Source organism: Trichosurus vulpecula, chromosome 5 (genome assembly GCF_011100635.1).
Source record: "Trichosurus vulpecula isolate mTriVul1 chromosome 5, mTriVul1.pri, whole genome shotgun sequence".
Taxonomy (NCBI): Eukaryota; Metazoa; Chordata; class Mammalia; order Diprotodontia; family Phalangeridae; genus Trichosurus; species Trichosurus vulpecula.
This window is the reverse complement of record NC_050577.1, coordinates 249,921,908-249,992,582: the sequence shown is the minus strand read 5'-3', so window position 1 is coordinate 249,992,582 and position 70,675 is coordinate 249,921,908. Positions and strand designations below refer to the sequence as shown.

Here is a 70,675-nt window from a genome sequence, read left to right as displayed (position 1 = left end):
CTCAGGAACCAATCGGCCCTGGTCATTCGGGCGGAGCTTGATGATGTCAAAAACCCTATAAGAGGGGAGAGGACAGCTTGAAGAGCTCTCTTTCCTTTTCCGGTTTGAGCCAGCGACAGTTACATCGTCAGTTACAGCGACCGTTACATCGTCAGTTTCAGTTGCAGCTTCAGTTACAGACACAGACACAGCTGAGGCAGGAGCTGCCAGTAGCAGAGCTGATCTACGGGAGGAAGCTGAACAAAGACTTCAGGCCAGTGGGTAATCTTATTACCATCGAGGGGGAAGCATGATTTTGCTTTACGCAATCATGCTTCTCTGTAGCCTCCTGGTTACTCTTGCAAGGCGTACTTATTGGGCCTGGAAGATTTTGATCAACATATCAAAATGGGGTTGCTGGTTCATGGGTTGGTTACTGTGGAGCCTAAATAAATGTTTTGATTCTTCTGCCTTCTACTTTGAGAGTTTCTTATATCCGGCGGTTCCGAACCTTTCAGACATGTTTATGATCCTCTTTGAGATTATAAACTCGGCCCTCCTGATACAGTCTCCCAGGTTCCGAGTGGTTTGTGTTAGTTGATATGTTTATAATATATGCTTGTAATTTGTGTTTGTATTTTCTCTGAAGTTCAGGGTGCTGGCTTTCTCCCCTGAACTAAGTGAATGATATATGTATGTTTAGTTAAAGTGAGATTGTTAACCCCTTAAAGTTGCTTTCCTTAGAAAAGCAGATCAAAGATCCTGTGCTGGCAGCCCTTCTGTGTGCTGGTGTTATTGGTCTTACACAGACACAACAACTGCTAGCAACATTGTTATTATGTGTGTGCGTGCTTATGCATACATGTGGAGGCACTCAAGGACTCTGATGATGCCATAAGATATATATACAGTTCAGTTTCCACACAGTTGGAGCCATAGGGCCCCAACCTTGTGACAACTCAAAAGTTGCCGAGATAAGATAAAAAAAGTTTGACCAGTCAGCAATGAGTGGGGGATAATTCTTGTGAAGACTTCACACAGAGAGAAAATAAAAGCTGGAATAAGCAGGAGCATTGAGAGTATGGAAGAGACTTGGGATTTAACCTTGTAGGAATGTGATTACCTAACTTGGGGCATGGGGCAATAAGTGCCTCCCTCTCTCTGTCTCTCTCTCTCTCTGCCTTTGTGATCCGCGTCCTTCCACTAGTCCGTCCTAGTGGAGGTGACGCCCACATCTCTCGAGATTTGTAAAATAAAATTAATTCCTTTTCTGTCCCTACCTGAGAAGCCTCTGTGAATTATTGAGGTACTCGGGTGGTCTCGCCACCCCACACAGCAATGTATGGAAGGAGCTCAGAAACCAGAAACTTAGGGGCAGGTGCCCCAGGCCAACTGGCTCAAACTGGCCAGAGTTAACTCCTGGTCAGCAACAGTGTAGCAACTACTTGGTAACTAAAATGGGCATATAGGCAATGTTGTAACCTGGAAGGATCAGGACTGATCCTGATCCAGAACGTGGGGGTGGGAGGGGCAGTTTGCAGTTACTAATCTCGCAAAGCTCACTCTCTTTTCTGCACCCAGTGCACCCTTCTTTTCTGAGGAGTTGTTCCCGCTTCTCGAGAACCAAAAAGGGAAACCCTTCGGCCTCTTGAATAAAATGCTTGAGACACCAACTTCAGGATTGAGTCTGGGATCTTCTTTATAACAATGCTGAGTTAGGTACAATAATAATAACAATATTGGTGAAAATACAGATTTAAAGCTCAAGAACTGGAAGGGACCACAGAAACCATCTAATCTAACCTTCTATCATAGAAGATATTTGTAAAGCACTTGGCACTATGCTTGGCACATAGGAGATGCTTAATGAATGCTTGTTCCCTTCTCCTTCTTTCCCACCCCATTTTTCAGAGACATTGAGATACTTTCCCTATATCACATCTGTTTGGCATCCTGGTCTCCCCTACCCTTCCAGTCTTCTTGTGCCCTTCTGCACCCCACTCTCACCTCCATATATACTCTTTGATCCAGTGACACTGGCATTCTTGTACCCCCAACAAGACACCCCATCTTCCAACTCCAGGCATTTTCTCTGGTTGTCTCCCATGTCTGGAATGCTCTCCTTCCTCATCTCTGCCTCCAAGATTTTCAAATTCCAATAAAATCCCATCCTAAACCCTTTTAATTCTAGGGCTTTCTGTCTCTTAATTACTTCCTGTTTATCCTGTCTATAGCTTGTTTATACATTGTGTTCTTCCATTAGATTGTGAGCTCCTTGAGAGCAGACTGACATTTGCTTTTCTTTGTAACCCTAGACCTTAACATAGTGCCTGGTATGTAGCAGATACTTAATATATTTTTATTGACTGACTGAAGGACACTGAATGACACATCACTCCAAATTCAGTGCATTCTCTACTCCATCACATTGCTAATCTTTACCTGATTCCTTTTACAGATGGGGTAATGTTAGGTCAAAGAAGTTAAATAACTTATCCAAGGTCACACAAGAATTAATTAACAGAGCTGGGTTTTGATCGGCCATCCTCTGAGGTGCCAGATTCAGAGTTCTTTTCACTATATTGCTGCTCACATTTGCAAAATGCTTTATTGCTTACATAGCACCCTACTATGCATTTAATCGTCACCATAGTCCTATGAAGTAGCATTGGCAGAATAGAGTTAGTACTGAACCAAAAGTCAAAGGACCTGAATTTGAATCCTGGATCTGCCACTTCCTACTTCTGTAACCTTAAGCAAGTCACTTGACCTCGGTGGACCTCAGTTCCCCTATCTGTAAAATGAAGAAGTTGGACTATATGGCTTCTGAGGTTCCATGCAGCTCTAAATCGATGGTCCTAGTGTAGATCTGGTCATTCCCATTTTACAGATGAATAATCGAGAGCTTGGAGACTTTCCAAATGTTACATAACTTCTAAGTGGCAGACCTGGGACTCAGAGACTTTCTGACCAGTTCCAGGGCTCTTTTCTTTTCTCTTACATTGTCTTTACTTATTGGAAGGTTTGGAACCAGGAGAGCCTGATGTCACACATAGACTCTCTGAGACCCTTTTAAAATTCACTAACCTGACCATCTCACACCTATCAGAAATGACAAATGTTAAAGGGGATGAGTGAAAAAGAGGTACACTAAAGAATTGCTGGTGGAATACTGAACTGGTCCAGCTATTTGTATCATTAATGATACTTGCAGCTGCTGTGGAGATATAAGATCAATAATACCAGCACACACAATGGCTGCTAGCATAGGTTCTTTGATCTGCTTTTCTAAAGGAAAGACAGCTTCAAAGGGGTCAACAATCTTAGTTTAATTGCAGATATGTAGAAAGAAGTGAGTATCCAAGAAAGAATCCAATAGACAGGGCTCCAACTGTCTAAAAAAAAGTAATAGATACATAATGACCAGACAGGGAACACCAACATCTGGGGTCACAAAGCTGGGGGGCTCCTTGACAATGGCTAGCCAGAGTCTCATCTGGCCAAGTCACAAAGACTGAGGAGAACATTCTTACCTATGAGTGAGCCCCAAAGTAAAATCTCATCTCAGAATAAATATACACTTTTGGCTAATAGACTCAGAGCCAGAAGGCATCACAACCCTCTCAACTCAGTGCATAATTAGCTTAGTACCAAAAGGTGTGAAATCCTTCCTTCAAGCAAGCTTCCCCTAAACAAGCTTCTCCTTAGGCAAGTTCCTCCTGCAATGGGCTCTATGTGACTCAGGATGTATCACAGCTGTCAAATGGGCCAGAGCTCAAAGCAACAAGACATCCATGGTTGAAATACCTGTGTATCTTTAGACCTGGGAACACCACCCCGTTCCAAGGAAGAAAGGGAACACGTGGTCACATAGTCATATTAATGAATAGGGGAGATCTTATTTTTCATTAACTCCACAATATTCTGAAGGCCATTTTGAAACTGTGCCCAACGGTCTATAGATTTGTGCATACCCTTTAACCAAGCAATGCCACCTGTGCCACAGGTCTATATCTCAAAGAGATCAAAGAAAAAAGAAAGAGACCTATAGGGACACAAATATTTATAGTGGCTCTTTTGTGGTGGCAAAGAAAAATTGGAAATCAAGGGGATTCCCATCAATTGGAGAATGTCAGAACACATTGTAGCAAATGATTGTGATGGAATGCTATTGTGCTATAAGAAATGATGAGGGGAGTGGTTTCAGAAAAACATGGCAAGACCCACATGAACTGATACAAAGTGAAGTGAGAAGAACGGGGAGATCATTGTATACAGTAACAGCAATGTTGTAATGATCACCTCTGAAAGACTTAGCTACTTTGATCAATACAATGATCCAAGACAATTCCAAAGGACGCATGATAAAAACATGATCTCCACCTCCAGAGAGAGAACTGATGAACTCTGGGTGCAAATTGAGGTGTAATTTTCTCACATTATTTTTCTCGCTCTTAAAAAATATGGCTAATGGGGACATTTTGTATAATTTCACATGTATAATTGATATCATATTGCTTGCCTTCTCAGCAGGTGGGGAAAAGGTATGAGGGAAGAAGAGAATTTGCAACTCAAAATTTAAAAAAGAAAAGAATGCTAAAAATAAATAAATAACAAATTAAAATGTAAAAAACAATTATTAACCTGGAAATGACTCTGAGCTTCTTGCTTGTGCTTAATCTTGCTAAACCCAAAGCCAACCCTCTCTCAGGATCTATGCAAATAACTGAAGATTGTTTGTTCAACTGAAGGTGTGTTTCTTCTCTCCTGAATTTTATTTTTCTCCTGATTTTCATTTGGTTCAATATCACTTCCCTATAGCTAATGAGGAGCAAGGTGATATAGCAACTAGAGACCTCCCTTGACATCAGAAAGACTTGATTTGCGGTGAGTAGACCACTGGCCCTGGAGTCAGGAGGACCTGAGTTCGAATCTGGCCTCAGACACTTGACACACTTACTAATTGTGTGACTTTGGGTAAGTTTCTTAACCCCAATTGCCCTGCCTTCTCCCCTCAAAAAATTTTTAAAAAAGACTTGATTGAAGTCCTAGCTTTGACACATAAGACCATGGATTGAGAACAGGAAAGGGCTTCACAGCCAGATAGAATAGGGAACCACCTTTTGTGAGTGTGTGTGACATGGACCTCTTTGTCAATCTAGAGTAGTCTATGGATCCCTTCTCAGAATAATATTTTTAAATGCATAAAATAAAATACACAAAATTATAAAAGAAACCAATTATATTGAAATACACTTATCAAAATATTAAAATAAAAACCAGATTCACAGATATCTGAAATCTAATGGTTTGTGGACCCCAAATCAATAACTCTTGATCTATCTAGTTCAATGTCCTCACTTTATAAATCAGAAACTGAGGAAGGTTGAGGGAACATACCTAAAGTCATAAAGGTAGTAAGCATCAGAGGTAGAATTGGAACTAACCTCTCCTGACTACAGAGCCTGTATTCTTTCCACTGGATCCTATTGCCTCTAATACCTCTAACATAGTATCTGTATGACCATGGGCTAGTCCAGGGGTGGGGAACCTGCAGCCTTGAGGCCAACATGGCCCTCTAGGTCCTCAAGTGTGGCCTTTTGACTAAATCCAAACTTTGTGGCCTCAAGGTCACAGGTTTCCCACCCCTACACTTCAGTCTCCCTGTAAGGGGCCAGTCTACATGAGTGAATCATTTTATGCCAGGGTTCTCTGTGGAACATCTCTCACCAAATAGATAAATAAACAAATAAGCAAGCAAACAAATAAATAAATAGACTAACGAATGAACAAATAAATAACATCTTGAGTAGGGTGTGTATTATAGTTTTTTTCCTCTGACTTAGTTCTTTCCTTTTGGTCCTTCCATATTTCTACTTTACTATATGGGTAAGTCTAAAGGCAAAACATAGTCATTTTTAATGTTTTTTTTTTAATTTTGGGTTACAAATTTTCTCCCCCCTTTTGTCTCCCCCCTCCCTAATATGGTAAGCAATATGTGCTATCATGTAAAACATATTTCCATGGTAGTCAGTTTTGGACAACATCCTGCACTTTAAAAATATTATTTTGTTTTATTATTAATGCCATGAAAAATCTTGCTCTTTGGATTCTACCCTCAGTGATCTTTCTTCCTCTCACTGATTTGCTCTTTTCCTAAAAATGTGAAAAATATCCCTTTTAATTACACACTGCTTCTTCTTCCCTCCGTTGCTTAGTGTCTGCTATTAATCAGCCTTTCTGCCTGCTGGTGCTTACTTGAGTGATTGATGCCTTTCAAGGTTGATGGATGGAGACAGCAGGAAGGTTTCAGTCTGTCCATGCCAGGAGCAACAATTTAGACAAGGCTGGAATCATTCATGGCAGCTGTGCAAGAGACTTGCCAAGCTGGAGGGGCTGCATGGTTACTCCATTGGAGTGACACAGCAATATCATCCTGTATTTCCTATGTCCTGGGAGCTAGTTAGGATTTGTGCTCACTGCAAGGCCTTGTGGAAGGTTGTCTTATCAGAATTCCTTAGTTCTTGAACAGATAGCTAAGAGGGTATAACAGTGATGCACCATGGATTGTGTGGACCTACTATAAGGGCTTTGGGGTAATGCAGACTAGGAAGATGATTGGGAGATCAGAGGTTCCCACAAATACCTGGTACAGGACTTCCCAAGATCCAAAATGGTAGCAAAGTTCTTACAGAACCTGAGGGAGTGATTGCTTTGCCTCTTCTGCACCCGAAAGGCATTTTTCTCTTCACCCCTGACTCCATGACTTAACTTGTTCCTTCTACCCTATAGGTTAGATACATCCCTGTACCTAGACTATCTGATGGCTGTTCCTCAAGATACCTCTGACCTTTTCTTCAAGTTACTAATGAAAGAGATCTGACTATTTGACAGTTAAGAGTCAGCGTCATACTCTGCATAGAGTGCTGGGCTTTGGAGTCAAAAGGAACTGGGTTCAAGTCACTCCTCTGACACACACTGTGTGACCCAGAGCAAATCTCCAGGCCTCTCAGTGTCCCAGGCTGCACTCTAAGGCTACATGCTGTAGAGCAGGTATCCATATACATTGGTACAGAGAGAGTTTTGTCTAATCTTAATTCCCTTTGCCAGTTAAATCATGTGCCTGGACCAAAGTAGTCTGATGATACAGTAGATAGATGGCAACAAGCTCTTTTGACATCATTTGTTTTATGGAATAGGTAAGGCTTTGCAACTGAAGAGATGAAATAACATTTGGTTCAGTTTCATTTAGAATTCTTGTTGTTCACTTGTTTTTCAGTTGTGTCTGACTGTGATCCCCTTTGGGGTTTTCTTGGGAAAGGTACTAGAGAAGTTTGCCATTTCCTCCTCCAGCTCATTGTATAGATGAGCAACTGAAGCAGACAGGGTTAAGTGACTTGCCCAGGGTCATGCAGCTGGTAAGTATCTGAAGCCAGATTTGAACTCAGGAAAATAAGTTTTCCTTACTCCAAGTCTGGCACTCTATCCACTGTGTCACCTAGTTGCCCATAAAAATTTATAGCACAAATATTAAGTTTATATATGTATATATTTATATATTTGTATATGTGAACACAGATACAGTAGTTAAATACAAGGTAGATTAGGAAGGAGGTGCTAGTCTTATAGATATCAGGGAAAGTTTCACCTAGAAGATGCTGCCTGAGCTATGTCTTAAAGGAAAAGAGGAACTGTATGAATTGGAGGTAAGGAAGGAGTGCATTCCAGGCATGAGGGAGGGTCATTACCAAGACCTGGAGGCAGGAGATGGAGTGCCATGAATGAGGAACATTGCCAGTTTAATTGCATGGCAGAGTATGGAAAGGGGGATGGTGTCTAATGAGGCTGGAAAGAGCAGTCAAGGCCAGATTGTGAAGGGCCTTAAAGTATAGAAGCTAGCGTGAAAGTCATCTATTTGGCCGAGAAGACAGAAGCAAAGTAAGGATCTTTTCTTTATTGTCCATTATTATCATCACATCCGTTCCCCAAAATGGTCCCATCTCTTTTTTGTTCTTCCTTAAAAAAACAAAACAAAACAACACAACAATGACAACAAACCCTGCCCACTGTCCTTAACTTCCCTTCCCAACCTGAGATTATTTGGGCCTTTGGCATTTCTGACTCTATTTTTGGAGGATGATGCCACACTCACATTCATCCCAAATTACCCGGTCTTTTTTCCCTCTTCTGCATATTCCTTTTAAAAATCTATGTTGTTTGATGAATTCTCTGTATATTCACATCACTCTTTTCAGACAAATATTGTTTTCCTCCTCAGTGAAATGGGTTCCCTTAATGAAACATGTATAATTGCCTTGCTCTCAGGGGCAGAAAAGGTTTTTCATACCATAAAATAAAATAAAACAATATTTTTAGAAGTATAGAACTGTTGTCCCCAAATGACTGTGTTTTGCTCATATGGTACATTTGTCAAGTCAGCGCCAAGGGACAGTAACAAACCATGGATTTATGCACAAAATGGGTGCAAATCAATGGTAATTCCCCAGGGGTGAAAATGTAGGAGTCTCATGGGATGTTTAGATTTCAGGATTCAAGATGTTCATTTCTCAAGTTGATGATGTATTATTGAGGGTCAGTATAAAGTACACTGATTACAAATATACAAATAAAAAGAGAGATTTAATTATAATATTGTTCTTTTTTAATAAAGCAAATCTGATTTTGATTAGTGTTGAAATGAATTTAAAAAACTATTCCAAAGAAATTGCTTTCCATCTTTTTTTTCTTTTCATGGAAATTGGTGTTTCTAATATCTCTCAGTATCCGGATGGCTCATAGAATGCTAGAGCTGGAAGTAGTGCCATGATAGAGTGAGGTACCAGTACTTTGGTTTGGGAACAATTCAGAAATTTAGACGATGGTGATAATGATGATAGCTAGCATTCATATGTCATTTACTACTTGCCGGGCATTGTACTTAGTGCTTTAAAAATATTGTCTCACTTGATCCTCATAAAACTCTGTCAGGTAGGTGCTATGATTCTGTTTTACGGTTGAGGAAACTGAGACTGGAAACAGAGATTAAATGGCTGAGCTGGGAAATTTCTGGAGCTGGATTTGAACTCAGGTCTTCCTGACCCTAGAGACCCAGTGCTCTATCCACTGCTCCACTTAGCTTCCATTTAGGAAATGATGGTAGCACTACAGTTCCGCAGTGCAGAATCCTCATGGTGTCCTAGTATAGTCCCTTTGGTGTCTGCATCTCTGGCAAATTTCTACCTGGTCTTCTGTCCTCCCCCTTTGAATCTGCCCCTGATGTTTGGTGCTCCTTGTGCAAATTGGTAATTGTAGCTCTGGCTGGAAGAGAACTTAGATATCAGCTAGTCTAATCTTCATTTCAAAGAAGAAGAAACTGAAGGTCAGAGAGGTGAGTTGGCCTCTGTAGGGTCATATAGCTAAATTAGCTTCAGAGCCAGGATTAGAAAGCAGAATTCCTGACTCCAGCACAGTACCACACTCCCCCTAAATGAGGCTTTCTTAACCTGGAGTCCAGAGATTTCTTAAACTGTGTAGATTTCAGGAAATCCGTAAAGTTGGACGAGAAAAAAAACCCCACATCTTTATTTTTGTTAACCGCTTCCTCATGAGTTCTTCAGCTTTGTGTGTGATAGATCCCTTTGTCAGTCTATGAAGTTATGTTATCAGGATAATGTTTTAAATGCATAAAATCAAATACAAAGGGTTACAAAAAGCCCCCAATTATATTGAAATACAGTTATCAAAATACAGTTATCCCTTCCACATTGCTGGGGTTAGGGGTGTGGTGCCCTCCCCTCCCTCTACGTGTTGTGATCTGGAAAGTCAAGGTAACATTTTTGGCCCTCCCTTCGTGCCAGAGAAGTCCAATTTTTTTCTTTTTCTTTTATGGAATGTTTACAGTAGCTTATTGTAAAATTTGGGTTGACATTATATAATACTATACATGTAGTTTATGCATTTCTGAGTTTCTAAACCTTTTCCATGCAGTCTGTGTTTTCCACAAACTGCTCCCCCCAATTTCCATTTAATTTCTTATGCTTACCTGTGATATATTGAAACCTTGATGGGGAGAGCTGCGATGTGGAAGGGCTAACTATGTATATATATATATATATATATATATATATATATATATATATATATATATATATATATATATATATATATATATATATTTATATATATATATATTTAAAGCTCACAGATCCCAGGCTAAGAACCCCTGCTCTAACTGGTTAACATTTCTTTCAATTATGAATTGGAATAACGACAACAGCAGTAATGACATTGTTCTGAGAAGAGGTCACAGGCTTCACCAGGCCACCAAAGGCATCCAAGACCCTAAGAAAGGTTGAGAATCTCTGCTCAAAATCAAGGCTGTTTTAGTTGTTATCTTCTTGCCAGTGTTTGTGGGCACTAAAAAAGTAGCCTGCAACCATGAGACCAGGACCAGGAAACTACTGAGGAAATTAAAAAAGATTTCCTGTTTGGGAGCTTGAACTCATCTTTTCCTCAGTTTGAAGAGTCCTCAAATATAGTACAATTCAGAGGGTCATGAGCTCCTGCCTTTCACTGATACTTACCACTGTGCCTGACACTAGGACATTATCTCCCTCTCTATCCCACCCCAATCGCTAATCATTCTCTTGAACCATAGTCCTGAATACTTGGTACCTCAGCACCAAGACCTTCATTTCCTAGGAGTCACAGGACATGGGTTCCAATCCATAGTTACCGGTTATGGTGACCTTATGGCAACTCACTGATATCCTGAGCTTCAGTCTGTGCAAGCCTGAGTGAGTCACTTAACAAGGAGGTTGAACTTTCCAATTTTATGTCTATGATCTTAGGATCCTTACTTGTAAAATGGGCGTAGTAACAGCAGTTGCAGCTGCCTTGCAAGGTTATTGTAATGATCAAGTGGTTTATCAGCTGAAAAAGTAAGTAAATGTAGGGTATCTTCTTTTTTCTTCTCTTCTTTTTTCTTTCTTCTTCTCCTTCTCCTTCTTTTGCTTCTCCTTCTCCTCTTTCTTCTTCTTCTTCTTCCTCTTCTTCCTCTCCTTCCTCTCCTTCCTCTTCTTCCTCTTCTTCCTCTTCTTCTTCTTCTTCTTCTTCTTCTTCTTCTTCTTCTTCTTCTTCTTCTTCTTCTTCTTCTTCTTCTTCTTCTTCTTCTCCTCCTCCTCCTCCTCCTCCTCCTTCTCCTCCTCCTCCTCCTCCTCCTCCTTCTCCTCCTCCTTCTCCTCCTCCTTCTCCTCCTCCTTCTTCTCATCACCACCATCATCCCTTTTTCTCCCTTCCATCTCAGCCACTTGCATTGACTTGCACCAAGGTGCCAACCGGCTTCCATTGAAAGAATGGAGCCATTTTCCTGCCTGAAACATTTTCTTATAGTAACTATTGTTTTTCTCCCAGGAAGCTTGGAATAGCTGTATAGAGCATACCAACACCTGCTAAGGTGGCAGTATAGATCGTGTTCCTATCAGAGCCATCACTAGAGATAAAAATGATGATGGGGAGGCAAGCAGGCAGTAGCACAGAGGGCAGTCTAATTACAGGCAGGGTTGGGCTGGTACTACTCTAGCATCTTCTCAGATTTTTCTTTGGCAAAAGATACCAAGTATTTCAAACAGATAAAGGAGATGGTCTATTTTGAGTGTGCTTTTCTACAAAGTGAAGTAGTTAGAGCATATGTTCTTAACATTTTTGGTATCATGGACCCCTTCAGAAGCCTGGTGAAGCCTGTGGACCCCTTCCCAGAAATAATGCTTGTAAGTGCACAAAATAAAATAGAGGATTACAAAGAAAACCAATTATATTGAAACATACATCAAAATATTTTTTAAAAAGTTCATGGACCCCAGGTCAAGAACCCCCGGATTATAGTGTTCAGGATATCTTGTTGGTAGATTGTATTTGGTATTCAAAGGGAAGAATTAGTCTAGAGCAAAGATAGAAAGGAGTTAGAAAGAGATTGGACTGAAGTAAGGGGACTGGCATTCTTGTCATTGAATGATGGAATGGTCAGGTCTTATGAGGTCCCATGATCTTTTCTTGGTTGCTAGCTAGTTTCTTCCTATCTTACATGGCTTTGAAATCTTCTATTTGAATTGTGTATGGTAGGCAACTCACAGATAGAAAGTTGGCCTTAAATCCAGGATGACCTGGGTTCAGATTTTGTCTCTGACATACACTAGCTCTGTGTTTCTAGGCAGGTCACTTAATCTTTCTGGACTCTAGCCAACTCTTTAAAACTTTAGGTTGCAGAGAAGGTTCTGACCTGAACTGGTAGAAAGAGTTTCTTCCTCTGAGAGGGTTTCATACCAATGAAATCACAGATTCAACCCCTCTCCTTACAGCAATACCCCCAGGCTCCTCCAAAGGTTTTTTAGGCATTTAATCAGCAACCTGAAGAGTAGGAGGTGATAGGGAAGAGAGGAGGAAGCTGCCATAGCTCTTCATGTGCTGTACCTTGCTCTGACTCCTAATCCTGCCCCCTTAGCTATAATACCCAAGAGGTGATAAGCCTGGGTATTACTCTCTTGCAGTCTCTGGCAATGGTTTGAAATATTGTAGATTTTCTTGGCTGGCTGGGTAGATTTTGTCTAATGCAGTGTACTATGATGGGCTTTGACCAGGTCCTGTTGCAATTTTCATTCAAATTACGGTTATTCATATACAATCCAGATAAAAAAGTGCTCCTAGGGAGCTTCACAGTGGACATTTAACTACATGAAAAGCAAGGTCATGAAAATAGAGGAGGACAAAGTCCAGAGACATGTTGATTACCTTTTTACAATTGCCCTGATGACTTTCAGGTTTACCTGGAATTCAGCATGTGGAGGAATAGAAGCATTCTATGGGGAGGGTGTCAGTGTTCTTCTGACCTGGAGAGATTCTCATCTTCCTACAGGAGAGACCCTCACTTTCTCAAGGGCTGCTGCTATGAGGACCCAGGATCTTGGCTCCATGAGGAAATAAGGGAAGCCCAGGAAGCCAAATCTGATCACAAATGTGTCCAACTTTCATTATATATCCTTGATTGCTAATGTTCTTTTATCTTAGTAAAGGTATAATTAGCACCATTGTAACTCAAGACTTATTCATTATGAATTCCGAACCTGAGGGCCCTTTGGGGTTGTTTCACACACCAACACCAACCGCTTTATTCTAAAATGAATTATTTCTATAAAAGTACGTAATACCAGTTTTGTTTATTTGGTCCGAAACAAAGCACACGTATGTCCGTTGTTCAGAAGCAGCTTGGATGTTGCCATTTCTTGACACAAGTTATTAAGCCACATGTGCTTAAGAGGCATTATTCTGTTCCTTCCCATCATTAACATTTACTATGATTTCAGACAACTTTAGCCATGATCTCAGTGACATTTCAAACATCACTCAGATGATGCTTGCTAGAAGTCCTATAATTGGGAACCTTCAGGGATCCAGGTTCTCTGGCATGATTTTGAGTCTTAAAATGTGTCATGTCAGCAAGTATAATATGATAAAGAGGGAGAAGTATTCTATCAGTCTACATATGCACCATGACTGCAAATAGAATTTAACTAGTTGTCCATTTCATTTCTTCTGTTCTCCCTATATTGCTACTCTTAACTCTTATAAAGGCTTTAATTTTTCTCCTCCAATTTGCCAGGGGAAAGTTGGCCACATATACATAGGACATATAGGAAAATTCCAGGGAAACTGCTACCAACCAAACAATTCCATTCATGTTAAAGGACCTATCCTTCTGGTTAACGGATTTCAGTGCCATATCTATAGCTTTCTCCACTTACTGCTCTGTCTATCCTTTTCCTAGAATCTAGAGGACCATGTAATGAGAGGACAATCCTGGGATTTATGATTTGGTTCAGACCTGTTTTCAGTGGCAACATTAGTAGACTAGTAGATGCTTGCCAATATGGCTACACTTAGGGCACAGGGAAACAAAAAAGGTGGGAAGTAGCTAGGAGAATTTCAAATGCCTATAATGATTTTAAATCCTTGCCAGTCTTAAGTAGAATCCATCGGTATCTAACCTTGTGCCCTATACAGGAGTTCAACAAAGTCTCTATTGATGATAAGCAAGATTCTGACAAAGGGGGGAATAGATGGAATTTGATCATTATTTACCTTTCTTCAAGTTTTATATTATTATTTCTAATTTCCTAAGGAACAAGGTGTTGTGAGATTAGGTGTTCAAATAACCCCAGAGCTATATACAGATTGGGCTTTATCTTAGACAAATTGGTGGTGATAACATCATTAAAATTTTGCTCAAGGATTCCACTGAGGGGCTGATTCAAGTAATGGGACATAGAAGGAAGCTGGGTTGGATGAGTAGAAGCAGAGCTGTAAGTAGAGTGGCACAACTTGGACTAGGCTCCAAAGTGCTGAAATTTAGAAAGTGCCAAGATGTGCTTCCTTCCTGCAGTGGCCACACCCTCTTGGCTCTGTATCCTGCTGTCTAGCCATAGCCACTAACACTTTAGCTGCATTGCATTTCTCTATGTGGCATTATTCCTTTATCTCACTTCAGATGAACTCTAAACCTTCACTCCCCCTTCTCTAGGTACAAAAATCTTTTGTATGAATAGTAGCCATGCTATGAAGGATCTGGATTTCTGTCATGAGTGATAGAAGTGGTGAAAAGCATTATCAGTCAAATGCAAGGAGTTGAAAAGAAAAAAAATGAAATGCCAAAAGAAAAAATGAGCCGCACAGGTCAGTAAGAAGCTCACAAATACTGAAAGAGTTTTGGAAATGGCTTCTGAATAGTGTTTTAAGACTGGAAAATGAGGAGGCTTTGAAGGACAAAGGAGGTACCCTACCCAGAGTTGCAAGTCTTTCCAGTTGGCATAAAAAACAGATCTATATAGTGACCACACAATGAGTATATTTTGATGGTGACTGAGTTTTAGAAAAAGTGTAAGGGAGGGGACAATTTGTCTGGAGGATGAAGTAGAGAGAGAAAAATAACAATACTGAAAAAGGTGTCTTATTCCAAAATTAAAATGCAAAGGTCTTCTCTAATGACTTTTGTCATTAGAGTTTGTGTTTCTTTTATTCTATTTTTGTCAATGAGTTTGTGTTTCTTTTATTCTATTTTTAATGAAAATGTTCTACAATTTTGTTAAGTTCTTCATGTGGGCACTGGGTTCTGAGGAGAAGGAGATAGAAAATGATTGATAGGGAGAAGGTTGCAATAAAGTTTGGAGTAGGAGAGAGGACATGCATACTTCTTCATACTTTTTTTCTTTCTTTCTGGAACTAGTTTTGAATATAACCTTAGGATTCAGGAACAGAATAACTGGTATTAAACCTTGCCAAATTCTGGCTTCACAATTCCCGTGCAAGACTAAATAGGACCAGGTCCTGGACTTGGGAGAGTGATAGGATGTGCCAAATAGCTGTTGACCTCACCAAATTCTTTTGTTTTGGGCACAGTGTCAACATAGGGAGCAGAGCTGAGTTGGTAGTTTTTGGAGCTGGTCAGACTCCAAGCACATGTGACCACTGACTCAAAGGGTTGAAGTTTCCAGAGTTCTGGAAGTACATAAGATGCTGGGGCTAAAACAAAGGCAATGAAAAAATGTTTGAAATGGTAATTGTACTAGGCAGGGAAGGACTCCATCTAGAACAAGAGAACAATTGTTCTCATGCTTCTCTAGTCTTTTACAAGATGAAAAAGTGAATTCTGAGATGAAGTTTCCTAGAGTTAAATGGACTTAGAATCTGACTCATCCTGTCTTCAGAAAAAGGAAAAAGTGGGAGGCTGATATGGGAGACCAGGGTTTCTGAAGAAAAGTTGACACATTTTGTATCAACTTTGATAGAAGAAAGGTTGAAATACATTTTTTTCTGTGAGTACAGATGCAGAAGAAAAAGAAGACAGAGGTAAGCAGGGAAGCAGGCATTTAAACATTCATAAGATTATAAGATAATAGGATTTAGAAATGGAAAGTACCTTAGAGGTCATCTAGATTGAGATACAAATTGTACAGATAAGAAAACAGAGCCCATAAGATATTAAATGCCTTGTTCTAGGTCACACAGGCAGCTTCTTCACAAACTATGCTGATTCTGTTTATGTGTAATTTATCATCTTGCGGCAGCTAGATTGCACAGTAGAGTGCTGGGCCTGCAGTCAGGAAGTCCTGAGCTCAAATCCAGCTTCAGACACTTATTAGCCTTGGCCAAGTCATTTAACTGTTTGCCTCAGGTTCCTCGTCTGTAAAATAAATGAGCTGGAGAAGGAAATGGAAAACCACTCCAATATCTTTGCCAAGAAAACTCCAAATAGGGTCACAAAAAGTCAGATATGACTGAGCAAATGTCATCTTGACCTGAATAACTAAATTTTGAAACAGACTATTGAGGTTGGAGTCAGAAGGACTGGGTTTGAATCCTAGCTCTGCTACTCTCTTGTGTGGTCCTAAACCAGCTCAACCTCCCTGTGTCAATATAATCACCAAAAAATGCTGAGAGTGGAACATGGAGTCAGGCTCAGTATATGCAGTAAGTGGTCCCATGTAACCAGGTGATTGGGAATCCTGTTCTAAGTTCTGGAGAAAAACATACCCCCCAAATGTAGGGTTTTTTCCCAGTGATTCCTGAAAAATAAGATCTTAATTCATGCTGGCTTCCCTTAGTGTTTAAGACCAAAGAGTAGAACCAGTAAGAAAATGTAATAGTATGTAAGTAGCTAGTAGCTGGCCACTGACTTCTACATCTTTATTTTGGGATTGGGAGGGCAGGAAATTAGACTTGTTGACATTTTACAGAGAAATTAGATTATACAGCAGTGAGGCTGTGCCATTGCTTATTAATATTATTAAAAGGCAACACAGCATAGTGGTTTGAGAGTCAGACTCAGAGCCAGGAAGACCTGGGTTTCAGTCCCACCTCTGACCCATCCTGGCTGTGTGACCCTGGGAAAGGCATTTAACCTCATGGTGCTTGAAGCTATAAGTTACAAAAAGGGTGCTCACCTGCATTGGTAAACAATGGCCTCCTCTGAGAGCTCCCTATATGACTTCCTGCATTTGCAGGAGTTTCTTTATCTGGGAGATTGTATACCACTGACTGTATTGGGAAAGGGAGTTCTCTCATATCAGAGTTCCCTGTCACACTGATTACATTGTTAGAAGTTCACTACTGAAATCACTGGTCCAGTCCCTATTACTATTAGAATAATTGTTATCTTTAACAATACAATAGAGGAGAGGCAGCTTGGCACAGTTGCTAGAGAACCAGCCTTGAAACCAGGAAGATCTGGGTTTGAGTCCCACTTGTGTGACCCTGGGCAAGTGACTTAAGCTCTCAGGGGTCTTTAAGACTATAAATTGAAGAATAGCTGCTGAGCTGCTCCCGTAAAGTTTTCTCACCTGGAAATCACAGGCAGTCTCTCCTTATCCTACTCCCTAACAAAGTAGTAAGTAACAGAGTTAGAGAGAAACAAACCATACCAAATATTAAAGAAAATGGATAGAGCAGTGGACAGATTTAAAGTTTGCTACATCTGGAGAGGTACCAAGGAAATAAAGAGCAACAGGGGAGAGAGGAATAAAAAGACAGGAGAGTAAAGTTTGGAAAAGAAAAAGATCTTAAAATGGAGAAGGAAATTGAAGGGGAAAAAATTGCGGGAAAGTCTGGGGATGAGACAACGTAGGTGAGATAATAGCAAAACATAATAAACTACAAGATGATGTGGTTAGGTTGATAGCCCCCCATACACAAAGCCGGTGGTAGGGAGGGATCTTGAGAGGTTAACTAATCTACTTCCCTTCATGGGGAACAACAGAAAGCCTTTTTAAGGACCTGGCAAAGGAAAGCAGTGTGGCAAGTGTTTTGTTTTTCATTGTTTTGTTTGGACAGATTCTTTGTTTGGTTAGAAAGCTATGATACTGAAGCCTGGGTGACCTTCATGGAAACAACTCTATGATAAATAATATTTGTTTTTTACTAAAAATGCTAGCATCCCCAGCACCTGGTATAGTGCCTGGCACATAGCAGGAACTTAAAAAAAAAGTCTCTTGATTGGTTTCTCTTTTTTTTTTCTTCTTCAGAAAATCTGACTTACTATGTTCCCTCTTCCCAAAGTTTTAATAGATCATAGAACATCATGATTTTGATGATTCTCAATTTTTTAACCCAAGGGAGAGGGAGAACTGTCGAAGGGTCTTGAGCTAGAACCAGATCCCAGAACCGTTTGACTTTCCTTTCGGGGACGCTTCAGGTTGCTCGTTATTGAAGTCTGTGATGTCTGTTTCTTTGGTGTCCAGTTGTTCTAATAAATAACGAACATCTGGAGAAGTCTGAGGGGCAGCCATGAAGTTAATTCCGCTGGACTGCGAGGATGTTTCCGTATCTAGAATAAGAATAGTTTCCTGACCGACAGGCTCCGGACTTAGTCCTGAAAGGGAAGTCTGACTAGACTCCAGAAATCCCGGGAGGCTCCACCTTTTCGGGTGCTTGTCCTCAGCGCTGTTCTCAAAAGCAAACTCAAGAATCTGGGCTTCAGTTTCAGGCGAAACAACCTGCGTCGTTTGTGATGGGGGCGGGTTGGAATCATCAGGGTCAGCTGGCTGTTCGGTTCTAATCGGCTGAGCTTCTGAAAGCAACGAGTCTGCCATGGATGGCTGGGGGCTTGGCTGATAGCTGTCTAGCGATGTGGGCGTTGAAACATCTGGCGAAGTGATCAACACTTCTGGGATTTGAAGGGTTGCTTTTGTGGGCGAGGGACTGACGCTGGACTGTGGGGTCAGGCTCATTAAAGTGCTTGTCCGGCTGGTTTCTCTAATCACAGACAGCTCTTCCATGCTGGAGTGAAGTTTGGGACTGCTCTCATCAGGATCTGGTTTCTTCCTGGGCCGAGGTGGGCGGTGGCGATTTCTGGGAGGTACATCCAGCAGGCCGCTGATGTGGCTCAGGTCGCTTGTTGGGAAGAACATAGAGCTGTCGCTGGCCTGCCTCCCATAATACCGCCTCACTGGGCTCGTGGGGTGTTCATGGACACTCAGGAAGCGTTTGACCCTTCTTATCACTGAGTGTCGGTGGCCATGTTTCTCATCATCAAAAAGCCATTCCTCCCCACCAGGGAAGTAGGACCCAGACAGCCTGAAACATGCAATGATAGAGCGTTAGTAGGGTTTTTCAATAGGGTAGCTCTGAATGCAGAATCAATCAACTAATCATAATTTTAAATTGCCTACTATGTGCCAGACACTGTGCTAGGCACTTGTAGTAGGAGATTGAATTCTGGGCATTGAATCAGACAGCGTTCAAAAACAATCTTAGACAATCAAGGGCAAGTCGACTACTTGTGCCTCAGTTTTCCCATCTGTGAAGTGAAGGTGCTGGATTCAATGGTCTTTTCCAGCTCTAAATACATCACTCTATGTAATAGTCTCTACTTTCAAAAATTTAGCATCCTACCAAGGAGGACAAACAAGATGCTTACAAGAATATACAAAGTACAGTTATCCCTTCCATTCCCGCACCCTGCGATGTGGAAAAATTTTTGGCCCTCCCTTTGTACTGGAGAAGAAGTCTGAATTATTGTGATATTACACAATACTGTACGTATGTTTTATGCATTTATGCATTTCTGAATTTCTAAACTTTTTCTGGCTTTCGCGTACTGTCTGAAGCCTCCACAAAACTCAAAAATTCCCATTTGATTTCTTGTGCTGACCTTCGATATATCAAAGCCGTAATGGGGAAAGTTGCGATGTGGAAGGGATAACTGTTTCTGGAAAATAAAAGTAATTTTAGGGGTGAAACACTAGTGTTTGAGGGGATCAGGAAAGGCTATAAGCAGGAAAGATTCTAAGAGGGGCAATGGGATGGGGGAGGGAAAACATTCTAGGCATGGAGGTGTTTATGGATCCTCCATTATATGCCAGGATCTGGCTATAAAAGATAGCATGTACATAGAACTTTAAGGGTTCAAAAATGTTTTACAAATATCATCAACCCTGGGAGATAGGTGCTATTATTATCTCCATTTTAGAGATGAGAAAACTAAGGCAGAGGTTAAGTGACTTGCCCAGGGGTCATACAGTTAGTAAGGGTCTGAAGCTGAATTTGAACTCGTATTCCTGAGTCCGGTGTTCTATCCACTGGGCCATCTAGCTGTATTAAGATGGGATTTGGAAAGTTGTGTGAGAAGACAAGAAAGTCAGAAGGTAAATGAATGAATTGGGGTCTTTTCCCTAAAGTGACAATATTAACTCGAGAAATGCAGGTTTCAACTATTCGGAAAGAAGCAACATCTATTCCCCTTCCCCTACTACCTACCAACATGTTTCCAACATCATACAATCAACCAAAAGGAAAGAAAGATTTCCAAAGAAATAAATCCCCTTGAATGTAGCCCTGGACTTGCCTACTACAATGGAACCTTTAAAAACAAGATGTTCATCAGAAGAATGAATTCCCTGTGTGCTCATGCACAGGGGGCTTTCCGTAGTGAATGACATAGTGAGATTATGTTCCTCAAATCCTCACAATCCCGTTAAATATTTCAAGTTCCTCTCTGCTTAATAAGAGAGAACCTAGTGTTACAGAAAGAGAATCACGAGAACTTGGTTCAAATTTCAGCTCTGACACAACCTTTTTGGGTCTCAGTTTCTTTACCTATAAGGGGAGATAATAATATACAAGTATTACCATTACTTCCTGTCCTATGAGGTCATTATGAGGAAGGTGAACAAGGACAGTGAGCTATTTGTAACCACAGAAGAAGCAAAGAGAAATAAAATCAGATCAGAATTGTAGAATGTTTGAGGCAAAAGCGACATTGGTGGACTAAGCTATGTCTTCATTTCTATGACATCTTAACACCTCTGTACCTCAGTTTCCTCATCTGTAAAATGAGGTGGTTAGACTTGACATCTGAGATCCTTCCAGCTTTAATTCTATGTAAGAGCTCAACCCAGAGGTGTCAAACATGGGCCTAGTGGCCCACAACATTGCTGAGAGCTGACCTAGATTACAATGCAATTAGGAAATATTTCACAAAATAAATAAAAATACAATAGGATGTAGTTAAGATTGATATGTGATTTTCTTTTTATTTCTTTCTCTTTTTTCAAGGAGGAAGCAACTGGAGTGACTTGCCCAGGGTCACACAGCTGGTAAGTGTCTGAGGCTACATTTGAATTCAGATCCTTCTGACTCCAGGTCTGGTTCTCCATCCACTGCACCACCTATGGTGTGATTTTCTAAGTCAATATGGTGTGGACAGTATTGTTTAGTCCCCCCTTTTCTATGTGAGTTTGATACCACAGGCTTAGGCTACCATCTAGATTATACTCGATTAGAACCTAGGTAGTATAGTGGATGGAGTGTTGTATTTGAAGTCAGGAAGACCTGGGTTCAGATCCTGCCTCACTGTGTGACCCTGGGCAGGTCATTTACCATCTCTGTGCCTCAGTTTCCTCACATGTAAAATGAAGTGGTTGGACTTGATGACATCTGAGGTCCTTCCAGTTTAATCCAATCACTTCTTTAGGTTAAAAAATGTTTCATTAATTTGTGTTTTGTTTTTGTTTTTAAACCCAGCAGTGTCAGGTTTTACCTTCATGGTAAAAGTGAAACTTGGCCAAGTTGTCTCTCTGTTACCCCTCTCTGCTGCCTTATAACCTTGGTGAGGAACTCAGTATTCCTTCCGCTTTACCCAAGGTTCATATTGAAACCATGATGGCTCCCCTAGGAAGTGCAGGAAATGCCAGTTATCAAGTTGTTACATTCTAATAGCTGAGCTATCATCAACCATCATCAGTATTAAGGACATGTAGAAAAAAATGAAATCTTCCAGGTGCAATGCATGTGACATGAAGCGTAATGAGGAAAATGTCGTGCAAGAAAAGAAGAAAGAAGGTAGGAAAATGCCATTCTTCTGTAGGTATGAATAAAAGACCAGCGATTGGAATGATCAATTTGTTAACTGTCCCAAGTGGTGTCCTTTTATAGCGATGCTTGGGGTTGAGAGAGAGAGTTGGCGGCTATTCTAGAAATCCAGCCGTGGGTCCCATTGACCCGTGGTGAGCTGCACACTGGAAGGATCCTGTTACATCAGGCTATAGAAACATGACTCATGACTGAGTGGCTGTCACGCTGGCCCAGCCTGTAAGGTTGTGTGAGGTCGGCTCCTGGGTCATGCTTGACAGGGATTCAGTTACCAACGGAGGAAATTGGGGATGAGACAAGGTCAACAGATCAGTAAGATTCTCCACTATTTGTCCTGGGATTCAAGTCAAGTTGGAGATCTCCATCATTTCCTATTTATCCTCGGAGTGATGGAGGCTGCTGTACTCTACTGAAGCAGGCTCTACAAGCTTCCCCAAATGGCAATATACAAGTCTATATAAAAAAGTAAGAAAGCCATTTGGCATAGGAAGGCCTCATGGTGCACGGGAAAGAAAACGGGTGTCCTGAATTCAAATGTGGCCCAAGATATTTGTCCTATGACCTTGGCAAAGTCAGCCTTCATGGGCCTTGGTTCCTTCATTTGTAAAGTGACTTCTGAGGTCTGTTTCAGATATGGATCTATGATATTTGAATTCATACCATTTGAAGTTATTGTTATGAAAAATACGGTAATTGGTTCTTGTGTTGTTCAGTTTTTTCAATCTTGTCCAATTTTTCATGACCCCATTTGAGGTTTTTTTGGGCAAACATACTGGAGTGGTTTGCTATTTCCTTCATTTTACAAATTAAGAACTGAGGCACAAAGGGTCAATGACTTGCCCAAGGTGATATGGCTAGTAAGTGTCTGAGGCCAAGTTAGTACTCAGTCTCCAGGCCCAGAGCTCTATCCACTGCACCACATAGCTGCCTTATAGTATGTCAAATTTAGTAATTGGTTCTTTTTTTGTTCAGTTGTTGCAGTCATGGCTTACTCCCCAGGATCACATTTAGGGTTTTCTTAGCAAAGTTACTGGAGTGGTTTGCCATTTCCTTCCCCAGCTCATTTTACAGTTGAGGAAACTGAGGCAAAGAGGGTTAAATGACTTGCCCAGGGTCAAACGGCTAGTAAGTGTCTAAGGCCAGATTTGAACTCAGGAAGATGAGTCTTCCTGATACCAGGCCCAGCACTCTATCCACTGCTCCACCTTCCTGCCCATTGGTTCTAGCCCAGTGGAAATATGCAGTGTGAATTTGAATAATGCAACCACTTCAGGGGATTCATTATTTACCCTAATTAGGACCTGGTTACATTATGCAGGATCTGCAAAAAATTAATGAATGCCTTTATAGGCACTCCTCTTTATTCAAAAAGAGACATAGTGTGTTGTAGTGGAAAGAAAGCCAGCCCTGACTCTGACACATACTGGTTGAGTGACCAAGGGTAATTCACTTAACCTCTCTATGCACAGAACAACTCTCTAAAGACCATATTTGTTTTTGGTTTGCATGTGTAAAGGAAGTTTCCAAATGCCAGATGTTCCCACCATACCAATAAAATCACAGGTCCAAATCTCTCTCTCTCTCTCTCTCTCTCTCTCTCTCTCTCTCTGTCAATCTATGTATCTAGCTATCGATCAATCTATTTTTTTCAGGGAGAAAGTTAGTTTTTTTGTGAGAAAACCCTATTAAAGCAGATAACCTATGACTTGTCTTAGAGGCTTGTTTGACTAGGGATCTTGAGAAGTTAAGTGACTTAACCCAGTGTCACGTATTCGGTATGTGTCAGAGGTAAGATTTTGAAGTTTTCTTGACTCCAAGGCCAGCTCTCTCTCCATTGCATCCTACATTTACCATATGCCTTTTCTGAACCAAAACTGTATCCTTGCTGATTTTCCTTTTCCTGCCATGGTTAAGTAAACTGTCTTTTGTTACGTTTCAGATGGTCTAAGAGTGTCTCATTTCATTCCAATCCCAAACCCAGACCACTGAGCTAGGCTGAGTCAGGCCTGGCCCACAACACAGGACGTCTGACTCCAATTCCAGCGTATTTTCCTCTACACACTGCCCTTTCTCATCTTTCTGAGCAGGCAGCCAGAAAAAAGCAAATGTTGGCTTTACTCTGTTATAAACCATGGTGTCAGGCACCAGAGATAAACACATGCCACCAAGAACAGAAGTTTGTCTCTTTTCTCTAACTGTATGCCCAGTCATTTTTGACTTAGGAATAGTTCAGTTTTTAGCAGATTGCATGAGTCTAGTTAATGATTTAGTGAAAATCATTAAAAAAAATAGAGCCTGATGAAATAGCCACCCAGAGAGTCTGGTCTGAATATCCCTCCCCTTCTCCCAAATCTTAGAAAGGATACAGAGGGCCAGGAAAGGGGCATTACAGTGTCAGCCCAGCAACTCAGAACAGCCAAGAGACTGGGTGGTGGTGGTGGTGGTGCCGTACATGCAATCTGGGGCCATGATCTATGGGGACAGTGAGTTAGAGGACCAAAGTATACCCCCTGGATATTGGTCACCAGCAGCAAAGCCCAGACAGCCCCATCCTAGTTATGTCTCTGCTGCTGTGTATGATCACAGCTGCCAACCTCACCTGCTATACTAAATAAGGTGTCTTATCATCATCTTTTGCCTTCATTGTTAGTTTTTGGTGTTGGCCTCTATAGCACTTCCACTGTAGCCTTTTGTTGGGGCTGTTGAGTCATGAAGCCAATATTTTGTTTACTGATCAAAGTTTTTCATCATAAATGGATTTTTGAAAAAAAACCACAATATGCCAACTCTAAGTTCACCTTGACAACATGAAAAACAACTTTCTTTGCCATTATTCCAATCTAAACATAATAACAATAGCTAGCACTTACATAGCACTTTAATGGTTATAAAGTATTTTACAAGTGTTATCTCATTTGATCTGTATAACAACCCTGGGAGGCTGGCATTATTATCCACATTTTACAGATGAGGAAACTGAGGCAGACAGAAATTAAGTGATTTTCCCAGAGACACGCAGCTAGTATCTGATTGGAAGTCAGGTCTTACACTTTATTCACTACACCTCTGTTCAGTTCTGTCTATCAGTTAGACATGATCTGGCCCCCCTTTTTATTTATTTATTCTGGGGGTGGCAATCAGAGTTAAGTGACTTGCCCAGGGTCACACAGTTAGTAATTGTATGAGGTCAGATTTGAACTTAGGTCCTTCTGACTCCAGGGCCAGTGCTTTATCCACTGCACCACTGAGCTGCCTGCCCCCCCCCTTTTTTAATATGATCCCTTGTTTAAAAACAAACAAAAAAAGCCTTTGCAGTTGAGAATTCCGACAAGAGATTCAATAAATACTTGTAAAATGCTGTTGAATGGTAAACACAGACAGTGCAGATATAAAGATTAAAAGAAAAAAAAGAAATGAAGAATGTGTTTTAATTGGACACAGAACAAAGGGAGGAAAAAGAAGGTTCCTGCTGTCGACTTGAGACTCTTCTTACTTTCCCATTTCCCAGGTAGTGTTTCAGATCCTGCACTGTGGGATGCTGGGAAGGGGATGCCTCTCTATATATATTCTATATATTCACAGTTGGACATCCGCAGAGAGGAGGAAGGAAGGATGCTTGCTCATGTGGGTTTCATTTTATTTTATCTGCTGTCAGACTAAATTGTGGCAACCTTTCCCAGGTAGTGAAGCCAGTTGGAATTGGCTTACTCTCACTTTTCCCTGGAATATTGCTCACCTAGAGGGTCTGGCCCTCTATGACTCTGGGATTAAATCCAGGTGATATCTCAGGACTCACAGAAAATTCAAATAGGGGAGAACTTGAAGGATTGGGAAAGATAAGACTTCCATTCAAATCTCCCTTCTTTTGCTGTGTCTTAACAGTGATGCCAATCTTCTTCATCAGTGTCTGCTAATTTCTCATTTCCTAATCTGGGAGGGAGATATATAGATCCCATTCCGACTGAGCAAGTCACTGATCTAATTAGATCAGGTTGGAAGAACAGAAAAAAATTTTAGATCATTTTAAAAAATTATCTGGGTTTTTAGAGGTCACGAGAAGGATGCCCTGAAGAATGATGAAGTCAGGTTGCTATTAAAAGAAATTTAGATTTGAAAGCAACATTTAAAAATCATATTAGGTTATAGATTTTTGGAAAATCAATGGAACCCTAAGTGATTCACAAAGAATAGGCCAAGAAGCCAGAATCAATGGGCAATAGGAATTTGAAAGCAAACCAATAAGCTTAAGAGATTGTAGAATGTTTTCCCTCCTTTTATTTGCAGATTTTGGGGAAATAGATTTGTAGGGTCATCTAAGAATACATTTTAGAAACCATCAAATTCACCTCCTTTCCAACTTGGGACTCATTCTAATGAAAAACTGTCAGCAATTTGTTGGCAAAAAAGCAGAACTCTTGAGGTCTTTTCTAGTGATCAATGTTAGCTTTTTAGTGAGTTGTAACACATCAGCTGTTGCAAGATAATGGTGATTTCAACTGAATTGTTGTTAGGGCAGTTGGAGTCAGGAAGACTCATCTTCATGAGTTCAAATCTGGCCTCAAATACTTAACTAGCTGTATGACCCTGGGCAAGTCACTCAGCCCTATTTGCCTCAGTTTCCTCATCTGTAAAATGTGCTGGAGAAGGAAATAGCAAATCACTCCAGTATCTTTGCCAAGAAAACCCCAAATGGAGTCACAGTCAGACACATTGGAACAACATATCAGATATCTCAAGATAACTGTGATCTTAACTGACTTAAAATACGACAGAGCTGAAAATGGGTATCAAATGGGGAACATTCATAAAAAATGACCCCTCCATTTATGAATGGAATTGAAAGCTTAATAATAGAACAAAAAATACTGTAAAATTAATTAAAATAAAAACTCACTTCCCCAGGATTAAGAGCTGACTAAAATAGTACACTTTTTAAAAAGTTAGTTTTAAAATACCAAATGTTAATATAGCCTCCTCCAAAATCTAGCTGTCCCAGTGTTAATGCAGCTTTTGTGATGCAAATCATTACCTATCTGTGTCTTAGTTTCAGAGAGATTAAGTGACTTATCTCTACCATATTGCTAAGAAGGATCAAAGAGAGGATTTGAAGCTAGGTCTGCTAGATTCCAAGGCCAAGACACTGTATACCACGCTATACTGCATCTCTAGTAAGAGCAAGAGAACATTAACTATAGTTTCAATGAATGATTTTAATAAGCCTAATTTTTTTTGTGTGTGGCTATTTTGGGGGAGATGTAAGAAATAGGTTGACTAATAGAGGAATGGGCAGCTAGATGGTGCTGGGCCTGGAGTCAAGAAGACTCATCTTCCTGAGTTAAAATCTGTCCTTAGACACTTACTAGCTGCATGACCATGGGCAAGTCACTTAATTCTGTTTGCCCCAAACTCCTCATCTGCAAAATGAGCTGGAGAAGGAGATGGCAAAACCACTCCAGTATCTTTGCCAAGAAAACCCCAAATGGGGGTCACCAAGAGTTAGGCATGACTGAAACAACTGAACAATAGCAATAGAAAAATGGGGTAGAGGTAGAGGAAAGGCAATGTAATTAACTTTCAGGTTAGTAGAGTATCATTTCGTGTACTAGGAAAAACATCATGCAGCTTGGAGATACATTACATGGAGCACTGGACCTGGAGTCAGAAAGACCTGAGTTTAAATCCTACTTTGACATTTACTATTGACCCTGGGCAAGTCACTCTGTTTGTTTTAATCCCCTGGAGAAGGAAATGGTAAACCATTCCAGCATCTTGACCAAGAAAACCCCATAAAGGGTTGGACATGACTAAAATGACAACTTATCAGTGTAAGCACAAACAGATCTTACTGTTACTTCCTTACAGTTGTTTACTCCCGACCATTCTATCATAATCATGATTAATCATAATTCTATCATAATTAATTATTTCAATCAAAGCTCTCTAAGAATACTTTATTTCATGTTTTCTTGAGCAATAGTAAATGCTTTACAAATTGCCATGCAGGTATACATAATATGAATTTCCTGCCACCAGATGTATTCAAGAAGGGGATGATCGATAGAGTCCTAGGAATTGGCAGAGGGGATTCCTGCAGGTGGTTTTTTTTAAATTTTTTTTTATTTTTTGGAGGGGGCAGGGCCAAGCAATTGGGATTAAATGACTTGCCTAAGGTCACACAGCTAGTACGTGTCAAGTGTCTGAGGCCGGATTTGAATTCAGGTCCTTCTGACTCCAGGGCTAGTGCTCTATTCACTGTGCCACCTAGCTGTTCCCATGTAGATGGCATTTAAGGGGCCTTCCAGTGCTAAGAGTCTATGATTTCATGAAAATTCAGAACTTTTAGAGGATAATTTTTTAAATGGAGATATAAATACAATTTTTTTAAGTTTAGAGAATAATGTTTTTAGAGGATAATGTTTTAATGATTTTTTTTAAAAAACCATCTTCAATTAGATAGGGAACTCTCTGAGTTGGAAAATGACCTGTGTTTCTCTTTGATGTATACCTGACATGATGCCACCACCATTGATGGAAGAGTGACTTGTGGTCACTTTGCCTCTTAATCCTTGCTTTCTACATTGCACAAGATTGGACAACTTTTTGCCTACGTGACAAGGGGCAAACTGCTTTTACATCTCTAGGTCTCAGTTTTGCCATCTGTAAAACTAAGAGCCTGAATTAGATCACCTCTAAGGTCCCTTTCCAGCTCTACTTTTATGATCTTAAAACTCCATGACTAGATGGTTGCTGAGGTTCCCTCCATTCCTGGGGCTTTCACCCCAGGAATCACATTACCCTATACCACAAAAAGCCTGGAACAAAAGGCCTGGGTTCAAATTCTAACTAGATGACCATGGCCATATCATAACCTCTCAGCACCCCAGGCAGCTCTCTAAGACTTCAAGTTATAGATAAGTGAGTTGACTATCTGCCTCAGTGGAGGGACTTGGAATACCTATTATTCACTATCCTAAACAAAAAAGTCAAAGGTATGGGGGAAAATGCATCTCATTGCAGTTGACTATAGAGAAATAGAGACTATGTATGAATCATTCACTCCAAGGGTTCTCCTATGGTCTTTCTTTCAGAAATCATATCATATCCTACCATAAAGAGAAGATGGATGGACACATGTAACATTTATAAGATTAAAAAAGAGAAGGGTGTAGATTGAGAGTCAATGGAGACACTCAGATTGGGCTGTAAAAAGACTAAAAATATGAACCGAATTTATTTTCAGTTCCTTGGGATGTTCCTGTATATAGCATGCTTTTGATATATTTGTTTTCATGTTGTTGCTCCCATTAGATTATAAACTCTCTGAGGGCAGGGACTGCCTTTTGCCTCTTGGAACTTAGTACAGTGCCTGGCACAGAGTAGGAGCTTAATAAATGTTTATTGATTAATTGTTCCTCCTTACTAGGAAGCCATAGGGTGGAAGGGAAGAAAATGCAGTTTGATGAGAAAACAGAGCAAATAAAATAAATGTCTCAGATAAATCTCTGCTCTGCTGTACTTAACAATCCAGGATTTAATACATTTGGGGTTATTTTTATTGCAAATATAAAGCATCATAACAGACTATGCATTTCTTGTCTAACTAAAACATTCTTATATAATTAGCTCAAAAGGAGCTTTTATTTCAGTAAAAGACCACTTTATAATGATATCAGTTTAATAAATTTCTGTTGATTAAAAATATATATGTGTATATATTACATATATTTATATACACATATAAATACACACACCCGTATATTCCTGTATATGTATATATACATATATATATATATATACATACGTATAATTCCTATCATATTGGGAAATGATGCTTCTGAGAATACCTTTGCTTTATTATCCAGTCCTTAAAAAGTGCATCTATTTCATGTGTGTGCTTTAAATATACTTCATATATTTCAGTGGAAAAAGATAATTTTGCTCCCTATGATTGTTTTTAGGACTTCTGACTAGGCATGGTGGTGCATGCCTGTAAATCCAGCTACTGGGAAAGCTGTTTGCTGGCAGATCTCTTACTCTAGGGAGCTATGAACTATAGCAGATAAAGCTGATTGGGTGTCTGAACTAAATTCAACACGAATATGGTGAGCCCCTGGGAGCTGAGGGGTCGGTCACTAAATTGCCTAAGGTGGAATGAACTGGCCCAGGTCAAAAACTCATGTGCTGATCACAGTGAGATTGGGCCCCAAAGTAGCTCTTATATTTTCAGCCTGGGTGAAATAGGGAGACCCAGCTTAAAAAAAGGTGAAGCAAAGGAAAAAAAGAAAAAGAGACTTTTTGAATGAAGCTTAAGTAAAATTGATTTTTGTACAATTAACAGTTTTAATAAAAAAAGAAATAAGCCACCAAGACAATTCTTCAACTCATCAAAAGAGTTCCTATTATTCGGCTTTGTTGTTTCATTTCCTTGCAGAAGCTACCATTAATTGACAACTCTTCCTTTATTAGCCGCCATAAGAAATTTAGACTAATAACCAAATTTTTAGTCATTGGAATCATAAAAGAAAGAAAAATTGCCTCTGAAAGGGGAAGGTATTAAGGAGTTGTAAAAGCTTGGTGACTCATAGTATTGATGTTATAGCAGCCTCCTTAGGAGATGGGATCAGTAGGATGGGTGGCACGCTTTTAGGTTAGGTAGTCCAGAAAAGGCCTGTGGATTCAGTTAGAGGGTTAGAGTATCCATCATACGTGTTGGATGACTCATTTCAGGAGCTGTTAAGGCATCTTTCTTTCCTAGGATTTTAAATCTTCCTGATGGGATAGGAGGCAGTGGGGTGGATGGATGGATGGATGGATAGATGGATAGAGAGATGAATGTATTTATGTATGTATTTAGATATGTATGTGTAGATGAATGGATGTAGAGATGGATGGATGGATGGATGGATATAGGTATGTATGTCTAGATGAATGGATGTATAGATGGATGGATGGATGTATAGATGGATAGATGAATAGGTAGATGGATGGATGGATGGATGGATGGATGGATAGATGGATGGATGGATGAATGTATTTATGTATGTGTGTAGATATGTATGTCTAGATGAATGGATGTATAGATGGATGGATGGATGTATAGATGGATAGATGAATAGGTAGATGGATGGATGGATGGATGGATGGATGGATAGATGGATGGATGGATGAATGGGCGATTTATTTACAGTACTCTAGAATTCATAGAACACTATGACTTCTTTGTCTTTGGTTGATTTGCTCTGTTGTATAGGATTAACTGTAGCTCTGAGGGACATTAGATTTTCTGACTCATCTGTTTTATATTTTAAAGTTCTGAAAATGTGTGTGAATGGCTAACTCCCATCACTTCCCAAATAAGCACTTAGGAGCTCTTCAGTTTAGTAGACCTTGAAGAAAAGCATGCTCCTTCAAGTCTGTGATTAAACCAGTGGCAAATATCCTCTGATTCATTCCAATGACTAGAATTTTTCCTTTTTTTCAGCAAAGCCTACTTGATTTTAATTTCTCTGGGCTTTTCCTGGTAAAGGTCAGTGTATCAAGTGTGGATATTTATAATTTACACTAAGAAAAACATTATTATTTTTAGAACTGCTGGTGTGTTTTCTTGCTAAGCATCTTAGCAGTGACATCTGTTTTGCTGCTTGCAGACTTTTTCCCCATCTTGGCTAAGAATATTTCCAAAATTAAGCTAATGAAGAGATACCCCCAATTAACACAGCAGATCATGCATAGTCTAATCAGAGAAAGATACTAAAATGCTGAAGAGTCCAAACTAAATGTGTTTGAAGGAAAAGATTTCTGAGATAACAAAGAGACAATATGGTCTGTATTACTGTCTGTAGTAGGCGGGGCTTCAAATCAGGGGAGACGTGGGTTTAAATCCCACCTTAGATGTGATCTTGGACAAGTTATTTAACTTCTCTCAATCAATAAAAAATCATTTACTAAGCACTACTATGTGCCAGTCACTATGCTAAGCATTGGTAATAAAAAGAAAAGGCAAAAACAGCCCCTACCCTAAAAGAACTTACTTTCTAATGCAGCAGACACACATACACAGATAATTACAAGACACACACAGAGTAGATGGAAAGATCTTTAGAGAAGCTGGGACTACCAGCTGGGAAAGGCTTTCTATAGAAGATGGCATTTTTGATGAGTCTTGAAGGAGATCAGGAGTTGTAAGAGGCAAAGTTAAGGAGGGAGAGCGTTCCAAACATGGGCAAAGGCTAGTACCAAGGGCTGGAGATGGGAGATGAAACATTTCCTGTGAGGAACAGCAAATTGGCCAGTATGGTTGGAAGATAGAATGAATGGAGGGGAGTAATGTGTAAGGCTGGAAATACAGGAAGGAGCCAAATGGTGAAGAGCTTTAGACACCAAACAGAGGAGTTTATATTTTATCCTGGAGGCAATGGAAGGCATTGGAGTTTATTGAGAAGGATGGGTGATATGGTCAGGCCCATATTTTAGGAACAAATTACTTCAGCAACTGTGTAGGGGACGTATTGGGGGAGAGGCAAGTCAGGACCACCATTTGGAAGGCTACTATAATAGTCCAGATGAGAAGTGGTGAGGTCCTGAATGAGAGTAGTGGCTGTATGAGAGAGAACAGAGTTAGAGAAAAGATATTGTAAAGAAAATAACAAGATTTGGAAACTGAGTATGTATGTGGGGTGAGTGAGAATATGACCTCGAGGCTGTGAATCTGGGTGATAGGAAAAGATTCTCATGACCTCCATAGTAACAGAAAAATTTGAAGATGGTAGAGCTTGGAGTATCTAGGAATAGAAGGTGGTTGACAGTATCAGATGCTACAGAGAGGTAAAGAAGGATGAGGATTGAGTTGAAGTCATTAGCTATGGCAATTAAGAGACCATTGGTAACTTTGGAGAGAGCAGTTTCAATTGCATGATAAGATCCAAATCCTGACTACAGGAAATTTGGAAGAGATCAAGAGGAGAGGAAGCAGAAGCACTAAATGTAGATTGATCTTTCAAAGAGTTCAGCTGAGAAGAGGAAAAGAGATATAGGGCAATAGCTGGCAGAGATAATAGGTTATGGAGAAAGTTTTTCAAGGATGGGGGAGAGAGGTATTATTGTAGGCAGTCAGGAAGAAATCAGTAGATATGGGGAGCTAGAAAATTAGAAAGTAGGGGTGGTAATGGAGGCAAATTGATGGAGAAGATTCTAGGGGATGTGATGAGGGGTCTATGTAGAGGTGGTGGTGGCCTTGGCAAGGAGAAGGACCATTTTTTTAATCAGAAGCTGGAATAAAGGAGATAGATAGGAATACAGCCAGAAAAATGTTAGATCAGAAAAGGGAAAATAGGGACATTGTGGCAAATGGTTTCAATTTTTTTGGCGAAGTCTGAGGTAAGGTCCTCAGCTGAGAGCATTAAGGGGAAGGTGGCATGGGAATTTTAAGGAAACAAGACAAGATTTAGAATAGTTGACATAGTGAGTGTCACAGAGAATTGATTGGGGAAGAATAGAAGGATTTCCTTGCTTCAGGGAGGTGCCAGTGGAGATTAGATAACTTAAATTTATAGTTCACCCTTTCATTATACTTTAATGACTTCTTCCAATGTGGCTTATTAGAACATGGGTAGGACCAAAGTAGAAAGATGATGGGAGTAATCCAGGGTTGGGGTTTGACAATAAATCAAATGTTTCAAGAGTGAGACAGCATAGAGTTGAACTGGTCCACCAAGGGGTCAAGGGAGGAGAGTGTAACCAGAGCAAGGGTGATGGCTTGGGAAGCGATCAAAGAACCAAAGTGTAACCAGAGCAGGGAAGGTACTGACTGAGGGGTGGAGGCATTGGTGGTCATGGTAAGGATGAACAATATGGTTAAAGGTAGTAAGGCATAGGGAGAGATGGAATGAAAAAAGATTGTGATCAGATAAAGGATTTCTTAAACATGGAAGTGAAATGTGGGTAATGGCCAGATCAAAGACATGATTAACTCTATGTGCAGCTGAAGCGAAGTGGAGGAGTAGGTCATGTGAATAGAGTAGAATGAAGAGCTGGGAAGGCTGTCAGTTCCTGAGGAAGCTATTCAGCCAGTTTCTTCATCTATAAAATGAAATGGTTGGATTCAATGAAGTCTAATGTCTTATTCTACTCTAAATCTATGATCCTAGGATGTGAGGAAATGAATCCAAATATATTATTTGATCCAGGTAAAACACGAAGGATTTGAAAGAACTCAGTTGGTTTAGATAATGGCTTGGGAGGTAGAGTTTGATAGCTAAAGAGAACTTACTAAGTACCTAATGAACAAACAATCGAAATTTTTCCTAGTCCAGAACTTCGATATGTATGTTTAGATGAATAATATGACAGCAGGGAAATCCCTGCCTTTTCATTAACTATGTAGCTTTGATGAAAAGAGGGAGATAGAGTGTTAAAGAAAATTGGCTCTCAACAGTAGGATACCTCTTTTTCCGATTTCAGGGAATTGTACATGTTCACTCTCCTCCTCCCAATTCAGAAATTCCCTAAAATTTCCTCCATTTAGAAATCATATTACCTAATTTTGTACCCTGGCTGATTGTTTTCTTTTAATCAATTGGTCTTATTTGGTTTTCATTAATTTGATTTAATTAATTGTTTTTAATGCATAAAATCTGCCTCCCCTGTATTCAGGGTCCAGCTCTAGGCTGAGAAAGTCTGGTCCCAATTGTTATGAACTTGGCATGCATTGCTTAATAAATCAATATGCTCAGAAGCTCAAATCTTTCTTACCTCAATCATTTCATCTCTCACACACCATAACACCAAGATCCAGGGGCAAGAAACTTTGAAAACTAAAGCTCCAAAGCAGCATCGCTTTTTGTATCAGGAAACTAAGCTTAGGGAGTAGGGGATGAATGATCATAACTTCACAGGCTCATAGATTTACAGTTGAAAATGACCTCAAAAGTCATTTATTCCAATCCTTTCATCTTCCAGGTAAGGAGACTTCAGAAATGCTAAGTCATTTGCCTGAGTCTTCTGTTTCCAAATCCAGATCTCTCTCCCACTGTACTTAACTCCCCCTAGTCTGCTTTAGCTGTTAATTCTGCTGCTAAAGCAATACAAGTGCTAGACCTGTTTTAACTCTTTACTTATTCATAGCTAGGATGAGTAAGAGACCTGGCTTCTTCCCTAGTTCCTTAATTTCATTTTTTAAAGTCACAACTATCTTTTTCCATTCCAAATCTCTTATCCACTGCCTGTCATTAGTCAGTCTTTTTTTGATGGGGCAGTGGTGGGTGAGTATTGAAAAGAAGGTCTATCTCTAATATAAAGAGGTCAAAATATAGTTTTTTTAAACTTGGAGAGAGGGAGAGAGAGAGAGAGAGAGAAAGAGAGAGAGAGAGAGAGAGAGAGAGAGAGAGAAACTCACTACTTGGACCACTATGGAAAAAACAATTGATTAAACACTGGAAATTTAGTACTCTAAATTAATTACATGTAATGATCTAATTATAGTAATAACAATGATTTGTGTGCATTGGGAATCTCTCTCTCTCTCTCTCTCTTTTAGCTAGATCTTCAAATATTTAGTATCAACTAGGAAAACACCCAAATGCTTGAAGGTCTCTCTACATCTATATCTTGGAAGATAAAACAAGACCATCAAAAATCACATTTTAAGTTGCACAATAGAGAAAATTGCCAGATGGACCCAGAGATCTGTCATCACAAAATGTGTTACACAAGATTTAAAATGGCAAGATACAGGAATGAATAAATTACTCTTTAAGGAGATTCTAGAATAACAGAAAATAAGAATGATACTAGTTCTGCCCAGCCTGAACTGGACAAAAGGTGGAGTCACTGAAGGGGAATATATAGTTTTAATTCTTACCCAGATTTCATATGCTTACCAGAGTGCCCTTACCAATGCCCTTCAAACAGCAGATATTTGATAAATATTTGCTAAATGGAATTGAAATACACTTTCAAGTATAAGCAGGGTGATTTGAGGGTCCCTGAGCAGGTTCCTTTGACCAAAAATATCTTGCTTATCACCTGTCACAGTGTCTGAAATTCTATCATTGGGATTCACTCCCTTTGAGTCTTGGAGGACTCCTGGTCTGTAAGAGTCTCTTACTAGAATTCAAATATTCTTGTTATTAGTTAATAGCTAACTGAAGGAAAAGGGGAAAACAGGATAGGCATCTAATGGGGGAGGAAAAGTATGGATGGTGAGAGTAGTGGGGGAGCCAAAAAACCTTACTATGAATGTTGACCCAGAGTAACAGGCAGATATTAATAACCCAAACTTAATTGTAAGTTTAAAAAAATATCCTTCGATCATCCCTCTGTCACCATTTTCTAAAAGACCAACAATGTAGCTCTTTTTTGTTCTTTTGCTATTAACTGTGCTTGCTTTATTTTACTTTCATTTGCCTTCACTAATTTCTTTGGGTCTTAGGTTACTTGAGCACAGACCATATTGATATAACTGCAGTAGGTTCAAAGTTCTCATGTTTTAAAAAGACCAGGGACTTTAGAGAAAATTACTTCTGTGCCCTAGTATTACATGAGTTCCACCTAGCTCAACATTGCCATCGAAGAGCTTCTTTTGAATACCTTGAATATGTGGGAACTCATGTGGACACAAAGTCATCACCTTATGAAAAATGGAAATATACAGCTATGCTTAAGAAACCCACAGTGAGTAGGCTCATCACTTGAAATTAAAGCCAAAATAAAATGCAAATTAGCTTCAGGATCAGAAAAGCAAGCCATTCTTAAACTGATACCCACATTATCACTTTCCTTTCTACCCCTATCCCCAACTTTGAAGCCATCAATTGCAACTAAAAATTGAATAAGTTCACAGTCTTGAGAATACAGTTTTTGTGGGTAATCACAAAAACAGTTTCAAGACCAGGGGTGAGAAATAAGAACAATAATAATAACTAGGATTTAGATAGCATCTATTATGTGCTGGGCACTGTGCTAAGCACTTTATAAATATCATTTCATCTGATCTTCATAACAACTCTGGGAAGTTCTTGTGTCTCCATTTTACAGCTGAGAAAACTGAGGCAAACAGCAGTTAAGTGATTTGCCCAGAGTCACACAGCTAGATAATTTCTTTTTTTAAAAAAAATCTAAATAATTTTATTGATGACTTTTGTTTTTATATCTTAGTCATTTCTGGATGACCCTCTGCCGTTGCTGTGATTGAACCCTCCATGATGAGCAACAAAAAGATGTAGTCACAGCTAATAAGTTTCTGATGCTACATTTTTTTTGGAGGCGAGGAAGCAAGGCAATTGGGGTTAAGTGACTTGCCCAAGGTCACACAGTTAGTAAGCTGATGCTTCCTCACTTCCAGGTCCAGTGTCCTAGCCATTGTACTGCCAAACTTCTTCTAAAGAATGAATTAGCTCTATGGCTTGTTGAATTCTTATCTACTCAGATTGCTCACAAAAGATATACTGTTTACCCCATGTGAACTGTTGATCCCAGGAAGGAGGGAATGCAGTAGTCAGCAGCTGCCAGTGTGTATGGGGGTTGTGCAGCTGAGTCATCCCAGTAAATATCCTTCTTCATCTTGGGTAGTCTCATGTGCATTTCATCCACAGCCAAAAGGGAGACCTAAGACCAGCATTATATTATTAGACTAGATCAGATCAGAGGATGACAGGATCATAGCTTTGAGCTGGAAGGGACCTTAGAGGCCACCCAGTCCAACCCTCCTCATTTTACAGAGGAAGAAACAGATGGAGACAGGTCAAGTTACTTGCTCAAGGTCACCCAGGTTGTTAATTGGCAGAGCCAGGATTTGAACCCAGTTCTTCTTGACTCCAACCCCACACTCTTTCCATATAGGAAGTTCCTACAGACTGGTCTGGGATTTAGGAACAGAACAGCACAAACCCCATGGTGCGCCTATAACCATATTCTGCTGGAGTGAATTGTACCAGTTTCTAGCCGTGACTCTGCCTTGAAGGTTTCAGGTGACCTTGGGGAAGTTGCTTACCTTCTTAGCGCTGCATTTTGTGCTAAGAATAGACTAGTCTTGGACCTAGGCTGAAGGACTGTGCTGCATTATTGAGACATTGTGGTCCTCTCTATGATATTTGGGATCCTTTAAGGGAAGGCTCATACAAATACAAAGCGGTAGTAACTGGAGCGTTGAATGGCCTTTATTCAACTGGCCAAGTACCTGTGAGGGAAGAGGAAGCTGGTGTAGGGTCTTTCTAGGAGGAATACCTCCCTACGGCCAGGTCTGTGAATGCTGCAGCACTTCCTCCCAGGCTGCCTTCCTTCAAGGGGTGGGGGGAAGGGACTAACTGGCTGATTCTGACCTGGCCCAGATTCCCAGTGATCAGACATCTTTAACATCTGGTCACCTCTGTGAACTTGGGGTCTTACACCATCTTGAGATGGGCTACCATTTACATGATTGTTGACCTGTCTGGTGGCACTGGAGAAAGAGATTGAAGAATGAATTAGCAACAAGGTCTTGGCTTCTCCACTGGAAGGGAGGGAAGGGTTCTCAAGGGTTGATCAAACTTACAAAGAATGTTGATGGGGCTAAGTATTCCTGCAACCCAGATTCAATCCTATGAGAGAAGAGCAGGTACACGGAGAGGGGAAATGAGCCTTATCTGGTCATACAGGACATGGAGAGGTAGTTTCCTCCCTTTTATCACTGAGATTATTTACCACATTCACAGGCACAACTATAGAGCCTTTATTAACATTTTGGCATATTGTCAGAAATTTATTTAACTCTGAATATTTGTATTAGGTGGGGAAAAAAAGCCACTGACCTGTAAATTTCTATCTATGCACCAGTTAGTTTCAAAATCATCATCGTCTTCACCAAATGGGTTGATAAGTTGCTCAGCCACCTGTAGTTAAGAACAAAGCCCAAATCAGGCCTTGGGTTGAAGTAAGGCCTACTCCTTGACCCTTTTGAGATCCATCATAGATAAAAAGCAAAGTCCAGGAAAGTAGTTGTTTGTTTCTGCTGTTCCAGGTAGTAACGAACAACTCACCACATTTTTAATTTTTATTCTGAACTAGACAAGTGCCAAATAGAATAGGCACCTGCATTTACACAGCTGGCATTTATAGTTCAGGGCAATCATAATAACAGACTTCAAAAGACATAATTTTGTCTATTTAATGGCAAAAAGTAAATACGATTATCATTGCTATATATGGTATAGCTACATACATATATGTAATACATATACACACATGTGTATATATGTATGTATATGTGTATGTATAGATAGATGGATAGATAGCTGAATAGATAGATGGATGGATGGATAGATAGATGATAGATAAATAGATGGACAGGTAGATAGATAGATAGATAGATGCTATAGGAGTCAGAGGAGAAAGAGAGAGATTGAATACCTCACCTTAGGGTGATCAGGGAAGGAAGTGGAATTTGGGCTGGCCTTGAAAAGTGTGAATAATTTAGAAAACTTTGGCATTTACCAATATATTAAGCTCATTAGACATTTTGAATTAGGGATAGGGAAAGCTAAATAGGTGGATAAGAGATGGCTTATGACACGTTGTTCATTCTTGTCTGACTCTTTGTGACCCTATGGGCCATACTGTCCCTGAGGTTTTCTTGTCAAAGATACTAGAGTGGCTGGTTTGCCATTTCTTTTTCCATTGAATTAAGGCAAACAGAAGTTAAGTGACTTGCCCAGGGTCACACAACTAGTAACTATCTGAGGCTGGATTTGAACTCAGGTCTTCCCGACTCCAGGCTGGGTTACCGAGCTACCTAATGTTTCCTTCTTATGACCTTGTGTCTTATGACATAAATACTTTTAAATTGACCAAAGCTAAAGTCCTTGTACACTGAGGCTTCCCTAAGAAACCTCTTCTTGAGGAAGATTTCATGCCAAATAACTCTCTCCACATGGCTCCCTCCTAGACAGGTAACTGGCATAGGATAAAGCTAGGCTGAGCTTCCAAAATCCAGTTTTATGAAGAAAATACACAAGCTGGTACAGAAGGATTATCAATTTTTCAGCATCTGCAATTTCCACTGTAGGAATACACAAAGTCAACTCACAACTCTTCTGTGATACAATAAATGAATCTTAGAGAGTTGACTCAGGGAGGTAAAGAGGTTAAATGACTTACCTAATGTCACATAGCCAGAAAATGTCAAAGGCGAGATTTGAACTTGATTTCTACTTCAATACTCTATCTCATGCTCCCTTACCCTCACTCAAGGCTTATCTCTACAATGAATTACAGATAACTTAATTACAATATCATCTCAGGTCCTGTCCTCTGCCCCCTCACCTCACCCAGGACACCCTTTTGGATGTTCATATAGTGGAAATAATCCAGCAGGAGAATTAGGCCATTGATATTTCCCCAAACACATGAGGTCAAAACAAACACACTCAATGTCAGTAATTGGGTTGAGCTCTGCCATTGTGGAGTTTAACTCCACAAAATACAAAATCAATATTGATCCTGGCATTTCTCACCTTCGTTCTGATTTATCCTATTTTGTGTCATAGCATTTTTGTTGTTTGAAACCACGTCAGGTTTTATGTTGTGGGACAGCCTCTGCCCATGGTGTATACTTAGAGATATTTGCTGTGTTATATGGTAATTACTTTTAACAGAAACAAGGTGACAGCCTATAAATGATTGGCATATGAACCATTAGTGCTTAATTCTTCACTGCTTATGAAATTGAGGAGATATTCCCAATTCAAAGCTCATACCTTTTACTCTGCAGTCCTTGGGCATTGGGGCACAAAGAATTATAATGTAAGTGTATGCTTTAATGATATTATTATAAACCTAATGAGGGCCCATTCAGCCTAGTAAATTAAAAAAAAAATTAGCCATCAAAGAAGTGCCCATCTTCATTTAAGCACTTACTGTTTCTAAGCCACCTCGTGCTATTGTTATACTGCATTCAACATCAGCTGTCAATTTGCTCCCCAGTGGCAAAATCATAATGTCTCTGAACTATTTGTTCATCGGATTTACAGTTGGAAGGGATTCTAGAGATCCTCATTTTACAGATGGGGCCACTGAAGCCTAGAGAGATTAAATGATTTGCTCAGGGTCATTCAGATGAGTAGCAAGCTGCAGAAGGGGATTAAATCTACTTCCTCCAACTCAAACCTGGTGTCCTTTGCAGTATGCCACACTGCTTGACATAGGAACTGTTTCATTTTTGTCTTTGTATCTCCAGCGTCTGGCACATAATAGTCACTTAATAAATTCTTGTTGATTATTCTCCTAAAAAATGAGCTTCTCATTCCCCAATTGATAAATGGTCAAAGGATATGAACAGGATAGATTTTGATTAAGAAATCCAAACAATTTAGAGTCATATGAAAAAATGCTTTAAATCATTATTGATAAGAGAAATGCAAATTAAAACAACTTTGAACTATCATCTCACACCAATCAGATTGGCTAAGATGATAGAAGGGGAAAATGACAAATGTGGGAGGGGACATGGAAAAATTGGGACACTGATACGGACACTGATACACTGTTGGTGGAACTGTGAATCCATCCAACCATTTTGGAGAGCAATCTGGAACTAAGCCCGAAGAGTTATAGAACTGTATGTACCCTTTGACTCAGCAATACCACTATTAGGTATGTTTCTCAAGGTGGTCAAGGAAAAAGGAAAAGAATCTACATGTTCTAAAATAGTTATGGCAGCTCTCTTTGTGGTGGCAAAGAACTGGAAATTAAGGGGATGCACATCGATTGGGGGATGGCTAAACAAGTTGTGGGATATGATTGTAATGGAATACTACTGTGCCGTAAGAAATAATGAACAGGCTGATTTTAGAAAAACATGGAAAGACTTGCATGAAATAATGAAGGGTGAAATAAGCAGAACCATGAGAATGTTGTATACAGTAACAGCAATATTGTTTGAAGAATAACTGTGAACGACTAAGTTATTCTGAGTATTATGAATACTCAAATCAACTACAAAAGACCTATGAAGGAAAATGCTAGTCATCCCCAGAGAAAGAACTGATAAATAGAAGTATGCATAGTAGGGTCTTACATACATACATATGTCTATCTGTGTCAAATGGTGGCCTTCTCTGGTGCAGGGTGGGGAGGGAGGGAAGGAGACAGTTCAGAACTTAAAATGTAAAAAAATAAGAAAATAAATTTTAAAAAGATAATGAGCTTCTAAGGAGTCAGTGAAGGCAGTTCAGCACATGGCATAGATATAATCTTAGTTTCTCAAAGAAATGAAACGAAACCTATGGGAGAAATTATAAACCAATTCTTAGTGGCCAGGGCTTAAATTGTTGACTACCTTGAGCCATCCCGCATAGAAGAAGAACTGTAAGAGAGTAAAGATTGGAATGTAGAGATCTAAGTCGTGTCCTGCATAACCTTTGGTGGGATCCAAAAATTGACGTCCAATCAAGCATGCAAAGAAGAAGGTATAGACAGCAAGAGTAACAACCTGCAATAAAGAGAAATCTTGGTGAGAGAGAGAGAGAGAGAGAGAGAGAGAGAGAGAGAGAGAGAGAGACAGGCAAAATGGGGTTATGGGAGCACAAATAAAGTTTGGAAGTAATTCTCTACCTGGGTGTAGACGAGCGGAATCCCAACCCAGTCATAGCCGAACAAGAGGCTGCACCAAGATCGAAACCGATTCATTTCCTAATTCAGAAACATACAGTGTTTGTGACTTGTTAAAATAACAATGACAGGGGTGGAAGTAGGGGTGGTAAGAATGGATGAGGGATGAGTATAAACCAGGATTAAGAATAGAGACATGGCATTTACAAGCTGGATCTGTAATGTTTATCAGATAGGTTTTCATACAGAGTATATAAGGAGTCTCTAAAAATAACTAACAAAGGGAATTTTAAAAATGCTTTGAGTCAGGCAATGCCACTGAAATAAACATGTCACCTCCCAAGCTGATGGATTTGAAGGGTACACCATTAATCTGAATATATGATTTTCAAGAAAAAACAAACGGTCATGATTAGTGTAGCTATAGCTCATCATCGCCATCATCATCATCATCGTCACTATCATCATAACTGACGAATATATAGAGCTTTAAAGTTTGGAAAACATGGTACATGTGTTATCTCATTTGAACCTCAAAAGGAACCTTATGAAGCAAGCATTATTCACAGGTATTTTACAGATGAGGAAACAGGTTCAGAGAGGCAAGCCCATGGTCACCAAAGTAAGCGTTGGAGTTAGGATTCGAACCTAGGTCTCATCGGATTCCAAGTTCAATACTCTTTCTACCATAACATGCTGCCTCTCATATCATCTTTCATCAGTGTGACAATATGGCTCAGTAGAAAAAACAATGAACTTGGATTCAGCAACTTAAGTTCAAACTCTGGCTCTGACCCTAGTTGTGTGTCTATGAGCAGGTCTCTTGAACTTGAGACTGTTTCTTCATCTGTAAAATTGAGAGAATGATAGTTGAATTAACTACTTTACAGAGATGTTGTCATGAAAGTAACAAGTAGATGTGAAAAAAATTTAAATTAAAAAAATTTTTGTAAAAAGGGAGCCAGATGACCAGCTTTAAATTCTAACTCTATTGCTTACTTATTACTCGTGTGATCATGACTAGCCTCTGTGGACTTCAGTTTCCTTGTCTGTAAAATAAGAGCTTTGAATCATGTTATCTCTTAGGTCACTATCAATTTTATATCTAGGATCCCATGAGTCTATCATCCTATGATTTCAGATGTTGGTCAGAGGTCGTGATGGAAAGATTTTTTTTTTTTACTGGACCTGTGATTTCCAATGGGAAACTCCCTCTACCAAAGCAGACTGACACTGGCTCTGTAACTTACAGTCTTAGAGAGCTGCCGTGGGCATGCTAATGACTTGCCCAAGGTCACGCAATCAGTATGTGTCAGACGTGGAACATAAACTCAGGTCTTCCTGACTCCGAGGCCAGCTTTTAACTGCTATACCATTCTGCTCTTCTCTGGATGGAAAGATAAGGGTTAAAAATTCAAATAAAATCATTCTAAACATTTCAGTAGGGAGTTTTAGGAGACTATAATTTGTTGTTAATTTTTTGAAAAGATTAACTACTTTTCTCCCAACAGAAAGAACATGCTACAGACAAGTAATATCCTCTTCTCATACTAGAATGATAATTTGATTTCAGCATGGGCTCAGGGCTCCTGATCTGGTCCACTGCAGTCCCTGGTGAACTGATTTGACCTTGGATATTTTGAGGATCCCCAGTAAAGTGAGATGTTGTTTTAAAATATCTTGAAGCAAATTCTAAGTTTTAAAGTTGTCCTGGAACTAATCAGTGTTACTTGGGACCAAGAGTGGCTTGGAGTTAGACACTTTTAGCTTCATCTATATCTAGGCTGTTCAGGTGACATTATACGGGGTTTTCATTTCCTTGTCATGGAGCAAAATTACCGACCAATGTAATGGAGATGACTATTCCTTCTTCTTGTTCCACAACTGCTAGCTTTTGTCCTCAGGTTGTGAAGTACTTACAGTCATTAATGACTGTAGATCAACACTGTCTCTGATTCGTCCTTCTTTTCGGGCTTTAGATGCCAGATTTCCAAACCAGATGAATGGAACCCAGTATTTCAGATGTGGAGATTTAAGGTTATCGAACAATTTTCTTTCATCTGCTGTCATAAAGCCTGTATAGAAGGAAAGATAGCTGAAGAATCCTATTTCTTATTCAATTCAATAAGCTTTTCCTTTTCTTTTTTTGGACAACCTCTTATATGTTGGTATATTGAAAACAACAACAAAACAGCAACAAAAAAGTGTAAGATAAAATCCCTGCCCCTTGAGAAGCTTACACTCTCTCTGGGGGGATGGAATTTTTTTATTGGTATGAGTTGGACTTGATGGCCACTGAGGTCCTTTCCAACTGAAATTCTGTAATTCAGTGGTTTGGTGCTCGTAATCAATAGCTCAGAACCTGGTGTCCCTGGTCTATAGTTGTAGCTGTTGACTAACTGGACCTCCTGCTTGAATGTAGCAGTTGGGTTCACTTTGCTTTGTAACAGTAAACCCACTCACAAGCTTTTAAGATCAGGTGGTTGATACAATTTTGCCCTTGAGTTAGAAGCAATGTGGTATAGTGGACAGGGAGCTAGATAGGAAAATCTGCATTCAAATATGACTTATGGCCCTGGGCAAGTCTCTTAGCCTCTCAGTGCTCCGGAAAACTCTCTAAGTTATGAGTTACATACAAGAGACCAACCTGCATTGTTCGAGGGGGTTTCTTCACCTGGGAATTTCCTATACCAATGACTTCAGTCTAAAGTCCCATTTTGTCCTTGAGACACGCAATATTTCTTCAGTACTTTAAGGACCTCTTATGTTGTTGGTGTGGGCATGCCTTCTGCTAACATAGATTGCATTCCCTCTATGACCTAGTCAACAGGATCCATGATTTTTTGTATGTGAAGAATTCCTCATCCGGTGGTCAATCTGGTGCTGAATCCCTCTGAACTTAGCTAGGCTGATGTACAACAGATATATTCTCCTTCATTGGGTCCATACCCAAAGCCCATTCAGTTTGGTAGTACTGTTGTTGTTATTCAGTCGTTTTCAGTTGTATTTGACTCTTCATGACCCTATTTGGGGTTTTCTTGGCAGAGACACTGGAGTAGTTTACCATTTCCTTGTATTTTCCAGATGAGGAAACTGAGGCAAATAGGGTTGAGCAACTTGCCATGCGTTACATAGCTAGTAAGTGTTTGAGGCCAGACTTGAACTCAGATCTTCCTGACTTCAGTCCTGGCACTCTATCCACTGTATCACCTAGTTGCCCCTTGGTGGTAATGCCAGAAAGTATACTCCACTAGTATGGGCTTTGAGAAACCAGGGTCACCTCCATATTTGTATGAGGTATCAGAGTAGGACTTTAGTGGACAGAGATATGCAATGAAACTTCCAAAAATGACCATTCACTTAACTACAGGATGACCCAAAAGTCTTAATGCTACTTAAACCAGCATTAAGACTTTTGGGTTATGCTATATAATTTTTTTCAGTTATCTTGGAATAACTTCTTCTCATGTCATTTGTTTTTCACATGTATGGGCCAGATAGACCTGGCATGTTATTTGCTAACCTCTCAAGTAGTCAGTCGGTGAACAAATATCTATTAAGCACCTACTAGGTGCCAGGCACTGTGCTAACCCCTGGGAAGACAAAAAAAAAGGCAAAAAATCACCCTTGCCCTCAAGGAGCTCACATACTAATGGAGAAGACAACTACGTATATACAAGATATACACCGGATAAATTAGAGGTGATTTCAGACAGAAGACACTAGTGTTGAGGAACACCAGGAAAGGAATCTTGCAGAAGGCAGGGTTTGAGCTGGGACTTGAAGGAAGCTAGGGTCAACTGGATTTACCTGAGTTTGTGCTATTTCTCCTAGTAGAATATAAGCTCTTTGAGGGCAGGGGATATGTGATTTTTTTTCTTTGTAGCCCCACTGCCTAGGATAGTGCTTGGCAGATATCAGGTGTGTTTGTCGATAAATGATGCTTGATTAATTGGCTAATTGATATGTTCCTCATCTGTGCCTAACTCCTGATGGATCCATGTGAGCAAACTCCTAAAATAGAACCGTGTGAAGTCCAGTCAAGCAACAGCCCTTTGAAGCATCGCACTAAGTGGTTTTAATTCAGAGTGAATTCATCTCTGAGTGTCCTTTCTTTCAGACATGGTACAATCTTGCCATAAGCCAGGCAATTATTACATTCCACGCTGAAGCATTCTGTCTATTCCTGGAGTCATAGTATGAGACTTTCGGGGTAACTAACTCAGCTTTGGAAAGACGTGCCAAGATAGGAACAGCTGGTATAGTTCTCCTTGTACCACGGTATCCTTGAGCGTCTAGCTCAGGGGTACAGAGAGCACCCAGTGATTTCACTGGAGGCCTCCTCGCAAGAGTGAGGGTGGCACAAAGCCTTGGCTAGGAAGTAAATTTTCTGTGAAGCTCTTCAATTTCTTGGGAGGGGAAAGACCACGGATTTAAATAATCTTAATATTCAAGGAAGGCCCCCCCCCCACACTAAATTAAATTAGCCTTCCCATCATATCTTCTAAATTTAGGATATTTACCTTGATAACCACTTACCAACCCTGTCTATTCAGGGTTATGTTATTGGATGGCTATTATTTGACCACTGATGTCAATGGAAACATATCTACTTCCCAGGGGCTTCAGTATTTGAGCTCTGCATGACTATTGCCAAAGGGCAAATAGCATGGGGTTAAATTTAAGGTCCTCTAACAGGGTTTGGATATCCTGCATGCACATAGTTTATTTACATATTGTCTCCCCCATTAAAATGGGAGCTCTTGAGGGCAGGCACCATTTTTTGCCTTTCTTCCCTTCTCCACAGTTTAGTAAACACATAATAAATGCTTGTTGAATGACTGATGACTTTTTCCTTTCTAAATATATTACCTTCTAAAACATTTCTACAGTTAACCCTTCCACATCATGGGGTTTAGTGGTGTGGTGCCTCTGTGATCTAGAAAATCCCAGTAAAATTTTTTGGCCCTTCCTTCATGCCAGAGAAGAAGTCCGAATTGTTTTTTTTTCTCTTTATGGAGTGTTTACAGTACCTTATTGTAAAATTTGGGTTAATATTTGATCATAGGTTCTGTGTTGTCTGCTAGTCTTTGCATGTTATCTGTGGCTTCCATAAAACTCCCAAAAAATTCCCATTTAATTTCTTATGCTGACCCTTGATATAGTGAAACCTCGATGGGGAAAGTCACAGTGTGGAAGAGATAACAGTACCATATACTCTGTCTGGAGTAGTAATTAGGGATTATTTTGCCAGGGAGCAAAACCAGCTAATTTTTTTTGAGGGTGTGGGGAATAGGGAAGAGGAGTGGTGGGAAGAGGTATAGACCCCTGAACAACTGACCTGGTAGGGTGGAGGGGGAAGAGGCAGGCCCCAGAAGAGGCACCACAGTGAAAGACCACAGATTAAATAATCTTAATACTCCAAGAAGGCTCCCACCCTAAATTAAATTAGCCTTCCCAACATCTCCTAAAATTCATGATATTTACCCTCATAACCACTTAACAACAACAAAGAGACTAAAACTAATTACTCAATTTTAATGAAAATGTCAAAAGAGCAATAGCATAAGAAAACTCTTGAATTATAAAAGTTTTACTCATCTGACCCAGTTTTGCAAGCTGCATTGTGAGTCTTAAAATAATATCTATTATTTTCTCTTATTAAGTAAGTTGGAGAACCATTTTTTCCACCCGAGTAGTACATGAGTCTAAATAAAAATGCATAGTTCAACCAGTAACAATCATGGAAACCTCAGAAGAGGTTGTCACTTTAAGAAGTGTCTGACACTGAGGAATGAGAACTTGGCTGGGTGGCCAGAATGGCTGGAATGCTTTGGGGCAAGTCTGAAGCACTTGGTCAGAGAGCTTATGCTGTAGTGTTCTCAGGCAAACAACTTTGTGCTAAGAAACCCAAACCAGAGGCAGCCTGATGCCATGGAAAGAACAGCGAACGAGGACTCAGGAGTCAGCTCTGCTCTTGACTACCTGGATGACTTTAGACAAATCACTTGGACCCCAGTCTCCTCTACATGATTACGGATAGCATAGCTCTGAGAATATTTAACATGCTAGTCCAAATTGAAACAAATCTTTATAGCTTGACAGCTATGACATTGTGCTGACACTAGAATGATTATTGTTGTTGTTATTGTGCAATTGACTAGTGATAAATGTAAAGTCATACAAAAAATTATTCACACAAATCCAAGATGGGACAAACATGGCTATATAGCAGTTTGTCTGGAAAAGATAGGGGAGTTTTAGTAATAATATTGATATGAGCCAATAATATTAATATGAGCCAACAGTGTATTAGGTCAGCCAAAAAAAAAAGAAAGTAAAAGGAAATATCATCTTGGACTGCATTAAGATCATAGATTTAGGGTAGCAGGGGACTGCAGACTCCATCTATTTCAACCTCCTGATTATATGGATGAGGAAACTAAAATCTAGAGAAATGAAATTACTTGCCCAAGGTCACATTCAAGTCCAACCACCCATTATCCTGCACTGCTTCCCAAGAGAGGCATAGCTTCTAGGAATAAAGAGGTGAGGGTGGGTAGCTGGGTGGCACAGTGGATAAAGTGCTGGGCCTAGAACTCATCTTCCTGAGTTCAAATCTACCCTCAGACATTTATTAGCTGTGTGACCCTGGTCAAGTCAATTAACCCTGTTTGCCTCAGTTTCCTCATCTGTCTAAGAAAACTCTTAACTTACAGAAGTTTCACTCATCTGGACAAATTTTGCAAGCTGCATTATGAGCTGGAGAAGGAAATGGCAAATCACTCCAGTATCTTTGCCAAGAAAACCCCAAATGGAGTCAAGAAGAGTCAGACATGATTGGAACAACTGAACAACAAAACAACATGTAGAAGAGGGATTGGCCTTGTTTTGCTTGGCCCAGAGTGCAGAACCTGGAGCAATAGGTAGAAGATGCAAAGAAACAGATTTAGGCTCAATGTTAGGAAAAAGAAAACTCCCTGAGGATTGGAGCTGTCCAAAAGTGCAATGTGTTGTCTCAGTAGGTAATGGGAAGTCTTCAAGCAGAGGCTGGATGATCACCTATTGTGTCTTGTAGTGCAGTTTCTTTGCAAGGATGGGTTGGGAAAATGGCTACTGAGTTCCCTTCTAATGCTAAAATTCTATGATTTCATGATCTTTAAATAATCAATGAACAAATATTGGTTAAGTGCCAGCCACGGTGCTAGGCTCTGGGGATGCAAGTACAAATAATTCAGTAATCCCTATTTTCAATGAACTTACCTTCCAGTGGGGGAGACAACAAGTACTAGATATCCAGGCAGCTCTAATCAATGGATAAAAACTCTGGATTTGGTGTGAGGATCAAATCTCACCTGAGGCACTTATTGTCTATATGATCCTGAGCAAGTCACTTTAATTTCTATCTGTCTCAGTTCCCTCATCTATAAGATAGGAATAATAATAGCAACCACCTCCCAAGTCTTGTCAGAGGCAAATGCAATGATGTTTGCAAGGAGATTTGCAAACCTTTATTCTATGACCAAAACTTAGAGAATTTTGATTACTTCATTTCCTCTGTCAAGTGAGCAAAGTGTTCAACCTTTAATTTAACTGAAAATAAAATGATATATATGTATATACATGTAAATGTACACATATAGATATACATATATGTATACACATGTACATGTACATACATGCACACTGGAGATTAAACTAAAAAGTTTTGCCTACAACATGAATCCCCAGTGAAGTTTTGACAAGGCATCTAGGTCTTTATGATATCACAAAGACCATGTACTTTTATGTTCTTTTACCCCAGACTAATGTGATTTATGTGATAATTTAGACCTTGGAGTATCTCAGACTATAACTGGCCAATGACCTCTCTCACTTAGAATCCTGTCTGCCATTGGCCAATTGCTTCAAAGTACAAGATTATTCTTCTCTTCACCCCTCATACCATATTTTCTTGTAATATTTGACCTCTCCAGGTAACAGTCACCCTGAGATAAGGGGGTATTGGGGGAGGGCAGGCAGGTTCTTTGAGATTCTAGTTGGAGTCTAGCTTATATTTTGGACCTTTTCTTATTGGTAAAATTTTGCAGATGGGCTGCAGGCTGCATTGGGGTCTCCTGTCCCTCCCCCACAAAGTCTTGTGAAACATTTGCATCCCTTTTCTCATATTACGTATCAGTTCTCTCTGCCCACTACGGTGTTAGCAGCTGTGTCCTACATCTGAGAATCAGCCATGACATTTTACCCCATCCCTGAATTTCCTGTTCTACCCAGAGCCCTTGGCATAGAACTAGGACGGTCTGGAGAGTCAATGGGGCATGTGCCAAGCTGGGAGAGCCAACATATGGGACACATGTCCCTTTGTGCAGCCTCATATCTCATCTCCCTAGATGACTCAGCTATCTTTAGGGCTAGGTAAGGTAAGTGGTCCCACTACGTGTAGTGAATTCAGAGAACCCTTCCTATTCCATCATAAAAACAATAAAAATAACAAGGCATTATCCTAGGAAGTCATCTCCTCTCCCACCCTTTTCCCTCATGATGCTCGAAATTTCTTCAACATTGTATAAAATCTTTCATTCCACAGTAAGAGAGGTCTTAGAATGTAAGTGTCACTGGATATCAGTGGAGCAGGTAAGATATTAATTGAAATGCATATTAAAGGGGCAAATAACATTGATTATCAAGCAGAGGGGACAAACAGAAGAACATTAATGGCCTTGTAGGTGGAGGGGTTGGTGGAAAAGAGTTAGAAAGAGGGGTGGTGTTAGATAAAATTTCATCTACTTGATGATTCTGTCTGTGGCCTACAGCTATGCCTAGAATTGTTTCAAGGACACAATAAAGCATTTATAAGCTGTGGTCTCATTTCCCCATGTAATAATAATAAAAGTGAATGTAACAGAGTTTACTAACCTCCTCTTTCCTCTGCTCCCCCTATTTCCATTGGTTCAAGATGGCATAAATCTGGGATAAGTCAGGACTAAGGTGAGCTTTTGTATGTGTGTACCTAAGTTTGGCCTTGTACCATTGGCTATTTTCATAGGTTTTAGGAGGAAAAGGGATATGTACCCACACTCTTCCTGGGTTTTCCTTCAAAATGTCCCTGAGCAAACCTCTTCAACCCTCGATGACCCAGGTACATTTATAAGAATCTAAGTTGCAGAGCAGTTGCTGATCTGCTTTGGTAGATTCATCATTATCATCATCATCATCATCATCATCATCATAACTTATATAGTACTTGAAGGTTTGCAGACCACTTTACAAATATCATCTCATTTTATCCTTACAACAATATTGGGAGGTGTCATTATTAACCCAATTTTACATATGTGGAAACTGAGGCAGAAAGCGATATAAGTGACTTGATCAGGGTCACATTGCTAGTCTTTGGCCAGATTTGAACTTGGGTTTATCCATCCAGATTCCAAGTCCTGCATATTATCCCTAGCTGCCTCATAGAATTTTCCTGTGCCAATGAAATCACAGGTCTGCTTTTTAAAAAAAAATAGTAAATAATCTAGTAAATTATTGTGACCAATTGTCTAGACTCAGATTTTCCAAGTTTTATTTTTCAGTCCATTATATGCCCATGAACTTTTCCAAGAAAGTACAAGATTTGGTAGAGAGCACCCCTTCCCATGACTCAAATCCAGCCATTCACATTCCATCTGACTGTCCACACACCATAATTTTAATTTATTTCCATAATATTTTAATCTAGCTCAGGTTGTACTCAAATGTTGCTACTTTAGCCTAGGGCACTGAGAGTTTAGGATACTTCCCTTGAGTTGCAAAGCCATTATGTGTTAGAGCTAGAACTTGAACTCAGGTCTTCCTGGCTCTGAGGCCAACTCTCTATCCACTATTCCATGAAGGCATTAATAATACTGTTAAACAACATTTGGCCAAGAGCAAATTTCTGAATCTCTGGTCAGCCAGGTTGACTCATTACTAACTGCTTCTTTGGTTCTGATCACTCAACCAGTTCCAAATCCACCTAAATGTATGATCATTGAGCCCACTTTTCTCTAAGAAGACCCAGATTACTATGAGCCCCCAATGGTAGTGTCTCAACAAAAACATTGAAACATGTTTGAAACAATGGCCTAACCTGTCTACCTGCTTAAGAAAATGAAAAATTAAAATGAATCATATTTTTTAAAACACCCTTTTCATAAAAGAAAATTGAACATAAGGCTCCATTAATATTCTACTAAATATGTGTGGAATATTGCCTCCTGATGCTTACATCCCCTGCTCCTAACGTGTACCTTTTTTTTGGGATTGTTTTTTTCATGACCACAGATTTGGCATCCCTGAAACGTTATTGAACAGGGTGAGCTTGAGAGCTGGCCTCCTCTCAATACAACTTCAGACCAAAACTGGATCAGAATCCATTTTGACTACTACTATTATTGCTATCCCACAGACATTGCCCAGATTAAGACCCTTAAAACGAGGGCAGCATCAAAGTCCACCTGGGCAGAGAAAGAAAGTTGAAGATAACCAAAAGCTCCTGATATAACTAGACCCTGAGAACCTCCTTCTGGTCCAGCAGTAATAACTTTGGGTACATGCTAAGAATACTTTTGTTGATTTATTACTAAAACTTTTTAGAACAGGAATTCTTTTTTCTGTCATAGACACCTATGGCAATCTGGTGAAGTCTATGGACTTCTTCTTACAATGAATTTTTAGAACCATTTATTATCTCTTCCTCCCACCCCGCTCAATTGAACAATTAAAAAAAAAGAAACCAAAAAACAAAACCCTCATAATATGCATAATCTAGCCAAATAAATTCCCCTTTTGGCCATAGCTAAAAGTGTATATATCTAACAGAATGTTTTTAAACACATAAATTAAAATACATGGTATTATAAAGGAAACCCAATATATCGAAATAAAGATGTATTTCATTCCTCACCCAAATTCATGGACTTCTTGATATCTATCCATGGGATCCCAGGTTAAGAATTGCTTTAGAGGCACTTAACTTCCATATATTAGAGAGAACAAATGTAGAAAATGGTTTAAAAAGAAGAGTCTTTGGGGAGCATCTCTAGGTTTTCATTTGAGGTAGGAAGAATCTCGCAAGAGAAGGAAAACAAACCCACAATACCTGCTTCTACAACGTGGTCCATTGTTGGAAATCTTTTGAACACAGCTGTGCTCACTGAGCGGAAGATGAGCAAGGAAGTTAAATTGACATAGCGCATGAGTGTTCTTCTGAGTAAACGCCCATGTTCATCTCTTCCATGAACGCTGCTGGAAATCAGGAACATCAGTCTGTCTGGCCATGGCAGATTGACAAACTGGTTCCACCACCGGTTTACCACCAGAGTTACATAAAACCCTGAAGAATAAGAAAGTTAAAGTGAGTTCTCTTTCTTTAAAAGTATACTTTTCAGGGATACATTTTAGTGGAATTTGACCCCTTTGGGGTAGAGAGATGTTACCCCATACCTTTATAATATTGCCCTATAAGAAATGTAAAATATACGTTATGGCTGGTACCGAGTGGAACCTGGTAAGTGTTTATTAGATTTGAGATAATGACTGCAAAACAGACAGTTAGTGAACAGAAGGCACTGAGATTAATACCTCAAACTTGTCCAATGTTAATTTAGCAAAAGCATCTTTGAAGGCGAAATTCTTATGCGTGATGGTAACTTCTTATTGCAAGCAGTTGCTTTTTGGACATGCCTCTCAGCTTGCTAACACTTCCATGCACAGTCATCTGTGTCATCCTAATGGAGACAGCTGGGTGGCTTCATTCTGCATGTAACCTATACTTACCAAGCACAAAGGTTACTGGAATTTGTTCAGCATATCTGTCACAGTAAATTGATAATTTTTCAAAGTAACGTTTTTGGGCTCCTGTAAGTAACAATCTGGAGCAAAAATAAAATGCACATCCCTTTATGATATTGTACTTTTGCACCTGCTCTGCATGTGATATTAAGTGCAAACAACTAAGCAAGAAAAATATATATTTTTTTGGCAGCAACCAGGAGCAAAGAAAGGAAATGTACCTGAGCTGACAGGTGAGTCTTTAATCAATGTAATTGCTTAATATTTCAAGTAGCAAAATTATTACAGTCATAAAATATTACTGATTATTAAATATAGGGTTTTAATAAGCACTCAATTAAAAAAAAAACCCCAAAACATTGTGTTTTGATTACTTTCTATAGTGGCTCCAACTAATACAGGTGGATATGCTAGCTCTGAAGTGAGGCAATTTTCCCCCAGTTCACCAGGGATACTTCTACATGAATGAAATCTTTATACCTATTAGAATGAATATTAAAGTGAGTGTAGAATTATTTATTCTAAAGTTAAATTTTATTTTAGATATCTCCAAAAAGCAGATAAAAATTAGAAAAAACTGATACTTTTAGATTCATGAAGATCAGTTGAAAATGATATACTGTAGCTTTGATCCAACCTAGAGTGTATTTGACTGAGCATATTTTCTCTTAATTCTCTTAATTTGGCTTAATTGTTAAGCCTAAATTTATTTAAATGCTCATTAGTGCTATTCACATTATAGGGAGAGAGTGTAGGTTCCATTCTGAAAGAAAACTGAATTCTAGAAAGATTTATTTGTGAGCATGTTTTATCCTCCCCTATTAAAGTATGAGCTCCTTAAGGTAGGAACTGGGTCCCATTCATTTTTGTATTTTTCTTAGTGACCTGTCTACTGCTTTGCCCATAGTAGATGCACAGCCAACTTAAAATTAAATTTAAGTAGTTTAATAAAAAATAAACACCAACATATTTAAAGAATAATCTGTAGAAGTCAAGTATTAGAGCTACATTAATGAAGAAAAATCCAGAAAAGAAACATAATTAGGAAGCTGTAAGGGTCCATTTTAAGAGAGTAGAAATTTGCAACTTGGGCAAAGGATACAGGAACCACTTTGGAGGACCAGAGGAAAAAAAGTAATGATTAGTGGCCAATCAGTGAACTGAGAAATGGGGACATAAAAAGAAGAGTGAATTGGGGAGTCTGGTGTTCCTACCTCAGATTAAGAGGAAGAACTTTGTGAGATATAGACTATTTCCACAGAGTCATTCAGAAAGATCACTTAGGCCACAGATTACAATGAGATTGATTCTATAGTACTTTGGCTTACTCATGTATAAAAATAGCCAAAGAGGGTTTACAATTGGCTTGTCAATGCATCCATTTATCTATCTATCTATCTATCTATCTATCTATCTATCTATGTCATCTATTTATTTATCTATCTATCCATTCATTGATTTATGTGTAGTTTATCACAGGATTGAATGACATGTAGATTTGAAGAAAATAACTGGGAAGGACTTCAGATCTTATCTAGTCCTAGATGTCTGAATTAAGAAAGAAAAATCAGCAAATCTATGAAGCAAGATTTTGTTTACACATCTGTCCATTGCCAAGTGTAGTTATTTGCTCACTTTAGGTAATCCTTTAATAATTTTTTGAACTATGGTCATTAGTAATAAGTAAATAAGAATCTGTTTAATACTTCTTACAGCTATGTTTTGGCTTCTCAAATCTGGTAAGTCATGGGAAGATGACACATTCAGACGGCATATTCAAATGCTGCATTGCTGGTCAACATATAAGGGATTCATTTAACAGAACAGGAACCATGGAGTCATGGGAACAGTCCTGTACTTAGCATCAAAAGACCTTGGTTTGAATTCTGACTCTGCCACTTAATATGTAACTATGGGTAAGTCATTCCATACCTTTTACCTGTTTTCTCACTTGTAAAATGAAGGCAGTTGGATTGGAAGAGCTCTAAATTCCCTTCCAGCCCTAATATTCCATGATTTGATTACTCCAAAAATTTAACAGAAGACTAAATCATGAATTTTCTAATTGTTCTTTGTTGCCATTGTGGATGTTAGCTATCTTTAGAAAGAACATTTACTAGATATGGAATCAAGAAGAACAGAGCCCCAAATCTGACCTCAACAACTTACTAGCTGTGTGACCCTGGGCAAGTCACACTTAACCCCCATTTGCCTCAGTTTCCTCATCTGTAAAATGAGAATACTTACCTCCCAGGGTCATTGTGAGGATCAAATGAGATAACATTTGCAAAGCACTTATTACAGTGCCTGGCACATAGTAAGCACTATATAAATATTAGCTTTTATTATTTAACATAATTCTGTGGGATGTGTTAAGTATTGGAGTTAAGCCCTCTTTGAGGGCAAAAGCTGTTTTAAGCTTTTAAGAGGAATGTCATTATCATCAACACCAGCAGCAAATCCACGTTAATGAAAACAAACCAGTATGACAACTCTTCTGGACTCGTTTCTTGTTCCTTCAATATTCTGAAAGTTCAGTTTATGATGCACACAAATCATCACAATATTGTTTTGTAAAATATGATGTAAAAAAACTTGTTATGAATTTTGAGAAAACTTTCCCTTTAAAATATAAAATCACATTTGGTCAGATATCCTTAAATCCAATTTAGAGTTCATTTTGGTTTGTGGTAAAATGTCTCCTGCTGTCCTTGACCCCAAATGAAGATACTGACTAATAGTTAAATCCACATGTCCTTCTAATTCTGAGTAGAGAGCTTTTGGTGATTATAAGGCAAATTCCTGGTGGAAAAAACTAAATAAGAATTTGTCTATATGAAGAGAAATAATGAAGAACAGACTGTAAAACAATAAAAACATAGACTCATAGAATGTCAGATTCAAAAGGAACCTTATTGGCCATCTAGTACAATCCATACCTGAGAAATAATCCTTTTCGTCATATGGCTGGTAAGTGTCCGTCTAGCTTCAGCTTGAAGACTCAAGTAAGAGCAAATCCATTACTTTCCAAGGTAGCCTATTGTACTTTTGGACAGCTCTAATTGTTTGGAAGTTTTTCCTTAAATTTGTCTCTTTGCAACTTTTATCCATTGGTCCAGGTTCTTTCCTCCAGAGCCAAACAAAACAAGGCTAATCCCTCTTTTATATGACAACCTTTCAGATATTTGAAAATGGTCGTCATATCCCTCTGGGTCTTCTCTTCTTTAAGCAATTTTTCCTTTTCCTTCAATAGGTCTTAATAGGACATGGACTGAAGACCTTTCATCAGCCTTTATTTTCAGGATATTGCTCTCATAAACCATGAAGGGTATTATTTTACTTCTCTATTAAGAAATATATGGGAAAATGATACCAACTTTTTGAATACAAATCTCCACAGTAGTTTGAACGAAAACAAGCAAAGCTCCATTTAGAAAAGGGTTACAATTTCAGCCAGAATCTATTTTTCAGCCATGGTCTTATTTCTAGGTAGGATTCTGACTCAATTTGTTTGACCAGCAAGCTAGCATAGACTATTTGATGTTTTATGAAATCTGTATCTGCCCTGGTGAACTTATCTTGCCACAACCTTGAGCTCCATCATCAAGATGGATTTACTATGACTTTCATACCTAGCTCTAGATTCTATAGTCTGGAGCGTTGGTTTTGTTTTTAATTTTTCAATAAATATATTCCATTATAAATGGTTTCCTTCATAACCCTTTGTAATTGATGAGAGCCAGGAATGAATATTATTTTATTTAATGCATTTAATTAACTAATCATATTAATTAATGCATTTAATTGATTTATTTAATGCACTTCAAAACGTGACTCTAGAAATGGGTCCATAGATGTATTCAGACTGCCGAAAGTGTCCATGACACAGAAGAGATTAAGAAACTGCTCTAGAGGAAAGGTTACTTGCCTGGATAAGGATTTCAGTCTTAAGCCTCTTGATACTGAACAAAGAATGCTATTATTCAGTAACATGGTAATCATTTACTACCTGTCACATTACCAGCTCAAAGCTAACTGGTACTTGGGCATCAATTAGTGGGTGGCATGCCAGTTTGTTTCTAGCCTTTGCTATCCACATAATCATTTTGTCTGTACCTTGGCATAAATACCCCATGATCCGCCAATAGTGACATTTTTGAACGTGGCATATACTTGATTATTATCAGCTAGTTGTCCCGCTGATACTAGAACCATCTAGACATGATGGTTAGCATATACTTAACATTCTAAACAGTGTTAGGTATCAATTCAAATAACTTGGACGGAGGAAGAGAGGACATAAAAAGAACACATGCAAAAGGTTAAGTCATATATATATATATATATATAAAGCAAAGTCAACCAGCAGCCAAAGGGCTCCAATCATTGAGACTGTACATTTGTATCACATTGGATTACAGTTTAAGGAGGCATGCAAAAATATCTTAAAAGTACCTGTACATCATACTTATTGCCGTGTAAAGAATAGCAAAGGCAATAAATTCCCTGTAAAGCAGTTTGTAGATGCTGCCTCTCCACTTGAGCAGTAGCCTATGAAATCCAAAAAAAGTAGCATTTGCTACCTTACTGGAGTAAGTGACAGTCATTCTCTGGATAATGGGTTTCTGGAAGAGCAAAAAGGAAAAACCACTGCTTACCAAAAATGTGATAGATAGAGTTTTTACTCTTTCTTAAGAGAAACCCAAACTGCTAGGCAAAAATCCTTGATCCATGAGACATGTAGATTAAGGAATGCTTGGATAAGAGCTAAGATTTCAGTAGAAATCTTAGATATTTAAAAAATTATAAATTTAGTGACCATTAATATGCCAAAACCTTAAGTGCCCAAATAAGAAAACAGAGGAGAGGTAGCAAGGCAGAGTCAATGGAGCCTTGGGCTTGGAGTCAGGAAGCCTGGGTTTGAATCCCGATTTCGATATTTATTAGCTGTCTGACCCTCTGGGCAAATTACATAACCTTTCTGTGCCTCAGTTCCCTCATCTTTAAAATGAAGAGGTTGGATTTGATGGCCTCTGATGTCTCTTCAAGTTCAAAATCTATGATTTTGTGATCTTATGACCACTGAACATGAAATGATGAACTCCCATTATTTATGGATTTTAAAAACTGAATATTAACTTTAACAAGAAAGCAATTAAACTAGGGGCAGCTAGTTAGCACAGCAGATAGAGAGCCAGGCCTGGAGTCAGAAGACTCATCTTCATGACTTCAAATCTGGCCCCAGACACTTACCAGCTATGTGACCCTGGGTAAATCACTTAACCCTGTTTGCCTCAGTTTCTTCATCTGTAAAATGAGCTGGACAAGGAAATGGCAAAGTGCTCCTGGATCTTTGCCAAGAAAATCCAATGAAATCACAAAGAGTCAGACATGACTGACAATGACTAAACACCAATAGCTAAACTAATCCTGGTGGTTTCTACATCCTTTTCTGAGCTTTTTTCTTCACTTACGTATTTTTCCAGATTTTGATGCTGTTTTGATTTGTAAGAGTCCTTATGTTTATCAGTATTTTGGTTCTCCTCCTTCACTCTCTCAACAGAACTCTTGGTACTTTTTTTTCAGAACAGGATTTCTCCAAATCTTTAATATGGATAGAGTGGAAAGGAATCTCTGGAATCAATTGTATTAAGGATAGCAATTTCCCCAAAGCCTTTCAAGGCTTTGTGTCTAATGTGCACAGAATTAGTTATTAGTTATATTAGACAAAGCATATTTGGTTGAAGGAAACAAGTGACATTACAAATAGTCTCAAGTGAGTTACTGTATGGAGACACTGCCCTCTATCATATGTTTTCTTCATACCATGGGAAAGTTTAGTAGACTGGACACATTATGTTCATCTGAAAGTTCAAGGATGGATACTCAATATTTATAGCCAAAGTATTATTCAGAATCAATTCATCTACCTGTGATTTGAGTTGTGCATTTGAGATACACAGGAAGAGTTAAGTCACTTGTAAGAAAGCTGTGCATTTCTTTCTTGAACTCAGGAGGAAAAATGCAAGTAACTTGTGAGAATTCCACATGCAGATTTCTTTCTTGATCATTTTAGCTTGGCTATGGGTATTTGGGACTTATCTCTCTGGCAAGATCTCACTGGCAAGAGCTTATCTCAGAAAATGTAATTCACCTTCACTCTTGAACACTTAAAATGCAATTTGGATCATTGGATCATAGATTTGGGGCTGGGTCATAATTTAGAAGTTGGTCATTTAGTATAACCACTTTGTTTTATGGAGTTGGCAACTGAAGCTCACAAAGGTTGAAATGACTTGACCAAGGTCACAGACCATAAGTAGCAAAGTCAAGATTTAAACCCAGATCCTCTGACTACAAAATCAACTCTTTTTCCATTGTACCATTCCTGGAATTAAATGATGTTAGGTTTCCCCACCATCGGAAATCCTCTATCAGATGCATAGAGATTGGTGGTCTTTTGGGGATGGGGAAAAAAAGAGGGTAGGAGAATTGTTTAGAGTGTTAAGAGCTGGGATGAGTACAGAGCCTTCTTTTGGTAACTACCTGCTTGAAAGACCATATCCAGTGATGTAGGTAACCCCAAAACAAATAAAAAAAAATCATGGCTGTAGCCTCAATCAAATCTAGCTTCCAAAGGGTCATACAGAATTCCAGTACTTCAAAGAGACATTCAAATATCAAGGGTGGTTTTTGTTGTTGTTGCTACATCAAGGCTAATACAAACAGAAAAGTCTGCTCGACCTCTAATATGCAACATATTCAGAACACAATGATGTGAAGACAACTTTTAAATCTTGGTTCTCAGAGGAAGGGTAGTGGGCATGATTACTCTTTGTAAGCTAAGACCTCCTCTTGCAAAATCTACTGAGACCAAAATCATAGAGATGACAAAGAACACTTGGATCTGCCACACAAAATTAAAGCCCATTTCACAAGTGTTAATTAAAAAATCATCAGACTGATGTCTGATTTTTGGGGTTATGGCAAGAAGCCTTTGTGTACCAGTTTACCTATCTTTGTTATTTAATGCAAGAGGTAATTGGCAGTGCTATATTTGCATTTACATTTGCTATTAAATTAAAACTACAAATTATAGAGAGCTGCTAACATGCTGAGTGAAAGGAATTTCTGCACTGGGAGTTCCCCACAAAAATGTAATCACAGGTCTGTGTGTATGTATGTATATACATACTATATATATACATACATACACATGTATGTATGTGTGTGCAGCTAGCTAGCTGGGTAGACAGACAGACATAGAGACAGACAGACAGACAGACAGACAGATAGATAGATGGATGGATGGGTGGATGGATGGAAGGATGGATGGATGGATGGAAGGATGGATGGATGATGGATGGATGGATGGATGAATGGATAGAGATCATAGATTTAGAGCTGGAAGGGACCTTGGAGATCATCTATGGATCTCAGAGGCTATCTAGTCCAACACCCAGCTCTTACAGATGAGAAAACTGAGGACCAGGGACTTGTCCAAGGTCATACAGATACTAAGCAGTAATGGCTGAAATTGAATAAATATTATTCTTCCCACAGCACTAATAAGAAACAGGGACATTTGGTGTAGATAAACACATTACATAGTGATGGATGTCATGCCATAAATCTCACGCCATTTTGCACCATAAACACCTTTTGTAACAGCATTTGCATCCTTGTTAATGAATATGCTTTAAAGGTCCACTATTATTCTTACAAGAACATAACAAAATAAACTTTTTTTCATAATTTGCTAGAACAGTGTAAACAACAATCCCTCAACCAGCCATCATGCCGGCCCTTCTGTTATTTTTTTGTCTATCTCTTCTCTGTCTGAAAGAGCAAGATTAAATAGAGTGGAGATCAGATTAAGTGCATTGGGTACACATTGTACACACTAACCTGTTCCTTTGGTTTGGCACTCCAAACAGGAAAGATATTCCTCTAACTCCAAGTTCCTCTGGGAAAAGGCTTCCTTAGGTCAGAATTGTGGATTTTTGTGTGACCCCCAGTCTATATCCAGTCCGGATTTTGTGTTCTGCTGGGTACCCACTGAGTGGACTGACAAGCACAGGGGTTAAAATGTTTTTTTCTACTTTCAGAGGCCTGTTTATGCCAAGGCCCCACTGATGTCAGTTCTCATTGGCACCAGGCAGCAAGCAGCAGCTGCTGATTTGGCTCTTTTCTAATCTATAATTATAACTCCACCTGCCACCCAAGGCAGCCCTCAGAATGAGTCTGCAGTGGCAGGGAGAATGTCCAGCAGCCCTCCTCAGTTGTCTTAAAAGGAGAACTCATTTTTCCTAAGGACTTGAGGACAACAAGCCTCCAGCTACTAAAGAGAGAATCAAGATACACCTTGGGTGATTTGTATGGCGAATCATGGCCTGTGAAGCTTGTAAGCTCGGGGGCAGATGAGTCTCTTTTAAACAGAATGGAGCTTTCTTCTGAGAGTTCCCTCACTCTCTTTTTCAGAAACAAAGGTATTGAGGATGGCTTGTTATTATGGACAACAGCTATCTACATGTATGTCTATGTGTGTGGTGGGTGAAGTGAATAGGTCAGAATTATAGCATGTGGTGATTGGGTGGATGATAGGGGAAAGAATATCACTGCTTGGATCAGAGCATTTATTACTTAGATGGTAATTCTTTGGTAAACTTTCCTCGTGAAACCATAAAAATTTCTTGGTCCTTCAGAATATTTCCTTTTGGTTGAGTAGGACCCTCACACTGTCCAACAAGCCCTCCCCGCCTTAAAAGGGAGAGTTGTTCTGGCATGGGAATATTAATTAAATAACGGGGCAGATGATTACAGAATGAAGGAAATTTTCAGCTGCTTTGTATATAACTACATACTAAATATTGTACCTGAAACTTGAACATTAAAAATTCTTTTTAATTATGAACTTTCTTTCTTCTTTCCTTTCCTCCCTCCCTCCTTCCTTCCTTTCCTTCTTTCCTCTTTTCTTCCTTCCTTCCTACCCGCCTGCCTTCCTTTTGTATAATTCAAATTTAACATGATAGTTCCAACACTATTCTGCTGGTCTGTATCCCCTTTTGAACTTCCTTCTTCTCTCTTCTGTTTATTTTTAATAATCCATGTATGTTTTTTTCTTCCTTTTCTTTCACATCACTATCACTACCATCCCAACGCTGCTCTTTCCCCATAAATAAAACAAAACCTTCCCTTGACACACAAAACAGACCCACTCATTGGTTATATCTCTGAAAGTGTTTATTTAATTTTGTACCTGTAGTCCACCACCTGTCTGCAAAGAGGTGGGAGACATGGTTCATCATCAAATGTCTGGAATACGGTTGGTTATTGAGTTGAACATAGTTCTGAAGTTTTTCACTGCTGTTTTTCTTTATGATATTGTAAATTATTTTCATTGTACTATGCACATCAATCTGTATCAGTTTGTGTAAATATTCTTGGGCTTCCCTTTAATCTATTCCTTTTATCATTTCTCATATCCCAATAAAATTCCATTACATCCTTGTATCATAATTTGTTTAGCAATTCTCCAATTGATAGGCTTTTACTTTGCTTTTGCTGATTAATGATTATTCCAACTTAAATATCATGCTTCTATTTGTATATTTGGGGAAGTTAGAGCAGCTAAAAGTAGAACTCTAATGGAAAGAATACTTGGATTTGGCATCAGACAACCTGGGTTTAAGTCTCAGTTCTGTTAGTACCTGTGCAATGATGGGGAAATCATTCAAATTCTGTATTCTTTATCTGCAAGATGATGCAATTGAATTAGTTGGTCTCTAAGGTTCTTTCCAACCATAGCTCCTTGATTCCACCATGTAGCAGGCTTTATAGTAAGTGCTAAAGTGATTCAAATTCATTTTTATGTGTAGCAGCATAGTTTTTAGCCAAAAGGAAATGTAACAAAGGACCAAAACATTTCTCTGGTTTTTATGTAGTGATGTAGTGATCACAAAACTTAATTAGCTTTTCATGGAAGGAGAATAAATACAATAGTAATGAAGAATTAAGCTGCAAACCTGAAATATAGCAATTCATTTTAGTAAATCTCAGACTATTTACAAGATAGAAACTTCTGAGGTGCTCTGTCCATTTTTCCACGTATAATCTCAGTGGATTTTGGTGTGGCAAGACATACACAGATGTCTTGGACCGACATAAGTGGATGAGTGGGCAGCTCTAAGCCCAGCTTTGTCTGTCATTCTCTGGTAGTGATGGTGGATGGTGCTCGTGGGTCAGGGAAGCTTTGTACACCTGGTTCTTTTGTAAAAGGAGTTATGTTCATCTACCCCACAGCGCTCTTCTGAGAAATGACTAATTAATGATGGCAGAAGGCATTAAAAATGTAAAATGCTTAATAATAATGAGATTGCTTGAACAAACTCCTATTATCTTGAACAAACCCTGAGGCAAGAGGGTATTCTTTAATAGCTCCTGAAAGATGTCCCTTTGAAATAGACTCACCAATAACCATCATATGCCATAATTTCTTATAAAACACCTAGCATATACCAAATCCCCTTTTTCCAAAAGATTTTCTTTTTTTTGAGGGAGATCTGTTTAGTCCTATAAAAATTCTAGGCAAATCACAGCATATATCCTTCCAGAAAAAGCAGTTTCCATGTATTATATTATCTATTATCTTTTTGTATTTTTTACAGACACTAGAAATTTTTAGACATGATGATATGGTTTTAACCAAACCTATTTTGAACCCTCCTGGAAAAGACTTAATGCTGGCCCATCTTCAGTGACAGAATTATTCATAAAATAAGTCAATAAAATTGTTCAAAGTAAAACAATTGGGAGGTGATGACATTTCATGGTGGTGAATATTCATCTACGGCTATAGAGTATGTTGACTGATAGGACTTTTTTTTAAAAGCCCACATTTAGGGAGTCAATTTGTTACAAATTCCTATGTCTTTTCCACTATATTTTGATCTACTAATGCATCTAGGGGTTCCTCCCTATTATGGCCAGTTTGTTTAAGTATAACAAATTTATATGAATCAGAAACCATGAATCTCTTAGGCTTCAGAGCTGCAAAGGACCTCAGAGACCATATTGCCCAAGTACCTGAAAATGGAGATGGAGAAGGGAGGTATCAATCCCCACATTCTCTTGGGGAATTGTATGTCCCAGAAGTTTGAGTATTTATTCAATAGCTTCAGCATATCAAATCTGAAAGGAAGGAAGGAACAAACATTTATTAAGCGCTTACTATGTGCCAGGAATTGGGCTAAGAACTTTACAAATATTATTTCAGGACAATTCTCTAGCAGTAGGATGAGATAATGGCTTTTAGAATGGAAGTGATGGACCTGGGGATAGAAAAAGAGAAGGCTTTTCTCTAAACCTCTTAACCTTAAGACTGTGGATAGACTTTAGAGGGTCTATGGACTTGGATGGGAAACAACTGCATCTTTATTTTCACTGACTTTAGGTATTTTATTTTATTATACATTCAAAAACATTATTCTATAAAGGGGTTCATAGGCTTCACCACACCAACAAAGGGATCCATATCACTAAAAAAAGGTTAAGATTACCTCACCTAAGAGGTGCATGTTGTTATGAAAATAGTTTTGACTTCATAATCCTTCTCCAAGGATCTCAGAGACCCCCAGAGGTCTCTAGACTATACTTTGAGAACTGCTGTTCTAAGACTACAAATTACATATACATTGATAGAGGGAGTTTCCACACAAGAGGGAGTTTCCACACAAGAAGTTTCCTACTCTGATGAAATCACAAATCTGAATCAAAAGACAAGAGCAGAAAAAAACTTATAGAATGTAACTATTTTGTGGTCATTTACTTTTGAGGGTGATTTTTGTACATTGAACTTCCTCTAATGCTCCATCAGATCTGTTGAATCATTGATGTGAATATTCCTTTTGCTCATGCTGATTTCAGTCTTTCAGAAACAATTTCATTATGGTAGCTTAGAGGATATTGGAATCTCCAGGATTTTTATAGATGATCCAGGTTTGGAGGAGATTTACTAATAGCTGATCACTATCAGGTCCAATGATTTGATATTTTTTGTCTGCTTCATTTATGGTCCTTTGATCTTTTTAACTAGACTGGAACTCCATTGAAGGCAGGGACCATGTCTGGAACATGGCACCTGGAACAGTGTGAGACACATAGTAGGTACTCAATAAATGATGGATTAAGAGAAATGATATGATATTTTGTCATTAAATTAAGAGAAAGGATATGGCACTCTAATTGTGTCATTAAAATGGCTGCATACATTGCTCAAGTTTTTCTCACCAAACCTTAATATGGCAGAGATGAGCTAGGCTGATAAATTAGTAAACCAATTTTTTTAAGAAAATAAAACAATTACTTTCTACTAAGGACTTTGTTTTTAGTCATAGGAAGAACTTTGAATCTCTAAAGGACAGAGACCAGATTAAGAATTTTCTCATAACTGAGGTTCTATATGCACAGAAGGAAAGTTCAATCAATCCTAGCTAGTCTCTCTTTTTATCTACGAACTGCCAAACTCAACAGGACAGGAATGCAGTCAATTTCTTTTTGAGGGCTATTTTTTCAAACAGAAGATCCAGAAACTTAATTCTGTTTCAAAGATGAAAGATTAGATTATGGAGTATTAATACTAAGGGCTGTAAGGATATACTGCATTGTACAATATATGACATTGTACAAAGAAACAGTGCATTAACAGATTCCAGATAACTAAGGACAACAGAAAAGAAAGCATAGCATTCATGGCCTTGCCTAACTCTACAAGGAAAATCCAGAAAATCCTGGGAATTTATTCAGATGAAATTGTCATGAAATTCTATTGCTTCAGCAGAGTCAAAGGCATAAGAGGCACCATGAAAAATGATAATCCCAAGCTGAGAAAAGGGAAGAGGTTGAAAAGTGGTAAAATGCCATGTCACTAAGGTAAATGGAAACAGAAACATGCTTTTTTTTCTGCTAGTGCAAAGATAAAAGATGACTTCCCTGTAAATGAAGATATGTTAAACAAAACAACCCACAAACACATTCCTGAATAAATAACAGAGAAAGGCTTTGTTACCTAGGTGAGACTCATAGTCTTTCTCAAGTTGATGCTATATGAACTCAATTGGGCTCATTATAGTTTCTACATGTGGAGTTTGCTATGTGAAAAAGATTAATTGCAATGACCCAAAATGGATCCTAGAGAATAAATGATTAAATATTTTCTACTTCTCCCCAGAACGGTGGGCAGTTATGGGTTTGGAATGATGCATTGACTAGTATTTTATCAGTTGGTTCTGCTCAGCTGTTTTCCTTTGTTACACAGGAGGATTCAAACAAATTATCATGTATAAATGTATAACTCCACTTTCAACCAAGCTGGGGAGGAGATTTCTGTCCTATATGCTGCCTGAAGAGAATGATTTTGGATAGGTGAGGAGAATGCAGACACAACCCCTGCATGACTGTGTGAAAAACAAAGTTGGTTTGAAAACTTTGTAGAAGAGACATTCTTACTTCTTCGTATTGACTTTGAGAGGACACCTATGGTGCCTGACTTATGTATGTACATAGGGACAGACTTTGGAAATAGCAGACATGTAGAAGAATCTACTTTCCAGTCTTTCCTAGTTCCCCCTTAGCTTCTTCCCCAACCCTCTGCTCTTAGTGGCTGGTGCCTTCTCCCTCGAATTACCTTGATTTTATTTGATATATATTTAACATATTAATTATATATAGTGTCTCCTTCAGAGCCACTCACTCAACTAGATAGTCATACTCAAATGTTAATTCTCCAGAGAGCTACTAAGACTTCCGTCTTTTGGGTCCTAGGGGTAATTCTAAAGGGCTAGGTTTTCTGTCACTCAGAAGCCCCCACAAGTGAGCTTCCCATTGATTATCAGCCAGTAGCTTTTAGCAAAGATATTTACTACGATAGTATAGTAAGAACAATCAGAACAAAATACTCCCACCCACCCGCCCCCAACTAGGGGCGTAGTCTCCCCTTACACGCACAAGGTCCATAGGGAAAGCAGGTCCAAACTTAAAACACAAAAGTAGTGAGTCATACACATAGGGAACATTGGTAGAAAAGGCTTACCTAACTAAGAGTTCTATTCTTCCCTTGTGGACTTTTCATGAAATGCCCCTGAGGTGCAGTTTTCTTTTGGGCCTTTATAGAATCTTTAAGCGGGATTCTCTCTATCACAAAGGGTTATACTCCCTGAAGCTGCTTACTCTCTCAGGTTTATATCCTTATGGTGAAGTGGGAAGGTAAGAAAGTGAACCTCTAGGCCATTCTTATGTCGGATGTCAAGCGCATAGAAAGTAATCTCCCTCCCTTCAAGTTTTTTTTAATAGCATTTCCTAGAATTTTCCTTTGTCCTTATTACAGTCTTCTCTGTCATATGTATTCATATGCATATTAGGTTGTATCTTTCCATTGGACTGGAAGCTTAGGAGGGCAGAAACTGAGTTTTTTTTTTATTTTTGAGTCTTGAGCACTTAGAATAGCACCTGGCACATAATCAGCAAGTCGATAAACACTTATTCGACACCTACTATATACTGGGCACTGCTCTAAGTGCTTTACAAATATTACTTCATAGAAAGTGCTAAATAACTTTGTTAAATTGTAGGATAGGTAAGTAAAGAGATAAAAATTAGTCTTTCTCTTCCTCGGTAAAAATATTATTAAAATAATGTTGTATACTCAGCATATAATAGCTAACATGACAATTCTCAATATTTAAAAACTGGCAGAAGCAAAGACAAGTGGACCCTTTTTACTTCCCTTTTACTTCTCTAGAGCATCCATTTGACACAGGTATATGATTGACTCATCTCAAATAACTGGCAAAAGTACTGACCTTGATCTAATACAACCCTGCACATGATTAGGCACCAAATACTGTGAATATTTTTTGATGGTGATGATTTCTCTACTCAACTTCCATGGAGCACTCTGAGATACTTGAGGGTTTTTCTCCCTTTAGATATGATTCCTATAGAAAATGAAAGAAACAGAGAGATCCTATGTTTTCATATCAGATTAACTGAATAGGAAGTGGATTCAATGTAGGCAGCATAGTATAAACTAGCTGGGTTCCTTAACTTGAAGTCTATGAACTTTTTGTTTAATCTTGATGACTCTATTTCAATATATTTTATTTCCTTTGTAATTTTCTATATTTTATTTTAATGCTCTTAGAAATATCATTCTGAGAAGGAGTCCATAGGTTTCATCAGGCTGCCAAAGGAGTCTGTGAAGAAGAAAAGGTTGTGAATTCTTGCTGGAAAGGAAGGATATCTGTCTTGGAGTTTGAAGACCTGGGTTTAAGAACTGGCTCTGTCATCTCTACGATCTTGGACAAATTGCTACCCCTTCTATAAAACTGAAATAGTGTTATACTACCTAAAACTGAGATAATTCACCTCCAACACAGTGTCCCCCGTGCATATACCAAGGTTATTCAAGAATCCTTGAAATATGTAATAACAGAGATAACTATTCAATGATCCTCTGATTATTAATATCAAGTGAAGAATCAAAAAAGCGATATAAGCTCAACAAGTAACATTTGCTACTACCTTGGGGGAGAACCAGTTCTGAGTCTAAATGAAGAAGAATTTCCCATAGATAATTAGGTTCTCTAGATGTCTCTGTCAATGATGTGCTAATGATATCAATCCCAAGAACCCTGTAGAGTTTCCTAAATTGGATCTATAATGACTCAAAGGAATTCAGCCCGACTATTCACACAAGAAAAACCAAGTGGATCATTAATGCCTGTTGTCCAGACTTTGATACAAAATTGGTTGAACAGCCTACAGAGCTGATCATATTACCAAGCAATAACTAGGCGAGAAAAGAAGCATAAAGAATGTCATTGGAGAGCTGCATAACCAGAAAAGAAGGTAGATTGGTTACTTAGCAAGAGCAAGGAATAATTGATGCACAGCCTATGAGTGCCATTGATATACATGCAATGTCAAAAGATCCAGAGCAAACCCCCAGATATTTGCTAGATCCCTGATGGAGGATTTATAGGAGAACATGGATAAGAGTTGCACATCTAGCTTGAACTGGCTTATGAATTTCAGAAATACTACAAATCAGGGCTTGATTTACTGTTTTGTTGATAATCTTGATTTGAGAAAGTAATGGAGAAAATCTTAATAATCTAGTTTAAACTTAAAAATGTGTTGTGTGTACCTTTCTTTCCCTGAAGATCTTGTTATTAAATATTTCCTAGTGTGCTGCTGGTTGTAATTTACATGTAATTTAATATATTGTGAAAAACCTGATTCAGGCTGGTCCCCTAGAAGTTTAGGCACAATATTAGAATGAAATGAAACTGTAGCACATGTATTTGTTGTGTGGGTGTTGTTG

At 39.0% G+C, this 70,675-nt stretch overlaps 1 protein-coding gene across 1 annotated transcript; it reads right to left on the bottom strand.

Annotated features, from left to right (window-relative positions):
• Positions 1–18,167: 18,167 nt before the first annotated feature.
• On the bottom strand, positions 18,168–58,901 carry BEST3 (bestrophin 3). Its single transcript, XM_036761541.1, has 9 exons — positions 58,750–58,901; positions 54,280–54,374; positions 53,603–53,836; positions 44,395–44,549; positions 42,478–42,555; positions 42,203–42,355; positions 38,679–38,759; positions 37,346–37,497; positions 18,168–19,098 (listed from the first exon to the last, which is right to left on the bottom strand). The coding sequence occupies exons 1-9, from the start codon at positions 58,899–58,901 to the stop codon at positions 18,168–18,170; spliced, it is 2,031 nt and encodes a 676-aa protein (XP_036617436.1).
• Positions 58,902–70,675: the final 11,774 nt, after the last annotated feature.

Bases quoted from the DNA above. Each gene is read 5' to 3' on its own strand.
- BEST3 (XM_036761541.1), bottom strand. From the start codon at position 58,901: ATGACTGTCACTTACTCCAGTAAGGTAGCAAATGCTACTTTTTTTGGA. The intron at 42,556-44,394 runs GTAAGTACTTCA...TTTCTGAATTAG, and splicing joins ATCTACAGTCATTAATGACT to GAAATGAATCGGTTTCGATC. The intron at 37,498-38,678 runs GTCAGTGGCTTT...TGCTGGTCTTAG, and splicing joins GCATAGATAGAAATTTACAG to GTCTCCCTTTTGGCTGTGGA.